Source organism: Lissotriton vulgaris, unplaced genomic scaffold, assembly GCF_964263255.1.
Source record: "Lissotriton vulgaris unplaced genomic scaffold, aLisVul1.2 SCAFFOLD_1829, whole genome shotgun sequence".
In the NCBI taxonomy this organism is placed as follows: Eukaryota; Metazoa; Chordata; class Amphibia; order Caudata; family Salamandridae; genus Lissotriton; species Lissotriton vulgaris.
Window position 1 is genome coordinate 277,815 of NW_028244774.1, and position 72,089 is coordinate 349,903.

The 72,089-nt window shown below is 45.4% G+C and overlaps 1 protein-coding gene across 1 annotated transcript; it reads left to right on the top strand.

Moving 5' to 3' along the window:
* Positions 1-6,628: 6,628 nt before the first annotated feature.
* On the top strand, positions 6,629-47,683 carry LOC147666745 (phospholipase A2 inhibitor and Ly6/PLAUR domain-containing protein-like). Its single transcript, XM_086948909.1, has 5 exons — positions 6,629-6,705; positions 10,913-11,031; positions 11,605-11,760; positions 18,399-18,548; positions 47,553-47,683. Exons 1-5 carry the CDS (start codon positions 6,656-6,658, stop codon positions 47,681-47,683), a joined length of 606 nt encoding a protein of 201 aa, XP_086805035.1. The 5' UTR covers positions 6,629-6,655.
* The last annotated feature ends 24,406 nt before the right edge of the window (positions 47,684-72,089 follow it).

Here is a 72,089-nt window from a genome sequence, read left to right on the forward strand (position 1 = left end):
GACCCGGGATAAAATACAATTTGTGAGAATGGGTGGAAGGACCTTCTCCTATCTTGGACCATTGGTTTAGAATAAACTCCCATTGGAGCAATGCTCTGCAACTGCCACTGTCTTGTTAAAAATGGTAAAGACATGGCTTTTTCAAAAATAAAAGATGATCCCACTGCACATCGATTGTTAGAAATTGGGTTTCTAGTTGGCAGAGGTTTGTACTATTTCCGCCTAGGGACCACCACCCTAATCAGGGTAAGTCAGATACATAGCCTAAATTTACCTATGCTCACCCTGTGGTAGCTTGGCACAGAGCAGTCAGGCTTAACTTAAGAGGCATTGTGTAAAGTATTTGAGAAATATTAAATTACACTAACTCAATGAAAACACAACAAAAAGACTTCACACAAGTTTGGAAAAATAGATAATATATATCTTAGAAAAACAAGACCAAAACAACAAATAATCAGTAGAAGTCGAGAGGTGAATTTTATAAGAATAAGTTCAAAAAAACGGCTCAGAAGTCAATTTTGCTAATGGGCTACTTGAGGTTGCACTAGACAAAGGTAAAACTGAAAAGTCAAGCCGACATCGATGGTGTGCAGGCTGTATACAGTTCCAAACAGGTCCCGGAGAATTTTTACTGTATCAAGCTGAGCGAACAGTTCCTTTTGTGGGGCAGAGGTTCACTGGAGCACAGTGAGCATCTCTGACGAAGGTCTGCTGTGCACGAAGAACCGCCAGGTATTGTGGACAGAGAGGTGGAGGCCTGACATTCACGGGTAGCGATGCTGCTGTGTGAAGAGACATAGTTGAGCATGCTTGCGACGTGGTTTCAGAGCTAAAGGGCCCATTTGCGGTATTGAAGAGTAAAAAACTTGATATAAAGGACCCAGGAGCAGTAGATAATGAAAATAGATGCAGAACCCAAGCCAGACTCCCTTAGGTAAGAGTTGAACTCACAGAAGGCAAAATCCACCACCTCCAGCAGAATTTTAGGAAGTATTTTGTACCTCTGAGGCTTAAAAAACAGAAAGCACGTGATGGGCAAGTTTTCACATATAACAAGACTTGCTTGTACTCAGTCCTCTCGAAATAACCTTTAACTTATTAATCAACATGTTCTGTTTACTAATATTTTCATTTCGCAACATTTTAGTATCTAGGGGAAGCTTGCCCATGTGCTTTTACTAACATTTACCCGAGTGTCTTAAAACGGCCACCGAAAACGGAGGGAAATGTAATACTCATGGGTCCACCACATCTACGTGGTGTGACGTATTTCTGCTTTGGAGGGAAATCTTTGCTTCTGCGCACTAGTGCCAGAAATGGCCGCTTTAAATCTCACATGCTAATGCTTATGCTGCTGCTTGTACTAAGCTTGTTCGTCCTGCTTAAGTTAAAATAAAGTAATGGGGTTAGAGTAGAGATAAGTGGTATACAGTGCATTCATTTATTTGTCTATTCTAATACGTTTCTCTTTGACTTTGCTGTTAGCTTGTACTTGGGCCTGAATACTGACACATTCCCCATCTTGGACAAACCTGCGCGTGCTCACTCTAGCTCCGAAGTTGCTGAAGCTTTGGCATTGAACCCCAGCCAATAATCATCTTACCCACGATGTCTATGCGAAAATGCCCTTCTGACCTCAGGAGGAACTGAAGTTGTATAAAATGTACCAATTTACTGGGTGGAATAAATTTGCATAGGCAAATAAATTATTGGCGGTAACTGGAATCAACTGGAACCAATAATGAAATTATCTCATCTTAGTATGGTGTGATGACCTCTCCTCGTCTTTCTGACCAACCACTGAAGGAGAACACATCGATTTGCAACATTTAGGGGTGGTCCATTGCCCTTGAAATGGTATTATTACAGTAGGTTTAGATAGAGAAGCTGTCCGACTTGTCCGAATAGCTGACCTGTCACTGACCCAATGCATGCTATAGGAGGTTGTGAGCAGAGTTGCTGACGGAGCACTCTGTCAGAAGAATCTAGATGTTGGGGGAAATTATTGATTACCCAGTCGGGGTACTAATTGGCTTTGCTGAGAGATAGGGTTGTGATGCTGGTGTTGCACTTAGCTTAGGTCACCTGTCCTGATCTGCACCTGTCTTGTCCTGTGGGCACCTGATTAGTCGGGAGCCTGGCCCTAGTATTCTTGCCCCAGCCTGTGACCAAGCCTGGTCATTGCACCATTCTAGGTAAATATAATCTATGTGGTACGTCCTTGTGTTATTTCCCTTTCTCACCCTTCCCAGTTACTGATGTTTAAAGGAGTTACTTCAATTTGCTAATCGCAATTATGGAATTTTAAGAAATCGTTAAAAAATAGCGAATTTTTAGATACATACCATTTTGCAATTCTAAAAAAGAGATTCTCAAAAATGGCTATTTGAGAATCGCAAATAGGTATTTTGATACATCTGCCCCCAAATCTCTCCATGCCAACCAAAATACGTGTCCATCTGTAATGCAACTGGTGCACATGTAAAGCACTCTGATACTAGGGGTGGGCGGCCAGCTACGCTCCGTGCACGGAGTGTGCGTAGTGCCGCCTACTCCGCATTTCGCGGAGCTGGCGTAGCCAGGCGGCGCTACGCATGCTCCGCAGACGGAGCGTAGCTGGCCGCCACCCGCCTCCCTCCCGCCCTCCCTAAATACTTTCAAATAAAGGAATCAAATAATTTAAAAAGCACTTACCTTGCCCGCCGCTGCCCGCCGCGTCCCCGGGGCTCGCTATCTTCCGTCTTCCGTCTTCTTTACTAATGCGCATGCGCGGGCGGCCGCGCATGCGCATTTTCACGAGAAAATGCGCATGCGCGGCCGCCCGCGCATGCGCATTAGTAAAGAAGACGGAAGATAGCGAGCCCCGGGGACGCGGCGGGCAGCGGCGGCAAGGTAAGTGCTTTTTAAATTATTTGATTCCTTTATTTGAAAGTATTTTGGGAGGGCGGGAGGGAGGCGGGTGGCGGGGCTGGCGGCCAGTGGTGTTTGCGGAGTGGGGCTACGCGGAGTGCGGAGGTGGGCGTAGTTTCTCGCCCACTTCGCGTAGCACCGCGAAGCCCCACTCCGCCAACTCCGCCCAGGGTTATCTGATACCTTCCGCTCGAGTTCTGCACTTTGTTAAAAAAACCTTCCCAAAAGAAAAGATGTGAGGCACCTCTCATGTTTCCTGCCTAGGAAGGTTATCAGTATTTATTTATTGTATTTTATTTTATTTAATGGGCTTATTGAGCGCGACAGATACCCAAAAAGGGCTTCCCGGCGCTAAGCAGAGTTTTGAACCGGAGAGACAAGAAAGGGTTGCAGAAGGAGGACAAAAAGTGGCCACTGGTTGAAGAGCCAGGTCTTGATGACTTTGCGAAAGTGAGGGTACCTATTTTCCAGACGAAGCAGTTGGGGAAGGGAATTCCAGAGCCTTGGGCCTAGGAGGGAGAAAGATCTGCCTCCCATCCTTACCCAATGTATTTTAGGGACAGTAAAGAGGCCTTGAGTGGAAGATCTCAGGCATCGGGCAGGCATGTAGGTGTGCACAAGGGTCTGGAGGTATTTGGGAGCTTTTCCCCACTTTATCCTGTGCATGAGGCTGAGAGTCTTAAATTTGACCCTGTTGTCGATTTTTAGCCATTGGAGTGCCTTTAAATGGCTGGACATGCGATCTCTCCTGTTGCATTTACAGAGCAGCCTGGCTGCCACGTTCTGTACCAGTTGGAGGCGCCTCATGACTGCCTGAGATGCCCCCAGGTAGAGGACATTCCCGTAGTCGAGGCGGGAGGTAATTAATGCATTGATCATTGTCTTTTGAGTGTCATCAGGGAGTAACCATATGATTTTCCCGAGCCATCTTAGGATTGAGAAACAGGTGGCTGTGAGAGTGTTTACCTGGGGCTCCATAGTTAGGCCTCTGTCAATGATGAAGCCCAAATTGCGGACCTGGTGCGATGGAGTAGGCAGGGGGCCCATTTCTGTTGGCCAATGTCTGGAGTTCCAGAGGTCATGATTGGGGCCTACTATCAGAACTTCAGTTTTGCTGCCATTAAGTTTGAGCATGTTTTTGTTCATCCAGTTTGAAATGTACCTAAGGCCAGTCTGAAGGTGTGAGGGAGAGTCTTGTATGCAGATGAATGCAGATGAAGTGGCCTGCCACACCCATTCCTTCCTCTGTTGCGGCTTTCTAGAGAAATGCAGAAAATGTAGTTGTCACCCTACCCAGGCATGTATTGGAGACAGGCTGGAGGCACAGAGAGTAGAGTTAAGAGCAGCAACATCTCCAATTTCTAAATTCCAACTTTACCATTAAAGAGGATATGACACCACAAGGCCAAAGATATTAAGCACAAAGAAGCTACTCCTTTCGAATCAAGAATTAAAACTCTAAAGATGCTTTCATAAATACCTGAAGACCACCTTAAGGTTTATAGCTCTAACATCATCGTTGATTGAAAGCTCAGCTCTGTGACTCTCCATGGAGTAGCCATCCACAGTCCCATTTCATTCATTCATTCATATCTACCACTTCAAATCACATCTAAGAGCATCCTTAGACCAGATATATGGCTCACCGGTTACAAGTCATAAGTCTTAACCAATGGCATGTTCTGACATGGACATGGTACCATCCCATTTCTACCTATAACGCAGAGTTATCTAGAGAAAGCAAAGCTCCATGAAGGGCCAGCCAAACTCTGTAACTTATTGAACTGCCACACCAATCTCATCAATGTTTGTATATGATGTTATCTTTCCCACTTACCCTCTACAATTGACCGTTTAGGTTTTCCAGTGAAGAGCCATACCTTTGGTGTTAACAATCCCTATATTTGAATAATGGCACCACTTGTCTTCTGCATATAGTTCATAGTTTAGACCAACCTTATACCTTACCAGGTCTACTCATGTCTGACCGCCTAACAGAAAACAACAAAAGGCCTTATTAATTTTATTTACAGAGATAACTTTCCATTTAACAATCAATGCTGCCCTATTCACATTAGTCTGCTTTTGAGGAGCTCTTAAAGTGCCCCTCTTTTCTAGCAGCTTACAAAGCTTACTATTACAGTGGGTAATTGTCACACCTCTGTGCTGGCTGTCCACTCAGCTGTGTGTCTCTAAAGTGGATAATGTGAACAAGATATCAGATAACAAGAAACACTGAAGAGAATATATAGAAAAGAAAAAACCTATGATAGAAGAGTGATACAGGTCTGCCTTATGCATGGTGTCTGTATCTTCATTACACGTGTTGAATGAATTATCAAACCTTTGCCTCAGTATTTCATTGGTTGTATTCCACTTTGCATATTTACTTATAAGTTAATAATGTATGAATGAGATAATGCACAAAAAGTCAACAAACATCTGCAACAGATCTGGCAGGAATTAAAACACAAAGGCGGACGTAGTAGGACGAAGTATTTAGCGCACCCAGTAAACCTCAAAGGGGTGAGGTATTTTCTAGGCTGTGTAAATACCTCTCAATATTCTTATTCTTATTATTAAACAGCATTTGTTGAGGGCTTAGCAAACCTAAGGCATCCCAGCGCTAGCGGCAAGATAGAGAGGAGCTAATTGCTTTAAAGAGAAGTGTTGTGGAACAGCCATATTTTCAGGAGCTTTTGAAAAGGGAGGTGGTGGGACTCTGACTGAAGATGTACAGGAAAAATGTTCCAGAGCCTGGCTATGTTGTATATGTAGGACTTTCCTCCACATCTCAACCTTTTAAATTTGGGGTTTATGGCCAAATTTAAATTAGCCTAGCGTACACATTACAAGGAGTGATAGAAAGTGAAAAGAGACTTAATAATTGAGATTGGTAACCAATATAAAGTCTTTAAGGCTGGCTTAGCCGACTGAGTTGTGGATGTACAAAGTAGTAGCCGAGAGGCACAGGTCTGAACAACTTGAAGTCGCCTTATCTTTGAGTTAGAAGCTCTCAAATAAAGGGAGTTCCTATAGTCCAATTGAGGCAGTACTAAGGCCTGGACCAGGAGTCTGAGAATGCAATAGCAGGCCCCTGCCAGCATCACAGTTTGGTGGTCAAATTAAAAAGATTTGTACAGCCAAACACCTAGGCTTTTGATTTTAGTATTGGGAGTAGGATTGGCCCTGGCAATGTGGGAAAGCATGTGGATGCAGTATTTGCCACTACAAATTCTTCATGTTTTGCTTATTCTCTGGGAATTTTCCCTGATAAATTTCAACCTCATTAACCATTCAAAATGTGTCAACCGGAAACGGTCAAAGATGAGGTCATTATCCTATGCAGTTAATTCCGTCCCTGGGTCAATTCCCTAAGAAGAAAATGAATGTTATTCATAACTATGGTTCTTGCTCACATTTTTTTTCTAAAGGAACTAGAATTCAGAGATGCACTTACAATTGTGGCTTCAGTACAATTTGGTATGAAAAAAAACTTCACATTACATCATATCATAGGATTTTTTTAGTATATCTCTAAGTGCATCCGTTCACAAGGCAGTCACAAATGAAAAGTTCAGCCACATTACGTTTTTTCCTGTGTACAGAGCTCAGGTATCCTGTGCCCCGCCTCATCTGTGAAGGTATAAAAGACATGCCCTGAGCATGAGATGTACAAAGGACACAGGAAGGTGATCAGGCGCAGATACTCCATCACCCTACTCTTTACTCTCCTACCACCATGAGGGCCATACTTGCAGCTGTCATCATGCTCCAGGCACTGATAACTGGAGGAAAGATGGTCATAACCTTCTGTGTTCTTTAAGTGTGTCAACGCGCAAATGTGCACATTGATATGAAGAAGGTAGTGTTCAGGATAGGGCTTACCCCTCTCCAGAAATCTGCTGTAAAGTGACATGGTTCAAGCTAACTCTTACTACTCTCACATTAATGCCATTCCCTCTTCCCCCCTGTATTTGTCTTCTTTAGCTCAGTTTTAAACACTCTTTATTTGCAATGGATGTCTCCAAACCTAAATGTTTGTGTTCTCTAGGCTCACCCTTGATGCACTCAGGAGTAGGCTATGACTCAACCTTGACTCAATGACTTGTAGTCCTCAAAGGATTTCACACTTTACAGAAGTTCTGCCCAGTTACACCTTGCTATGATTTTGAATTGCAGTAACTGTACCCAGGGACTATTCCTGTATCTCTCTGTAACATCAGAGTCTAGTGACCTCATAGAAACTAAGCACTGTTTGCTAATGAATGTAAATCATCATTAACACGATTTGGATTGTGTTTTCAATAATGATCCTAAACATTGCATTACGTGCAATGGAAGAATGATCACATTCCCCTTCAGGGTACCGGTTGTCATGGTGACCATTAGATGATCACTACCAAGGTTGTGCTTGAACGTTGACTGTAAGATGGAGGATGGCTGCTGCCAGCAGAGACACAACAGATTCTGTGGTTTCACATCAACTTATTCCTGCCTCAAGCTCTTTTGTCCCCAGCGTATGATAGAGGGAAATACACAAGGGTCCCTCTAGGTTTACAGTGCACTCTTGGAAGCAGAATAAACATGCTATACTTAGGAAGGACGGTCTGCTTTGTTGGATATTTTTACTATTTGAATGGACCTACACTGATTAGTACATAGTAATAGATGCTGAATTTCCACACTGCTGTCTTGGAATAAACAACTTGTTTGTCTTTATTTCATTTTTGTATACCTGTCATGAGCTTTTCATTTTAAAACAGTGAGCCTGATTTATTAAGACATTAAACATAGTAGGTGCCTTTGTGCAGATTAGTGAAGTATACAAGTTGACAAACGTTTCCAACAACACTGGTATAAACATGTGACATTCATAAGATTCAGAGTACTCAGTTTGTACATTCCAATTTGACATCAGAAGCTATACATGCGTATGTATCTTCATGAGAAAAAACATTTATTAAATTCTTGTTTTGCTTTTCTACTTGAGTAAAACAAAACAAAATCCAGATTAAACATGGCTTTGGACTTCTCTAAAGCAGCAGATGCTACCTTTCTTCAGTTGATATTGTGTCCTTCCAGACATAACCAATAGGGTTCAGAGGATTAAGCTAGAGGAACATCTACTTTCCACTGGTGAAGTAGTTCTCATCTGGTGACCACAGCTTCTTCAGGACCTTTTATTATCTCCATCTTGACATGTCAAGGGTGTAAGCAGGCTTCACTGGCAGGACCTAGACACATGCATGTTTAAGTGTTAGCATGTATCTAGTGCAACTAGCCAATAGATAGGATCTTTGTTCCCTCAGGGTCAAGACACAGCTGCAAACAACTGTTTCCACAGTCCTCTGTCATGCGTATAGGAGTCAGTAATGTCTCCATCTATCCCAGGTAGTTCTATGCTGGTGTTGTGTCACATTTTAAGTGGTGTAACCAGTCGGCCATTGCTGATAATGTTGAATGGAAAAGAAATACAATTGTCAGTTTTTTCCACACAGCACTTGCATCAGTTTGACTCAATTTGTTTCTGGTGAAACACATCTTTTGTCTCAATTAGCCCAGTAGTGAGTTGGTGAAAATGTGTTCCTGAGTCTGGCTCTTAAAATAACAAAACTATTCTCTATGATGGGCCAGTTACTCTCATGAAGTTTGAAACATAATCTGTTCCAATACCCAGAATGATACATTCTTGGACTGATGTTATTCTTGTTGGCTGCTGAGCTGATGCCTAACTTGGTATCTTGTGCTCTGACTTTTTTGTATATTCAACACCTCATTTATGAAAAGTGTTGCATCGCTGGGGGAAACAGAGATACAACACTTTTCAGTGCGTCCTCCTTGCGTCACCATGGATGAGCCGTATTTACTGTACTGCGCTCTATGTGGCAACGATTGACACATACGTCAGGAATCCTGACATATCTGTCGGCTCAAGACCCACGTAATGCTGGAGTTGTGCCATAGCATGGCGGAACTCCAGCAATACATGTGAGGCCTCTCTGTATTGCACTGCATCACCCCTATGCCTGCTATGAGGCAGACATAAGCTTTTAATGCAGTGGCATCCTAGAAGTGGTGCAGTGAAATCTGATAGATTTCACTGCGTCACTTCTACGAGGCTTTCTTGAGTTTGAACGCCCACCATGCATAGATTATTCCTGACACAGGTATAATGTATCCAGGGGTTTACAAAGTGACACTGCACATTGTAAATATGGTGCAACATGGCACATTATTAACAATGCCACTGTATCAAAAAAAGTTTACTTCGAAAAGTAGGAAACTAAACTAGATTTGGTTCATTGCTGATTAAGTACAGAATGTGCAACTGTTGATTGATCAGCAGGTCTGACCCACAGAGGAGGTCTGAAGTTCTGTCGTGATCCTGTGTCTTACAGGACAGGACCGGCTACCGGGTGCTTCAGTGGGCTGGCAGGGTGGGGGCTTCTTTCACTGCTGGGGCAGGTTAACTAGCTGGGGTTCTGCGGGCCATGTTCCTTCTTGCAACGATTTTAAATAAACAATGTACAACAAATAGTTTCAAATTGTGTTTTTCCCCTGTTTATATAGAATGAAACGCCCAGTAGCCAGTCCAGGCGTGGCGCCTTCCAAGCAGAGCCGCCTTTTATTTCAGCATGGAAACATGGGTTATTGAACATGCAGCAAGGGATGAACTGTTATTCCATCAAATGCACGTTCATAGCATGTTCTTCTGGTTTGTAAATTTCTCATGAAGTTATGATGATCCAGATTATGCAAAAACACAATCACTGATTGTTTATTTCAGAAACCATTCTAAGCTATCATAAACACTACATCCGTGCCTCCTTATAATTCTATTATTTCATTTAGGCTTCTTTATTTTCATTTTGGTAGAACGTTTGAGGTTCTTAAACACATGCAGCCCAATGTACTAAAGTTTGTGGGGGTTGATCATATCGAAGGGTGGGCAGAAATTCTCTCCGCCGGCAGAGTTTTGACCTCTCTGCGATACACTTGCGATACAGAGTTCTGGCAAAATTCTGCCAACTGCTGTGTGGCACAGTTTATGTTCACGTGCATTTTGCCAAATTAAAATTGTCTAGTGCGAGCGTGATTTTTCTGAGGCTAAACCCCACCTGGCTTGAGTTTCTTAAAGTTAGGAATCGCTGTAGGTTGCAACCGTTGGAGTTGAGAAAGCCGCCTCTCGAGTAGAAAATCAACTTGAGCAGCAGAAAGAAGCAGCGCCATCTGGTGCACCGCGTGGTGCCATTCACGCTGATTTTAAAGTGCTAAATAAGCTTCCTGTTGTCAGAATCAGTGCAAGCAGTGCAACGTGCCAAATTCTGCCAAATCGGGGAACTCTGAGGAATCTTGCAGAGTTTACGTATTTGTGCCCCATTCCAGAATGGAACTCTGCGTGTTCCACCCACCATTAATCATATCTTAGTAGATATGGCCCAGTTCTGCTCTCTCCCTTTGACACAAAGCAGCACATCAACTTTGGTTGCTGCTCTTTGTTGACTCAAATGTTAGTAATTCTATCCCTTGGTCTTTACCTGTCTCTAAGTTTGTCTGTATTTGTCTCAGTGTTTTTGTATCTCTTGCTATCTTCTTCTGCCTATCCATCTCTCTGTATCTGCCTGACACTTTCTTTCTGTTGTAATCTTCATTCTGTCTCAGTTCTTGCTTGACTCTAGTCTTCGTCTCTTCCTCATGTGTCATTTGGAGTTCACGCTCCATCACTTTTCTACGCCCCAAAAAATCTAACTCTCTGCTACATTCAATTTCCATCCTCTCACTACTAGTTGCTGGTGCATTTGTTTTGTATTTATTTTTGCATTATACTGTGCACTAGAACTTTCTTATCGTCTCTTTATCCCCAAAACATATCAACACAAAGAGTGAAAGTCCCCTACTCCAGGCACCCAGACTCATTCTTACAACTGCATTGTTGTTTTCTTAAATTAAAAACAAAGTGATATGCATAACTTTCTATTGAATTTCTCTTTCCTGCAGATTGCCTATTCTGCGAGCAGTGTTTCTCTCTCCACACCAGCAGCTGCTCGGGTATCATGAAGCAGTGCCCTCCTGACGTCACTCACTGCGTCGCAGGCCTAGAGAACAGCACACTGGGTGAGTGCAACGTGTCACGTATTTGTAACACGTGACCCATTGGAAGCGTTGTTGCCATTGATGAAGGTGCCTGAAAGCTTCCTGTTTGACCTCCAGAGTGTCCAGCCCTTGTGTCCACAGGGAACCATCTTCTGTTGGCTAATATGTGCCGTCTGGTCTAAATTCCACAATCCTCACACCCAGAGCTCTTTCTTGCCTGATTTCAAACTCATAATTTGCAAACAATTTATGGAAGAAAGCAAGCTCAGGAAGGGCATGACATAAAGCTTAGGGGTAGAAGCCAGGGGGTTAGAAGCATTGTGGGAGGAGGGAAGTGTGACACCCAATTCCTAAAACGTTCAGAAAATTATATTGCCTAATTAAAATTGTCATGTGATGAATAACATAGATCTATGTATTTTTTTTAAATTAACACATGAACTCTTGCTTGAACACATTAAAGATGAACAAGTAGTGGCTGTACCTGTTTCACCACTGGTAAATCACCAGACTCCTTCAAGATGACCATGTATGTGCTGCAACTTATGCTCAGATCTATTTTGTGCTACATCAAAGTGTGCATTTTTCCAACAGGGAGTGATGTTATTCTAACTGCGTTCAAGGACTGTCTGGATCCTTCTCAAAAAGCAGCCTGTGGACGAGAGTTCTCCTACAGAACCTCAGTGTACTCTTTCTGGCTCAGTAGAACATGCTGCAACTCAGACTTCTGCAACAGAGGGGATGTGCAGGGTGTGTATGGTGTGTGACTCTGAAAACTGTAACACAGGGGATGTGTATGGTACATGCAATCTGTGACTCCCACATCAGTAATGCAGGAGATGCGTAGGGTATGTGCAGTATGTGACTCCAACATCTGTAACAGAAGGAATCTCATGGTATGTGCAGTCTGTGACTCCAACATCTGTAAGAGTGGAGTTGTGTATTATACACACAGTTGGTAACTCTGAAAACTTTAACACAGGGGATGTGTAGGGTACTTACAGTCTGTGACTCCCACATCTGTAACAGAGGGGATGTGCAAGGTACATGCAACATCTGACTCTGATATCTGTAATAGAGGATTTGTGTATATTCCGTATTGTTGGTGACTGAAAACTGTAACACAGGGGGTGAGTAGGGTACATGAAGACTGTGACTCAGATATCTGTAAGAGAAGGGATGTGTAGGGTACATGCAGTGATCCCACATTTGTAACGGAGGGTGTGTGCAGGGTACGTGCAACCTGTGACTCTGATATCTGTATCACAGGAGATGTGCAAGGTACATGTAGTCTGTGACTCTGACATATGTAGCAGACGAATGGTGCAGTGTAGGCACAGTAACAGAGGGGGTATGCAAGCCACAAACAGTATGTGACATCGGTATCTATAACAGATCAGATGTGTGTGGACCATAAAGTTTGTGTAACTGTGACACAGGAGATATACAGGGTGCATGCAGTCAGTAACTCTGATATCCATAACAAAGGGTATGTGTAGGGTACTTGCCATCTGTGACTCCCACATTTATAACCGAGGGTGTGTGCAGGGTACTTGCAACCATTGATTCTGATATCTGTAACATAGGGGATGTGCAGGCTACATGTAGTCTGCGACTCTGAAATATGTCCCAGAGAGAATGCACTGTGTAGGCGCAGAAACAGAGGAGGTATGCAAGGTACAAACAGTCTGTTACTCCGTTATTAATAACAGATCAGATGTGTATGGTATGTACAGTTTGTGACTCTAAAAAATGTAACACAGGGGATGTGCAGGGTACATGCAGTCTGTGACTGCGACATCTGTAACAGAAGGGAATGTGCAGGGTACTTCCAGTCTGTGGCTCTTACATCTGTAGCAGAAGGGATGTGCAGGGAACAGTCGGTGATGCCATCTGTAGCAGACGGCAAGTGAAGGGTGAATATACTTGGCCCCTCTGACGTCCACAGCAGAGGGAGTAGCAGAGGAGGTACAGTAACAGATGGAATGTGCAGGGTGAGTACAGACAGTAAAGGTGAGTTAGGGTGTGTTTAGAAGGACTCAGCATAGGGGAGCAGTGGGGCTTGTGTGAGTGTGGTCGGGTGTTTGGTTTTTGCAGTGTGTGGTGTGTGTGGTACAGAGGGTGCAAGAGACACAGGAGAAAGGCCCTATGGTGTTGTCTGGTGGACTTTGGCCATAACTCAGGGATAAGCAGCTGGGCTGAGATGTGTTGGATGAGTGGATGACCACGCCAGGGACTCTTGAGACAAGTGCCGTGACAAGGACCTTGGGATGCCTCACAGAAGGGACTCTTGAGAGAAGTGCCTCAACAAGGTCGTTGGTATGCCTTCTGGCAGGGACGCTCGAGACAAGTGCCCAGACAAGGTTTTGGGACACCTTACGGCAGGAACTCTTGAGAGAAGTGCCTGAACAAGGTCCTTGGGATACCTTACAGCATGGACTCTAGAGACAAGTGCCCTGAGAAGGTCCTTGGGATGACTCACGTCAGGGACTCTTGAGATAAGTACCTGAACAAGGTCCTTGGGATGCCTTACTGCAGGGATACTTTAGACAAGTACCCAGACAATGTCCTTGGGATGCCTTACAGTAGGGACTCTTGAGACAAGTAAATTGCCCAAAACTGGTTCTTAAAATGCCCCACCGCAGAGACTCTGGAGGAAAGTGTTCGGAAAAGTTACTTGGGATGCCTCACGCCTGGGACTAATATTATTTGGGATTTATAGAGTGCATGGCTGCCCGAGGGCTTTCCAGTGCTAGGAGACTGAATGCTAGTTGAGGCTAGAGGGAAGTTAGTGGTACTGCTGGAGCAACCACATTTTGATCGACTTCCTACATTCTGTTTCCTTACTCAAGATTTGCGCATCACGTGGCATTGAGGCAAGTGCCCGGACAAGGTCCTCAGGATGCCTCATTAAAGGGACACTTGTGAAAAGTACCCAAACAAGATCCTTAGGATGCCTCACCGCTGGGACTCTTGAGAGAAGTGCCCGGGCAAGGTCCTTTTGATGCCGCATGGCTAAGACTCTTGAGACAAGTGCCTGAACAAGGTCCTTATGATGCCTCACGGTAGTGACTATGGAGACAAGTGCCCGGATAAGGTCCTTTGAATGCCTCAAGACATTGATACTTGTAACAAATGCACAGAAAAGGTCCTTGGAATGCCTTACGGCAATGACTCTTGAGACAAGTGATTGCCCAAACAAAGTCCTTAGGATGCTCCACTGCAGGGACTTTTGAGACAAGTGCCCAGACAAGGTCCTTGGGATGCCTCACTTCAAGGACTATTGAGGTAGGTGACCAGACAAGGTACTTGAGATGCCTCACACCTGGGATTCTTGAAACAAGTGCCTCACGGCATGGACTTTTGAGAGAAGTGAACTGCCCAAACAAGGTCCTTGGGATGCCCCACATCAGGGACTCTGGAGACAAGTGAGAGTTGGACTAACGGCTAGGGCTAGGCCAGGGCGTTCGACCTCGGGCCTGGGGAACTGAGTTTGAGTCTCGGTAACGACACTGAACATTCTGTGATTCTGAGCAAATCACTTAATCTCCCTGTGCCTAACAAAAATGAATGTGTGGCCTCATGTAACATAACTGGTGCTATGTCAAGTGCTCTGATACCCAATTCCGTTGCGGGTCAGGTTTGTGGTATATAAAACTCTGCAAAAACAAAAAGTGCATGGATATGGTCCTTTGGATGCCTCAAGACAGGGACACTTGGAAAATGTGCACGGAAAAGGTCCTTGGGATGCCTTACTGCAGGCACTCTTGAGACAAGTACCCGGACAAGGTCCTTAAGATGCCTTACAGCCGGGATTCTTTAGACAAGTGCCTGGACAGGGTACTTGGGATGCCTCACGGGTGCTACTCTTGAAACAAGTGCCCAGATAAAGTCCTTTGGATGCCTTAAGACAGGGACACTTAAGACAAGTGGCCTGACCAGGTCTTTGGGAGACACCACGGCAGCGCCTCTTGAGGTAGTTGCCTGTAGCAAGTACTTTGGACTGTTCCCATGAGGCACAGGGTCAGACTGATTTGCATATAGCCATGTCTGAACTGGGGTGGCACAGTGGGCTAAAGAACTGTGATGGATTAAACCCAGATCTTTTGACTGGGTGTGATTGTTTGATTGATTCAGATGCATCACCACCCACTTTTGTACCGCAAGTACTTTGGATGCCTTAAGGGGAGGGACACTTGATACAAGTGCCTGGACAAGGTTCTTGGGATGCCTCATGGCAGGGACACTTGATGCAAGTGCCCGGACAAGGTCAGTGGAATGCCTTACGGCTGGGACTATTAAGCCAAGTGCCCAGAGAAGGTCCTGGGGATGCTTTATGCAGGGACTCTCGAGACAAGTTCCTGTAAAATGTCCTTGGGATGCCTCACTGCAGGTTCTCTTGAGACAAGTGCCTCGGACAATGTCCTTGGGATGCCTCACTGCAGGTTCTCTTGAGACAAGTGCTCGGACAAGGTCCTTTTGGATGCCTTATGGCTGTGACTCTTGAGACAAGTCCCCAGACAAGGTCCTTGGTGTCCCTCCAGGCAGTTTTGAAGGGGGTAATGAGTGTGTTGGGTGTCAGGTCTTAATGTCCTTAGGCTCAATCCTTATTTGTATAATGAGAATCAAAAAAGTCCTTATTTTGTAGAAAAGTTGCTCTTTATTTGTGTAGATAAAAACATGGACAGCCGACACGTGTTTCGCCCCTATGGTGATTTGCGCCAGGGCTTTTTCAAGGCTATTTACAATATTTCTTGTTCTGTACAGTTCCTCATCTTTTGCAAAATAATTTCCAAAATGGAATCCGGTTTTTCAATCTAAAGGGATACCTTGGTTCCTGGCGAACATAGCTGCCAAGGTCCTTGGTATCCCTCCAGGCAGTGACTTTTGAGAAACGCACTCAGACAAGACCTTGGGATGCCTCATGGCAGGGCAACTTGAGGGCACACAAAAGGATAAGAAATGTTCACCGCAAGGCAGACACGGTACTTATCGCCTAGGCAAGGCCACAGGGACATGAACACCTCACATTTGGTAGCAAGTTGAAGCTCAGAAGCTGCGACCCGGTGGACTAAGTAAGTACAAGGAAAAAATAGTCCGAGTTGATTAGAAGTAGTTTTACAATTATTTTGTATTAATGTATATTTGAAAACACCACAATTATAATTCACAATAAATATGCTTGGCGCAATGAGAGTAAGGTATGCAGTGTTAAGAAATGTATTGTATTTATTAAACATACAAGTCTATTGGTTGTACCTATAACTGCATACATTTACTTAAAGGTCATCGGCATATCATCAATGTAATTGTAAAATCATTGCATAGTTAGTGCTCTCAGTGCAAAGAGAAAAGGGAGTGAAGGGTTTGTGATGGACAAGGTAAAGGTGGTGTGACAATGTTGCATCACATTCAAATCATAACGCCTTTACAATTAAGGTAATAACAATGTTCCCGCAATACATCACACATAGGTAAGATTAGATCTTTCTTTTTTTCTATGGTGTGTAGAATTAGGCATAGTCTATGTTTCGACCCCGAAAGCGTAAAAGGGTTAGTTTTCCCTCATGTTGGGGTCTTCATCAGGACAAGAGGGAGAGCATAGAAAATGACGGACGATGATTCTTGCATCACGTCTAGGGCCCAGTCGCGCTCCTTATTGTTTTTCAAATTGGCATCTTATAATGTAGTGAAGGTTGTCGGTATTTCTTCATATACTTGGCTTCACTGTACGCCACACATCATTCTTGTGTGCGGACCGCTCGCGTCACGTCCTCCGAGATTGACTAAGTGGACTAAGTGACAGAAGTAGAGCTGTCACAGCAATTGAAAGCAATTCATGTCAACCTTGAAGGGAAATCATGACTGTAAGATTGATGCATTGCTGGATTAGGCAAGTTATGGTTATTAATATGGAATAAAGTACAGGATGTACACTGTATGACTTGTCTTGAGATGACAATCCACAATAAGCCAAAAAAGAGCATGTTGATGACCAATGTGTACCAATTAATGATGTGAATAAACTATGGCAGTTCTATTGCCAGAAAAATCTTGGCCTCCAGAATTGAAGGAAAAGTAGGAAGGGCTGGAAGGCCCATGAGATGCCCACACAGCTGGTGGGGGGAGGTGTGTTAGTGGGAAGAAGGCACCAGTCAGCAGCATCAAAAGGTGGCAAAGAGAGGCTTGGAGAAGAGAATAGAGATTGGAGCAAGTGGGCAGAAAAGGGTAAGTGTGATGAGAAACTGTTCAAGAGTCTAGAAAATAAGGAAAATAGCAGTTCAAAGGGCAACAAGAGTAGAGAAAGAAAAGGAAGGAAGGGAGTGAGAGGGAGGGAGGATGAAGTAGAAGGTGAGAAAGAAAAGAACTATAAGCTGGGGGGTGGGTTTGAACAACACTGAAGCTGGGCACAAAAGGGTGATGGCCCCAAGGGCCCAGGTGCCAGCCAGGTGGGGGTCAAGTGTCATCAGCGTCATGGCTTGGTTGCTCTGTGGCTGCCAGTAAGTAGAAATGAGGGGAGGCTTAGAACATGGTGGAAACCAGCCCCGGGGTTTGAAGGAAGACATAAAGAAGAGCAAGAGAGCAGAATGAAGAGAGTGTGTAAGAGGACATAGATGGTGAAACAAATTTAAAGAAACGTCAATGAAATTGGAACATTAGATGGGTAAGTCTTCATTAGCCCGATTCACAAAGGTACAATACTTTTTAAGTAACTGTACAACTTTTGGCTGTCACAAGATCTGAGTGCGAGATACTAATGAAAAAAAAAGAAAAAAAATCATTAGTAAGTGCAGCACCACACAGGACCAATCACTGCTACTGAAACACCCTCCATTAGAAACTAATGGAGTTAGGATATTAAGATAACACCCTGTAGAAAATAATGTGCATTAAATTATTGAATGTTCAATAGTTCAACATGCAAATAAATATACATTACATTTATGTTTACCTCAATTTCTATGTTACAAAATATTGTGTTAGATCTTCTTACAATTACTTTTTTTATATTTACTACTTGCATATATTTTTAGAATCAATTTATATTTGGATGTAGCAGCCTAAATGCAAGGGTGCATATCATATTTTTGCATCATTGATATGTGTGTGTATTGTTGCCCTTACTACTCACATACATGAAGCATACAATCAAGCTAGTGAGCTACTCAAACCACACACAATTCTACAGCACTCACTGATCATTTTTCATAGACAAACATTCATTTGAGAAATGTGGGACTCTAGAGACAAATCTAACATTTCTGTAATTGTATACAAAGTGGGGTGTCTGAAGCTATTATTGTGAGAACATGGTGATTGCTACAAGACTTAGCACCATTCTTATGAACATAAGCATTCTTTTCAATTCCTGTCCTTGGTTGTTTCAGTGCCTCCTTCAGACAATACACCCAATGGATACATATGTAAAGAGTGCTTCAATGACCAGTCCGCGGACCCTTGCATAGCAACTGGAGTTGTTCAGTGCACCGGGAAGCAGAACGCCTGTGCAGGCTTCTCTGGAACTGCCTCTAGGGCTGGTGAGATGAATTAATTCTTGCAGTTAAGAGTTATATATCCTGCGGCACTACTCTTCATGATTTCCAACTATTTCTTTAGATTGTAATTCAAGGCTAATTATTTGCAACTCATAGTAACTCACTGAATGTCTTTAGCAAGCGTCATCATTCTACAAAGCACACATCATGTAGATATACCTTATGTTTTTTTGGTTATTTTTATAACCGGGTATCTGATCAGACGGTCTTCATATGGTGCCAATGTCCTTTTAAAAATTGTTTTTTCTGTGAACTGCAGTGTTTGTGAAATGAAGTCTGTTAGACCTGACATCATTGGCTTGAGTCTCTCCTCCATTTTTTCTGTTTACCTCCACTGTTTTTAGATGTTTTGCTGGTATATGCTTTGGGCGCTGTGTCACTGCTGATCAGTGCCACCGCGCAAGTACTCCCTATGTTAAATTGATGTATCTAGAGTATCCATGTTTGGTTTATTTGGTTTACTGTCAGTCCCTAGTCTAGTGCACTAGGAGTGCCAGGGCTTGTAAATACAAATGCCGCTCGTGGGCTTGCAGCACGTGTTGTGCCACCCACAGGAGCGGCCTCGTAAAATAATGTCTACGGGTCGGTCATTGCGAGACCCACGTGCAGTCTGGTACTGTCACGCCGGCTGCGCAAGTATACCTACTTGCCAGCCCTCCAACCTTCCCTTGGCTTCATGTTAGTCACCCCTATGGTAGGCCTACGGGCAGGGTGCATTGGAAGTATAAGGTAGGACACGCCTGACCAAGTTGGCATGTCCTAATAGTGAATTACCGCCATCTTTGTTCTTCACTATTGCGAGGTAGCCTGCTCTCCATTGATTAGAATGGGCCGCTGGGATTATTAATGCTATGATCCTAGCTGGCTCGGGGAGCATGGTGCAATGTCGAGTTTGGTATCCCTGAACTCGGGGTTTAATTAGGCATCCATTGTTGTGGATGGTTTTTGGACTCTGGGTTTGAAAATAGCACTTTTAGAAAGTGTCTATTTTCTTGTCTAACCATTTCTGGTTTCTGCTGGTCTTGTGTGTGTGTGACAGGAGCAGGGTGGCTCCACAGGTCTGGATGAGTCAGTGTGGGATGAGTGGGACATTTGCGTTGAGAGTAGGGGGAGAGTAGTTGCTGATAGCCTGCCCTGCCTGATACAATGCTGGCTTCACCTCCTGCCAAGCGGCTGATGGCTCTTTGCCTGCCATGGACGATCCTAGCCCCACCTCCTGCCAGGAGACCGATAGCTCTGCTCCTGCCAGTGTCAATGCTGGCTCCACCTCCTGCTGGGCGTCTGAGGACCCAGCCCTGCTCAGTGAATAGGCCAGGTGCTTCTGCCTGGCTCCACCCACAACAGACCCAGGATGTTGGGAAATTCCCCTGCATGGACAAAGGGATCAAAGCCGAAAAGGGGTATAAGAGAAGGACCCCTGAACCATGAAATCAGATCACTTCTGACAAGGAACCCTGTAACCAAGGACAAGAGGCCTGCTGATCTGAGTACTTGCCTACCCCTTCTGCTAGTGTGCTGTTTGCTGGGGGGAATCCTGCAGTGCTTCTTTATTTTTGCCAAGGAACCAGGAGAGAGGAACTGTGTGTGTACTCTCACGCTTGCTAAGAAAATCTCCAAGGACTGGAAGAGTGCCAGTCTCCTGCTGAAGTCACATGGCTAAAGGACTTCATCTGCTTAAAGTGCTATTTGCTGGAACCGTGAATCCTGCACCTCTGAAAGAACCAGCAATCTCGACGCCGACGGACATCGCCGAATCCAGCTCGACATAGTGGGTAACAGCCCCAGTGTCCCGCTTCCTCGACGACCGGCCGCCAGGCCCGACCGACGCCAGTAGCACCACCAGTGAGTGGGAGTATGGCTCCAGCTCCAAGGGACCTCGTGTCTGCACCGCTGCTGATCGCATCAACTGTGTGCCCTCTCGACGCCGTGAGCGCTGCTCACTCTTTGCAACCGCATCATCGACGACGACGCCTGCTGAGGCCTGATCGACACCGAAGACGCGACGCCGGATTGCTCGACGCCGCTGATCATCCTGTGCTTTATTTTTAAAGGTACTGTGTTGTTGGGAGTCCGTGTGACTCCGGGCTCGACGTAGCGCTCCTCGCGGTCGACGCCGAACCTTTGGATTATTTTTGCCTCGACGTCGTGTAGCCCCCGTGTGGGTTACCCTGTTGCTAAGAACTGTGTTTCCAAGAAGAAGATTTGCTTTGATACTAAAGACTTTGTGCTAAAGAAGAAACTACCTTTGAACTATTTTTCCCTTCCCAGAGTATTTATTCAGATTGTGTACATTTTTGTCGTTATTTGGTCTTGTGCTAAGCCTTATATAAAAATACTTATTTTTATAATACTATTGTGTCGTGTCCATTTGTAGTGTATTCACTTTATTACTGTATGTGGTCATAAATGCTTAACACACAGCCTCTGAGATAAGCCTGTCTGCTCTGCCAAGCTACCAAGGGGGTGAGCAGGGGTTATCGAAGGGTGTGATCCCCTTGCCCTAAATAGAAAAGGTGTGTCCCTATTTGTCAGAAGTGTATGCCTCTGCCAACTAGAGACAGCCGGTTCTAACAAAGTCTAAGGCTCCCCCTTGATAGCTGTCGCTGCACTTCAACAGTTCCATCAGACTCCTTCATCAGCTTGGCCTTCGCTGCTTTGGTTGGTGCTTGTCAATGTCTCCCAGTAAAGACTAAGTGCATAGCTGATAATGCATTTAAACAGACATGGATAACCCTTGCTTAGAACAAAATGTAATCTGTAGATAACAGCTGTCAGCTGTTTTTTCTATTAACATGTTAATGCACCTAACATTACCGGCTTAACATCACGCCAATCACGCGCAACCTAGGACCCATTTACACACCAGTTCAGTGTCTACATCCTGAGAGATTCTTTTCAATATTAACCCAGGTTGTGCACGTTTTTTCTCACAATGTTCCTTATACTTTCACCTATGGCAGAGCATGTTTTCAGAAGGATTTCACTTATAGTTTAGTTCACCCCACTTTAATATTACAACAGACTGTGACCTGCTTCCTCCTCATTGATTATACTTCATTTTGATTTCACTTTATAGAAATGTATTTCCCCTGATGAAGTGCGGACAGCACGAAATGCATTGGGCAAATGGTTGAATTTGTGGACTACAATAATTGTCTATTGGAATGAAGTTGAACTTTCGTATAGCTGTGATGTAACAGCTTAATGTTGAGAAAAAGACTGCACTATTTAATCAGAAGAATATAACTTGTGCAAACCACAGTTTCCTTTGGTATATGGTGACAAATACATTTACGTTTGAACTATATTGAAATAGAAGGGATTGATTTCCCCAGAAGAGTGCGGCTGGGTAACCTGTCAAAACTGACAGTTTCTAATTGATAGCTTTGTTCCTCTAACATTTGTCCTGCAGGTCTTAATCTAAGTAAGTCACCTGTCGTACTGAGAAAGCTCAGTTCTTACTGCCAGAAGGCCATCTTTTGTAACATTCTTGTGAAATACCCATGTGAACAGTTGGCCTGGTATATGCTGTCCACTAATTAAAGTTGGCACCTTGCACCAGTCCAAACGACCTTAATTGAGGATTAGGTTACAGACAACCTCAACTGAAAGCTATCCTAGTGGTAGCTATGGAGAGCAGCCTTCAGGGTAAGTCTTGAAGGAATGTAAAGGAGCTTGTTTTACCAGATCATAACTTCCTAATTGACCAAATAAAAGGAGAACCACACAAGTGTTATTATAAAAATAAGTATTTATTACTAAACACTCTCTTTGTGAGATTAGAGCACAAGATACACAATGTTAAATCACCAGAACAACAGTAAATAGCAGAATACACAGTGGGCTCCAGGCGGAGACCAAACCATATACTAAGAAAGCGGTATCCAATGAAGGATGTCGAGTGCTGGGGGGGTCATTGTCCAGATTGAACACCAACAAGCCGGGTGAGGACCAGCAAGGTCCTGGGGACTCTCCAAGAAATGGAGAGTCAGTGCACATTCGGAGCAACCAGAAAAGCCCAATGAAAGTCAAAGTTACCTTCATAGGGACCCTCAGGCCAATGGACCAGGGTGTCGCGTCCCACGGAGTAGGGCAGTCTCGAACACTGCCTTGAGACATTTCTGCGTCCCGTTTAACTACATTTCCCATGAATCCAGGTTCGCGTGCGACGCCTCTGCCGATGACGTCACACGCGGAACCCTCAAGACAGAACGGAGCCGGAGAGACCTCGCCGTTGATTCTGGTGTGGCAAGACGAAGATACGGTAGGATTATTCCCCTCCCGTGGTATCCAGCGTATCCTTTCTTGGTTGAGCATATCTTGTTGTTCCTCGAGTGTGTGGGGGTTATTTCAATCCCGATTCTGGCCACGGAGCTTTGCTGCAGCTCAAGGAGCCCTCGGCTGAGGCTCCGTTATCAAGTCTCCTCGGAGGCTGTGTTTCCTTGACTTTTCCTGGGTGTTGGCAGCTGCTGTGCACTCCTGCTTGGGGGGTGCTTAATCGTGACTGTTCTGGTTACCGGCAGCGCCGGGCACTCCCGCTGTGGGTGCGTGTTTCTTCTTGGAGAGACTTTGAGAAAAATATGAACAGCGCAAATTTTCTACATGCACTTTGGGTATTCCTTGCACTGTTATCCCGCATTCAAAGTGGGTTTTTGTCACGTTGATTGCTGCTTTGGGGGAACTTCATTTTCCTTCGTTTTCAGAGTAATTCTGACGGTAAGAATTGCTCTCATCTTGGACTATGGTTACAGTTCAGTAAAGACTGAAAAAGCATTAAGCAGACACTGTTGATTGGGCTAATTTGCAAAATACTGAAAGAATTCTTGGATGACTTTTAATCCAGAGACACTCTTGTGGATGATTGAAGAGTGATTTCTTATTTCTATTTTTCTTTGCTTTGTACAACAGGGGTTTTATGAGCTTCGCCTGGCAGGCTAATTATCATTTGCTATCTGTAGGAACCCATGTGATTCTGAGTCAACTGATAACGTTAAGGTTCTTGTGTTCTAGATCAGAACTACCTATCCTACTTTTCCGATTGCCAGGCAAAGCCAACCTTTTTCCCATTTCAGGTAATTGTCTTCATAGAAATGTAAATCTGAGGTATACACTGTGTTATTTACTTGTTCATAATATCGGTTGAGGTGTGACCTTTGCTCATAGTGCCTTGTTCTCATTTCAGCTTCCTCTCCCTGCTGCTCCCTTCCTACCTTTCCTGATATCCCTCGCTTGACCACTTCTGTGAGTCTGTTTTCATCCAGACCCAGGAGCTGTCGAGAGGTGGACCCCTTTATAGCATTGCACGATCCTGAGGACACCGGGACCTGACACAGGGATTGCATAGGCACCTCGAGAGGAATCACAAATTACCAGCCAACTTGTGGAGTGTAGGCTGGTAATCTCAAAGTGGAAACCCTGCTCAGGGTCAGGACTACAGGTAGCAGCCCTAAGCAAATCCTCAAGGATCACCCAAAAGCATATGCTGCTGAAAATAGACACGTTGTCCAGGGGTTTGGGTTGCACAGTTGCCACGAGGGCTGCTGGTGTCAGGTTTGCTGAGAGTACTAGTCGACCACAGGGACACTTGGAAACCCACCTCCTGTGTTGCAGAAATCTTTGGAGTCCTCAGGAGTTTCGGAGATGCAAACTGGTCAGATGAATCTTTGGTGCCTGCTTAGCAGGTGAATAACTCCTTTACTCCAAGGGAGATTCTTCAGTCATCCAGCATAATGTAGATAGTCAAAGGTACTTGGTTTCTATAGCACAGTTTTGTCCACGTAAATCTAACGTCCGGTAGTCAGAGGTACCTACTTTATACCCAAGGAAGGGGTGGGACAAACTCTGGGGATCCCCCTCTGGGAGGGTCAGGACAGAGGGGTGGCTACACCCATGTCCTTTGTCCACTTTCACACCAGAGCAGAAGCAAATGGCTCCTGTCACTAGTTTGAGCTGGACTAATCACAGGGACACCAAATGTGCCCCCAGTGCAGACATCAAAGCACTCTCAGAGTGCACCCACCCAGACCCAAGACACTAAAGCCTTTCTGGGGCTGGTTGGGTTCCTGTTGTCATGCCTTCCCCTGCTCAAGCAGCAGAAGGGCAGGCGCGTGTCTGTGGCTGGCCGCATCCATCTTGTGATGCTAGGTTTGAGAAAGCTGGTACCGGGTGTACCGGTGTAGTCATATTTCTCCCTGAGAAGGGTGGGATCACACCTCCTACACCAGTTACTGGTGTGGAGGTATGATTCCAAGGTGTTTTGTCACCAAACACAACATGTTTCCATGCAGCCGTTTTAAAGTTAGCATTTACCGAGAGGTTATAGTGCACTTAAAAGTACATGGTTGGCTGCATCATAGAACAACCGCGGAGAATAGATTCTGAAGGCTGTAGAGATGCTCTGCTCATGCATGAGCACCCTCTCACATAAAACCCAGCACCCTGCCTTCAGGATTGATAAGACCTGCCATAGGGGTGACTGCTTATATGTGCAGTGATATACGGTAGATATAGTGAACCTATATCTAAGTAAGGGGTGCATGCACCACCTTACACAGGTTGCAGGAGCAGGCATATGGTGTCAGTTTGAGTGGTCTTTCAGGGGTGGCACAATACATGATGCAGCCCCTGGGAGGCCTCTGGGGTACCTACGCCCTAGGTACATAGTATGCCATATATTAGTGACTTATAAGGATAGCAAGAATCCAATATGGAGTGTACCTAAAGTACATGCAATCAATATAGAGAAGAAAGCAGCTAGTCTGGCATCCTGGAAAGCAGGATACCAGCCAAACTAAGTCAAAAACAGTGAAACAGCAGCAAAAGAGGGGATAGCTATTAGAAGCAGATCCTACTCTCCTATACAAACCCCTTCACCAAAATCTTGACCAGTTGAGTCTTCATGTTCTAAATGGAAATATTTTGAGAGTCCATATGCATTGGCATGGTTACTCCCAGGTATATGTTCCACTGTATAGTCCATCCCATTTAGGGAAATGGACTGCCTCAAAAGTTTAGGGGTTTCACCCTTCATCTGTTTCAGCCATAAGAGGGGCTTATGGTCTGTCTGAACAATGAAGTGAGTGCCGAAGACGTATGGCCTCAGCTTCTTCAGAGCCCAAACCACAGCAAAGGCCTCCCTCTCAATAGCTGACCAACGTTTCTCTGTGGGTGTCAGCCTTCTGCTAATAAAAACTACTGGTTCATCATTCAATTTTGATAACACAGCAACTACCCCCAACTCAGATGCATCTGTTGGACAATGAATTGTTTGGAGTAGTCAGGACTTTGCAGAATGGGAGCAGTGCACATGGCCTGCTTCAGTTCATCAAATGCCTTTTGACAGCTAACTGTCCACTGAACTTTCTTTGGCATTCTCTTGGAACTTAAGTCATTCAAAGGGGTTACTATGGATCCATAACCTATGACAAACCTTCTATAGTACCTAGTCAGGCCCAAGAAAGCTCTGACCTGAGTCTGGGTGGTTGGAGTAACCCAGTCCCTGATGGTATGGATTTTTCTCTGCAATGGTTGAACCTGACCTCCACTCACAAGATGGCCCAGGTATACAACTTGATTCTGCCCTATCTGGTACTTGGTGGCCTTGATAGTGAGTCCTGCTTTATGCAGTGCCTCGAAAACATTTATCAGGTGGACCAGGTGATCCTCCAAGGTGGAGCTAAAGACAGCAATATCATCTAGATGTGCTGCACTATAGGCTTCCAGGCCTGTAAGGAATGTATTTCCCAACTTTTGAAAAGTGACAAGTGCATTCTTCAAACCAAAGAGCATCACCAGAAATTTGGTATTGCCCACTAGAGGTAGAACATGCTGGTTTTGGCTTTGCATCCTCAGCCAATCTAATTTGCTCGTAGCCAGCTCAAATGTGCTCAGAAACTTGGCTGAGGCCAAAGTATCTATAAGCTCATCTGCCCTAGGGATTGGATTGGCATCAGTTCTAGTGACTGCATTGAGACCCCTGTAGTGAGCACAACACCTCATCTATCTCTTACCATTATGGGTATGAGGTTTGGGTCCCAAGACTACTGGACTAGCCCAAGGGTTATCTGAGGGTTCAATCACTCCAAAATCCAACATCTTCTTATTTATAACAGGCAGACTGTCCCCAGTGTCCACATCATGAGTGCATCAGGTAGTCTGACTTGGAGTCAGTGAAAACATATGTTTAAACTGAATAAGAACTTTTCTGCAATCAGTTTGCTGCTGGACAGTGAGGCTGCCTGTACACCAACAAATGAACCATCATCAGGGTTCATGTGAGAGCATGTCAGGGAGTGGATCACTCTCTTCCTCCTGTCCCTCATCAGTAGCCATGAGCAAGCCCATGTCTGACCTGTAACCATTGGGTTTGAGCCTGTTGACATGGTGCACCCTATGGGGGCTCCTGGGAGTTCCAACGTTCACCAGATAGGTAGGGCCACTCCACTTATCATGGAGGGCTACTGGGGCCGCAGGCTCCAACACCCATACTTTCTGTCTTGGCTGAGAGACAGTCAACACAGCCTTTTGGTCATGCAGGCCTTTTGCAATTCCTGGCTAGCTTTAAGGTTTTTAGATGCCTTCTTCATGTACTCAGCCATCCAGGAGCGGAAACCAAGTGCATAGTCCACAATATCATGTTTAAGGGGTTTGAGAGGTAACTCCCATGCCTCCTTCACTAGACACAATGGACCACTAACTGGATGTCCAAACAGAAGTTCAAATGGGCTGTACCCAACCCCCTCCTGTGGAACCTCTCCATAGGCAAAGAGAAGTCAGGGAAAAAGTATGTCCCATCTGCGCTTAAGGTTTTCTGAGAGACCTTTAATCAGGCCCTTGAGGGTTTTTTCTTAAACTTTCAACTAAACCATTGTATTCTGGGTGATAAGGGGTGGTAGATTTGTAATTTACTCCACACTCCTTCCACATAGCTGTCAAGTAACAAGGCATAAAGTTTGCCTCTCTGTCTGATACTACCTCCTTAGGAAAACCCACCCTGAAAAAGATTCCCAGGAGGGCTCTAGCTACAACTGGAGCTGTGGGCTGTGGTAGTTCTAAGGGGAACTGCCTATGGATACCTAGTGGCATGGTCCACCACCAGTATAAATCTGGACCCATATGCAGTTTGACGATCCATGGGACCAACAATGTCAATCCCAACCCTCTCAAAGGGAACCCCCACCAAAGGTACTGGTATCAAGGGGGCCTTTGTAGTACCACCTGAATTGCCACTGGCTGGACAGGTGACACAGGAGCAACAAACTCTTTGGTGTCTTCAGACATGTGAGGCCAATGAAAATGAGGGACACGCCTGTCCCAAGTCTTGTTTTGGCCTAGGTTACCTGGTAATGGGATGTCTTGTGCCAGTGTCACTAGGTAGCCCCTAAACCTCGGAGGTATAAGCAACCTCGTGGAAGTACCAGGCTTGGGGTCTCTACTCTCTGAGCAAAGGAGTCCATCATCCCAGTAGACCATATGGGACCCATTGGCACTCCCAGCAGCCTCAGCAACAGCGTGTTGCCTGAGGTGTTCAGGTGAGGGGCACCTCAGCTGTTCCTAGCTCAGATCTGCCCTAGAAGGCCACTCTGTCCCCAAGAACTCAACCTGATCAGGCTCAAGCTCCTCTGGGACAGTCCCTTCTTCAGATCATCTCCCTCAAGGGACTGATCTGTATTCTGATTCAGGGGGGAAGACACTGCCTTACCCCTTCTGCTCCTTTTCTTGGAAGGCACCTGGTCTATTTTTCCTGGATCCAGGGCCTGTTCAGTGGATTACATGTTTGCCTGTGACCTAGTCATAGCAAACGCATCAGCAGGGATACCCAATATTTCTGCATGAGTCCTGAGTTCCACTTCCGTCCAAACTGAAGTGTCTAAATCATTGCCCAACACGCATTTAACAATGAGGTCTGCACTTACTACACTTATCTTGGGCCAGTTACCCCTCCCATGGTGGTCACTTGGTACATCTCATCAAGTATGATTTGCTAAGGAGCCACAAGATATTTTGTCACAATGGTGACACTTGCTCCTGTGTCCCTGAATGCCAAGGCCTCTTTTGTTTTTATCAAAGGATGCTGTCTCTATTTGCCCAGATTACTGGGACTGACAAATAAGGAGGCAATATCCGAAATGGCGCAGCACACGCAAAATATGGAGAAAAACAACTCTGCAAACGCTGAATGACGGTAAGTGAACGCTGCGCGCCGCAATATTGTATAACCAAAGCAAAAAAATCAGCTGCGTGCGAATTTGCGAATTTTCGGCTAATTCGCGAGAGTTCGCAGATTGCGAATTTGCCGAAAATCCGCGAATTCCGCCAGCGGAATGGATTTTACGCCCATGCTTACCTTTAAGCATGCCCTTGAGGGTTTTGTTAAACCTTTCAACTAACCCATTGTATTCTGGGTGATATGGGGTGGTAGATTTGTAATTTACTCTGCACTCCTTCCACTTAGCTGTCAAGTAACTAGACATAAAGTTTGCCTCTGTCTAATACTACTTCATTAGGAAAACCCACCCTGAAAGATTCCCAGGAGGGCTCTAGCCACAACTAGAGCTGTGGGCTGTGGTAGTTCTAAGGGGAACTGCCTATGGATACCTAGTGGCATGGTCCACCACCAGTATAAATCTGGGCCCAGATGCAGTTTGACGATCCATGGGACTGTTGGACACGCACCCCGTCTCATACGGGACTCCTGCCCCCGGACATCTCTGTATCATGGGGCCGAACCACTACCGGCCCTCGCCCAGCCCGGCCGCCATCTTGGACACTGCACCACGAGGCCGCGTGGCCTCAGATCGACCCTAACCCTGGGCCTGGCCAGGCCCCGCCATCCCGGCACCACCATCCACCCAGGAGGTGAACGGACCACTTGGCAGGTCAATGGGAGAAAGAAGTGTCGATGGCTCTCCCCCGCCAGGTGCCGATCGCCCCCCAGCTCCCCCAGGCGCTGGCTCCACCCCCCTGCTGGGTGTCTGGACTCCCTCATCCCGGACCTCCCGACCTCCAAGTGCGAGGGTCCGGACATCAAAGGGCGCCAGACCTATAACTGGGGCAGCCCCAGAGCAGGAAGGAGTTGTATCCTGGAGTCGAGAGACACCGTGAAGAACTCATCCTTGACGGACTACTGGCGCTGCCGTAGCCCTGCCTTGCGAACTATCGTCCTGCCTGCTGGCGCTGCCGCGGACCGTTGTAACTACCACCTTCACCGGGACCTGCTGGCGCTGCCGCGGACCGTCGCTACCTACGATCATCTCGGGACCTGCCGGCGCTGCCGCGGCCCGTCCATCTAGAACGCCGAGCTCGAGGATTGTGAGCTATTCATCATATCATCGCATCTACCAGATTGGTAACAAAACTGTCCCGCTACCCCCTTCCCATCCAAGAGACTAGAATCGAGGGGACCCCTGAGTCCAGACCTCCTTGTACCATTCCACCGTACTTAAAGATTGCTAATCAAGAACGTTAAACCTTATCTTTGTGTGGTGTACGTCTGTGGGGGGGGAAGATACTCGTCTGTACGATCGCTGGAGACGGCTCTCCCTGGAGACCTCTCCCCTTGTCCTCGGCCGACCCTCCCAGTCCGTCTAACAGGGACCAACAATGTTAATCCCATCCCTCTCAAAGGGAACCCCTTCCAAAGGTAGTGGTATCAGGGGGGCCGTTATAGTACCACCTGAATTACCACTGGCCGGACAGGTGACACAGGAGCAACACAACTCTTTGGTGTCTTCAGACATGTGAGGCCAATGAAAATGAGGAACAAGCCTGTCCCAAGTCTTGTTTTGGCCTAGGTTACCTGGTAATGGGATGTCTTGTGTAAGTGTCACTAGGAAGCCCCTAATCCTCAGAGGTATAAGCAACCTCCTGGTAGCACCAGACTTGGGGTCTCTACTCTCTGAGTAAAGGAGTCCATCATCCCAGTAGATCATATGGGACCCATTGGCACTCCCAGCAGCCTCAGCAACAGCGTGTTGCCTGAGGGGTTCAGGTGAGGGGCACCTCAGCTGCTCCTAGCTCAGATCTGCCCTAGAAGGGCACTCTGTCCCCAAGATCTCAACCTGATCAGGCTCAAGCTCCTCTGGGACAGTCCCTTCTTCAGATCATCTCCCTCAAGGGACCGATCTGTATTCTGAGTCAGGGGGGAAGGCCCTGCCTTACCCCTTCTGCTCCTTTTCTTGGAAGGCACCTGGTCTATTTTTCCTGGATCCAGTGCCTGTTCAGTGGATTACATTTTTGGCTGTGACCTAGTCATAGCAAACGCATCAGCAGGGATACCCAATATTTCTGCATGAGTCCTGTCTAAATCATTGCCCAACATGCATTCAACAGGGAGGTCTGCACTTACCACAACCTTCTTGGGGCCAGTTACCCCTCCCCAGGTGAAAATAACAACTGCCAAGGAATGGCCTGTCCTGATATTGCTAGCATTGGTCTCTTGGTACATCTCATCAAGTATGATTTGCTCCTGTGTCCCTGAATGCCAAGGCTTCTTTTCCATTTATCAAAGGATGCTGTCTCTATTTGCCCAGATTACTGGGACTGACAAATAAGGAGGCCATATCCATGCCTCCATCAAAGATCAGTACAGCCTGGGTTGTAACACTAACTAGGCCAGATTCCATCTCAGATCCCACGGTTAACCCTACTACACCCTTATTCTGAGTACTACCACTTGGAGCTGAACTAGGGGGAACAGTTGCCTTAGGGGCAGTGGTGGTTGAAGTTTAGTCCTTGGACTTGTTATAATCACTTGTCCAATGGGCCTTCTGTTTACAGATTTGACACCATGGCTTCTTCTCGCCTTTTCCCTTATTCAATTGTTACTCCCCACCAGTAGAAGATTTTAGGGCCCTTGAGAAGACTTCTGGTATCTCCCATGTTCCCCTACCTTGTCTGAGGGTTTTGAATCTTGCTTCTTGGAGTCACCACCTTGGTTCTGAACCTTCTGCCTCACCCTGGTTCTGACCCATTTGTCTAGCTTATGGCCCACTTCTTGGGAAGAGGTCATATCAAGTCCACCAGGTACTGATGCAACAGCTGATTTTGACAATTAATAAGGATATGCTCCCTCAAAATTAAATTGTACAATCCTTTAAAATCACACACTTGACTGCCAAGTAAGCAGCCTTTCAGAGCCTTGGAAGCACAATCTACAAAGTCAATACAGTCTTGATTCTGTGTCTTTTGGGTCTCTCTGAACGTATTCCTGTATTGTTCAGTGGTTAAGCCAAACCCACCAATCAAAGCACTCATCAAGACTTTGTAATTATCAGCATCCTCTTTTTTAACAGTGAGCAGCTTGTCTTTACCTTTGTCTTCAAAGGAGAGCCACAAGATTACTGCCCCCTGCTCCTGAGGGACTCTCAGTACTTTACAGGCCCTCTCAAGTGCAGTTATCCATTTGTGGATGTCATCCCCACTCTGGAAGGGAGGGAAAATCTTGTTCAGGTTCCGATGGTCATGGGTATGTTCTCTACCTCTAGGGATAGGTTGTGTGAATTTACAACGCATTCCGTTGCAACGCATGCCTTTTCCACTCATACATTACAACGGGAATGCCATTACCAGGCATATGGTTTACCACAAAAAGGCCTTTAACATGCATACCTTTACAACGACTTTCGTTGTATAACTATGCATTATAATGGCATTTTCAGGGCTGATTTTTTAGTTCAAATCTATAAATATATTTTTAATAAAGCCTAACCTAATAAATGAATATAAACAATATATATATTCACAATTTCTAGGGATGGAATTCTCCTTCTTCTAACACTGTTTTAAGTGGTCCTTTTTCTATTAAAAAAAAAAACAGTACGTAGACGCGCATATGTGATTGTGATTGTCGTTAGGGAGGTTCATCGCATGAAGGACAAGAGCTACAGAAGAGCATTTTTTAGCTACGTTTTTTTTGTTAAAACTTACTCGTTTTTTGGGGGTAGACCCCCAAGCCCCCACCAAGCCTCCTTTTTTAATTTGACCCCTTAACTCAAATCCCTTTACTACGTATCTCGTTGAAAAGGAATGAGTGGTAAAGGTTATACGTGGTAGCCACTCATGCGTTGCAAAGCATGCATGGTTAGTGTATTTGTGGAAACGGCCGTGTTGTAGTGGCTGTTTCCCCTAGGGATACTGTTGCTGCCACCATGGGGCTCTAGCCCCAACCTTTGTGAAGCTCTCTGAAGCTCCAGAGACTCCCTATCTAAGGCCAATTGCTCTCTCTTGATTCTGAGGTTAGCGGTCTCAAAATCAAGCACCTGGCACTTCTTATCATAAGAGGATTCCCTTTTATGAGAAGCTCAGGTTCCTATTGAAGTACCAGAATGATTACGTTCCTGAGAAGGGGAACTTGTTCTTCTCGGTAAACTGTTAGCTCTTCCTGGTGGGGTAAAGCAAGGGCCACTGGGGCCTTCTCCCCCACCTGAGGGAAGAATTGGATTTTCCAGGTTTGACTCATTCTGATCAGTATTAGAGTCCATGCCGTAGAAGTTTTCACTTCCTGGCCTTTCCTCTTCTTATGTCTCACCCACCGTGCCTGCCTCATTATACCCTGGGTTCTTTTTGAGGACATCTAAAAGAAAAGTCTCAATGAGGCATTGAGTGTTTGAGTTTTTCCCTGTCTTCAGTTTTCTAGATGCACACATATTTCTCAATTAATGAATTGAGAGTTGGTCATACTTAGTTAGCAAGGAGCCAAGGCTTCTAGCCTAGGAAACATACTAGTGTTATGTGGTGTAGGCACCTACCTAGCCTAGTGGGAACTAAACTCTCTTGAGTTGGAGAAAGGGTGTGATAGACCCTTGACTACCCTAATCCAAGTTCAGTAGAACTTACTTATTCTAGTCTTGATTTATATGTACCCAATACGTTTATTGGTTTTCAGTTAGTCACTCAATGAGATTATCTGGTAAAACAATAGCAAGCTTGAATCCCAACCGCTGCACACGAAAGTGAGAAGCTGGCCTGGTATATGCTATCTACTAATTAAAGTGGGCACCTTGCACCAGTCCAAATGTGCTTTATTGATGATTAGGTTAAAGACAACCTTTATTGAAAGCTATCCTAGTGGGAGCTGGAGAGACCAGCCTTCAGGCTAAGTCTCGAAGGAATGTAAAGCAGCTTGTTTTACCAGATCAGAACCTCTTGAATAACCAAATGAAAGGAGAACCACACAAGTGTTAATATAAAAATATGTATTTATTACTAAACAATTTCTACTAATCTTTTTATGAGAATAGAGCACAAGATACACAATTTTAAATCACTAGAACAACAGTTAGCACAATACACAGAGGGCTCCTGGGGGAGACCAAACCATATAATAAGAAAGTGGTATAACAACCATAAATTGACTAGACACAGTGCCTAGAGCACCTACAATCTCTGGGACCTCAAGGAACCCCCCAAGGTAGTAACACAGGGGACCCACCGAGTAAGTGTGCAGTTTGAGAACACAGGGGCGAGCTCCGCACAACTCTATGGGAAAGTCGCGGTTGCCATTTTAAAGATTAAGGACACTTAGGAGAGAAATTTAAGCAAACCCTTTCAAACTTAGAAGGTTCTAAGGCCAGCACCCTAGAGAGTACTGGACTACCTGTGTTACCTCACCCAGGAAAGCCGGGTGCATAGGTGTCAAGTGGTGTCGGGAATCTTCGTTGTATTCAATGGCGTGATACTGAAAAGTGCTGCTGCCGTGTAGAGTAAAGGTGTCCAGTGTGATCCAAGCCTCGATCTGATGTGAGAAAAACCTGATACCAGAGGGGAGAGAGTTTGGGTCACTTCAGGGTGACCAGGGGCTCAGTAGACTAATGCCCAACGATGTCGGGTGCTTCAGGTGAGAAGAGGTGAAGCTTGACTTTGCAGCCATGGTGACCAGGAGACATCAAGGATGACCAAAGTGACAGGCGAGCTGTCCCATGAAGGATGCCGAGTGCTGGTGGGTCAGTGTCCGGATGGAACACCAAAAAGCTATGGCAACTGCAACCCACACGGACAGAGGAAAGATGCTTCAGTGAGGACCAGCAAGGTCCTGGGGACTCTCCAAGCAATTGAGAGTCAGCGTACATCTGGAGCAACCAGGAAACTCACTGAAAGTCTAAGTTACCTTCACAGGGACCCACAGGCCAACGGAGCAGGGATTGAGATGGGACCTCAAGAGCATCAGAAAATACCAGCTCACGGAACACTTGAGGAGTCTAGGCTACGAATCTTCAGTGGAAACACTGCCTGGGGTCAGGACTACAAGTAGCCCAAAGCACAGCCTCAGGGATCGCCGTAAAGCATATGCTGCTGCAAATAGACACAGTGTCCAGGGATTTGTGTTGCACGGACCCCATGAGGGCTGCGGGTCTTAGGTTTGCTGAAAGCACTAGTCAACCTTGGGGACACTTCGAAAACCCCCTCCTGTGTTGCAGAAATCTTTGGAGTCCTCCGGAGCTTCAGAGATGCAAACCGGTCAGATATACCTTTGGAGCCTGCTTAGCAGGAGAGTAACTTCTTTACTCCAAGGGAGATTTTTCAGTCATCCAGTGTAGTGTAGATAATCTAAGGTACTTGGTTTCTGTAGTAGAGTTTATTTCAGGTAGATCTAAAGTCCTATAGTCAGAGGTTCCTCCTTTATACCCAAGGAAGGGATGGGACAAACTATGGGGACCCACCTATGGGAGGGTCAGGACAGAGGGGTGGCTACACCCATGTCCTTTGTCCAGTTTCGTACCAGAGCAGGAGCAAATGGCTCCTGTAACCCGTTGGAGCTGGACTATGCACAGGGACACCCAATGTGCCCCCAGTGCAGACATCAAAGCACTCTCAGAGTGCACCCACCCACCCCAATACACTAAAGCCTGTCTGACAGGAAGCCTATTGTCATGCCTTCCCCTGTTTGAGCTTGGCTCAGTAGCGGGAGGGGAGACATGTCTGCGGCTTGCAGCATCCATCTTGTGATGCCAAGGTCGAGAAAGCTGCTACCGGGTGTACCGGTGTAGTCATATTTCTCCCTCTAGGAGGTTGAAATCATACCTCTCACACCAGTTACTGTTATGGAGGTATGATTCCAAGGTGTTTGACACTAAACACAACATCTTTCTATGCAGCCGTTTTAAAGTTAGCATTTACCGAGAGGTTATAATGCACTTAAGAGTATATGGGTGGCTGCATCACAGAACAACCCAGTAGAATAGATTCAGAAGACAGCAGAGGGGATCTGCTCAGGCATGGGCACCCTCTCACACAAAACCCAGCACCCTTCCTTCAGGATTAATACAGCCTGCCATAGGGGTGACTGTTTATATGTGCAGTGATATAAGGTAAATATAGTGAACCTATATCTAAGTAAGGGGTGCATGCACCACCTTACACAGGTTGCAGTAGCAGACCTGTGATGTCAGTTTGAGGGTCTCTCAGGGTGGCATAATACATGCTGCAGCCCCTGGGAGGCATCTGTGGTACCTATGCCCTAGGTACATAGTATACCATATACTAGGGACTTATAAGGGTACCCCATCTAATATGGAGTGTACCTAAAGTATATGCAATAAATTTAGAGGAGAAAGCAGCTAGGCTGGGGTCCTGGATAGCAGGATCCCAGCCAGAATACGTCGAAAACAGTGAAACATCAGTAAAATGTGGGGGTAACTTTAAGAAGCAGATCCTACGCTCTTACAATCCAAATTCCATTTCATTATGTGTTATAATATACCATGACATGGCTGAATGATGCAGTTCAAGGAGTTATGAGATGCACACAACAATGACTTCTCACTGATAATTAAACGAGGGCTTTGAAAATGTATTTGATGTGATTAAGCAAATTCTGTAAAAACACAGTCAAGTGAGATCATTTCAAATCAAAATAAAGATTGTAAATCATTTTGGCCAAGCTGTCTGTTCAGGACACATATTGTGTTAGATTTCTCAGGACCAGCAGAAAAAACGTGTGTCCAGTCCTACCAATGCTTGGAAAGAAACATTGTGGTCTATATGAGCAAATTGAGCAGGGCTTGGTCTGCACTTTGCTATCCAAGGAAGCATAAGGCTGATGGGGTGAATAATCTCAACCAGGGCTTCCATATGAGACCCACATGGCAGGTGTGCTTTGCTAACATGAAGATGGTGGGTAGAAGGGTGGTTCCACTTCTTGACAATAGATGGCAAACTTTCAAATGAAATAAAGGTGATGATGAATGTCACAACTTTAGATAATCTAAATCAGCAGAATCATGCATATGACTAATTCGATTGGAGTGAGACAAAAACATTTTTATGATTTCATTAGTACTGGTCCAAAATTTGTGTATCATTCCAAGGAGAGTGTCTACTGGATTTGAAAATATTATTATTATGGTCGTCATAAGTAAAGCTAGTAAAAAATGTGAGCCCATTATAAAAAGGTAGAAACCCATTTGTAAAATTTCCATAAATGAGTTATCTCTCCAGGTCTGAATTTCAGGGCATATTATATTCTATCACAAGTACTGATAAAATAAAAAGTAATGACTAATTCCAGTGATTGGAAAAATAAGTCTACACAGGCCTACTCATAATGTATTCATCCAGTGCCATGATCTGCAGAACTGAAGGTGACTGAAAGGGTGAATACAATAGGTGCAGCTGCCAAATACTGTTTACAACCAAGAGAGGGCATCAACTCCATGCCAAATTTAGAACTAGAACTCAAATCCTCAGCATGTAAAGAGATCCATTTCTGTGTTAGATATGCTTTATATTTTAACCAAACTCCAAAATGCCAGTTGATGCACAACCCTATAACTACCAAATCTAAGTGCAATAATGTAGTATTTTGACGATGGCTGGGTTAGCGCTTAGCTTTGCTACACGATTCCCGCTTAAATTAGCTATACATAGAAACGCCATTTTGTATGTGTTGGCGGCCATCTTAGATCATGAACGGCCTCGTGGCCGGCGTGCCCTTTAGTCCGTTGTCCGTTCCACTGACTACTTCAGTCTGCCCAGCAACAGGCTATTTTTAGTACTGGTCAAGCCACACATGCGCAGTTCACACTGACCAGTCGTTCCTCAGGAATGTGCCGTAAACTGACCAGTGGGTTTGAAACCCTCCAATGAGCTGGCAGTATTCCAAAATATGCCCTTATATGTACATAATGTTCTGTAACTTTGTGCCGCGTGTACGTTTTATTACCTGTAGAATCATATAAAAGAAGGGTCACACCGATGTTCGGTGTGATACCTCTTGCATTACCGAAGGGTGCTGTATGAGTGTACCACCACCCCATGGGGTCTTAATAAACTTGTTCTTTGACTTTTACAGTTTCCGTGCCAACAGTTCTTGAATGTAAGTGGGTTATCTTCGGAGCATGTAGGCCTTGGGAACCCTAATTACTTCAAATTGGCGACCACGAAGGGACTCATCGGCGACTCGGATGCCCGAAGGAGAGGTCGTGACGAAGGCTTGGAAACTCGCCATGGACGCGCGCTGCCACAAGTGACCCGAGTCTTGGCTGCCACGGTGTTTTTTCCTTTCCTTCCGATCTGACCTTCCAGGTGGCGCCGGTCTCCGACTGAGTTTTCGAGTGTCTGCATCGCTGAGAAAGTGCCGTTTGGCTGATTTGGCTTACAAGACCTTGGCAGTTGGAATCTGGACATTTGAGACTTTGGGTAAGCTTTGTGTTCGGTAAGGTAGTCTTCGGACGCTTACTGAAGTTCTATGATTTGTGTTCGGTAAGGTAGTCTTCGGACGCTTACTGAAATTTTGTGATTTGTGATCGGTAAGGTAGTCCTTGGACGCTTGCCGAAGTCCTACGTTTTGATTTGAGTTAGCTAACATTGTGAATTTGTGATCTTTGAACTTATATGTGTAGTGCACTTCACATAGGCAGGCATGTAGAGATGTTTCTCTAACTTTGTTTTTTTTCCCTTTGAGCCGCACATTTGTGTGAAGTACTGTAAGTGCCTTTTTTATACGGTGTCACGCTTTCGTGATACTTTTTGAACATGCCTGTTTTCAGCACACTCCGAGGGATGTGCTGTCTTGGAGAGGGTACCTCAATTAGGTTAGCGGAAGCACAGCCGGCTCCCCCAGAGGGAACACCAAATCGTGAAATGTACATTAAGCATGGCCTTCCCCCTATTATGTACAGCAAATTATGGCATAAGTATACAAAGGCCGATCCTGAATTGCAATGGCCTCTATATGGGTCGTTCGATTTACGTAAAGTACAGTTTGTAGAGCAATGTTTGTTTCAACGCAGGTCTAGACAAAACATGTTTGATTGTGTGCGAATGTGGGAGAAAGCGGTGCGTGAGCGAATGAAACGTGAAGTTGCCTTGGCGGACAAAGAGCAGCGCAAGGCTGCTCGGGATAAGGCTTTACAGCTTGAGGAAAAAGAGGCTCAGGAGAAGAAAGAAAGGGAGGAACGGGAACGTAAATTGCAGACGATTGGTCAATTTCCTATCCGCCGACCGCTTTATCCAGTCCTTAATAATGAAATTGATGATTTTTCATTGCTAGATCGGTCGCCGCCTCCGTACGTTTCACCGACGGCTCCAGCTGAAGATTCAGGTGATGAGGGGCAGGATAAGTTGGAGAAGAAGGGTGTATCTGCTCTCAGGTTTTCTACGGAGAGGTCCGCACATTTACGTAGTTGGGCTCATAAAGTGAATAAGAAATGTGTTTCTCAGGAGGAGGTGATTGCGGAGAGGAGTAAGTGGTCGGATCTTGAGTTAATGTATTTCTTGTCTTTGGCGGATGAAGTTGTTGTCGCGTATCGTGACTTTTCAGATGTGTTAGAACCTAAAGCTGTCTCAGTACATCGTGAGAATTTGGATAAAGGTTTATTTGCTCTTTCAGATGTCGACGACCTTTTCAAGCAATTGATCCAGCTGCGGGATGAAACAGTCAACTTGCGGGAGGAGCGAAAAAGGAGGCAAAAGGAGTCTGAGTCGAAGAATAGCGAGTTGGCTAAGGAGTGTTCTCTCCGGGGTTCAGATAAGAATTCTGCAATGCATGTTATGCCTATGCGTGAAGCTGCGCCTCTGTATGTTCCACCTAAAGGGGAAGGTACAGATGATGATAAATTGTCAAAGGATGCGAAAGGGTATTTTGTGTATAATTGGGTATATACGCCGTGGAATAGAGCAGACGTAATGGCGTTGAAAAATTCTTTACCTGATCTTCGGAAAAACCCAGCGGCATTTTATGAAGGGGTGGAAGGGGCTATTTCGTCTTGTGTGATGACTCTTGTGGACATAGATTTGTTCTTTGGGTTAATTCTGCCACCTGATATGTGGCGGCAAATTCGTAAAAATAATGATGAAACGATATTGGGGGGCACATGGAAGGAAATTAATGCTGCAGATTTAGACAGGAAACCAGCATGTAAGCCTTGTCAGTTAATTCTAGATCTCCCGGCAGCTATTCTGACTAAATTAAAGACGCTTGTTCCCTCTAAAAAGATTGATTGGACTATGTTGACGTCGTGCAAGCAGAAACCCGATGAAACGGTCTCAGATTTCTTTACACGTTTTGAGGAGGCATTTCATGATTACAGTGGTCAATCTTTGACAGACGATACGGGTTGGCATTTGTTTGTAGATAAGTATGTGGCTAATCTCCTACCGGAGATTGCGAAACGATTGAAGTCGAGTGAAAGTTCCTGGGCCACGGCGACCCCTGCGTCCTTGTTAACTATGGCTCAGTACTATGAGCGGCAGGAATTGGAGGCTAAAGAAAGTGTAGAGAAAAAGGCGAAGGAATTGAAAACGAAGGTGATGTTGGTGCAGGTTCGGGGAACACAGGGCAGAGGGAATGATAGAGGTAGAAGGGGTGGAGGAAATACGTCGTATGGTCGTACGGATATAGCGGAGGATCAGTGTGCTTATTGTAAGGAGTTTGGGAATTGGGCCGAAGATTGTCGGGTGCTTCGTGAGCAACGTAGTCAGCGTGGTCGAGGAGGCGGAAGGTCAAGAGGAGGTTATACGGGAGCTAGAGGTGGCGGAGGGGATCGTGGAAAGACTGAGGAGAGGGGCCGTGGCCAGGATGAACGGAATACGTTTGATAGGCGGAATCAATATCAGATTTTGGAGGGAGAGAATGTGGAACACCAGGATTATGTGCATGCATAGGACTGCGTAGGATGGGGTAAGGAATCAGTTGAAGTGCCGGTAGATCAGCAGGGTCCATATGTAACAGATGGTATTCTGGGTTCTACTGATCAATTTCTAGTCGACACAGGAGCTACACGTAGCGCTTTGTCGAAAAACTTGGTTCCGAGGGCTCCCCTGTCTGGCGAAATGATTACATGTGTAGGGTTTGATGGCACACCCTCCCCCAGCCCATTGTCCAAGCCCCTTGCACTATGTCTTGACAAATACTTTAGTTTTGGCCAATTTTTGTTATCACCCCATACCCCAGACAATATCCTGGGTATTGACTTGCTTAAATATTTTCGAGCGACAATACGTTGTGCTCCGGAGGGAGTACGGGTTATCCTGAATGATAATTATCCTGACCCCGACAGGTTTTACGCAATCTCGGATATTTCAGCTTTGGCCTCTCTCCCGCACACGTTATGGGCGACCTCAGATACGGATGTGGGGGAGATGCGTATTCCACCGATACATATTACTGTTAAGGAGGGGGCCCCTCTACCACAAGTGCCACAGTATAAGATTTCGAGAGAAGGTGAAATTGCATTGACACATATTGTTCAGGATTTGATTTCTGCAGGGGTTGTGGAGGAGGTCCCTTATAATGTTTGCAACAGTCCTATTCTTCCGATCCTTAAGAGAGATACTGACGGCAAAATCTATCGCTTTATTATTGACTTGCGAGAGATCAACAAAATTGTCATTCCTCAATACCCGGTGGTGTCTGATATTACGACCCTGCTTACTTTGGTTCCACCAACGGCCACCACGTTTAGTGTAATTGATTTAAAGAATGCGTTCTTTTCTATTCCTGTTCATCCTGATAGCAGATACCTGTTTGGCTTTACGCTAAATAATAAATCGTATAGATTTTGTCGTGTTCCCCAGGGATATACTGAAAGTCCTAGCATCTATAGTCAGGCTTTGAAAAGACAGTTGGATTCCTTTCAATTGCAGTCTGGCGTTGCTCTTATCCAGTACGTGGATGACCTTCTGCTGGCTGCTGACTCTTATGCACAATGTGAACAGAGTACACTTGCGTTGCTTTCCTTTTTGGCACAGAATAATCATAAGGTTTCGAAGAAGAAGCTTTAATACTGTAGACCTCAGGTGACCTACCTCGGTCATCTGTTGTCTAAGGAGGGGCGTGCATTAACATCTGATCGAATTCAAGCAATTTTAGACACACCAGTCCCACGCACGCAGAGAGATGTACGTACCTTCATAGGGTTGACGTCCTTCTGTAGACAATGGATCATGGGTTTTTCACATATCATAAAACCTTTGCTAGCATTACTGTCCAAAGCTACACCAATGCCCCTTGAGTGGACAGATGAATGTCAGAAGGCTTTTGAACAGCTGAGACAGGCCCTTTGTTCCGCACCCGTGTTAGGCACACCAGATTATACGAAACTTTTCACATTGTACGTGCACGAGAATGATGGGTGCGCGTTGTCAGTATTAGTGCAATTACACGGGGATAAGCAGAGACCATGTGCATACTTCTCTGCCGTTCTGGATCCTGTAGCACGAGGGTTGCCTGGGTGTTTTCGAGCGGTAGCAGCAACAGCAGTGGCCATACGACAGAGTGAGGGAATAGTGTTATCACATAAATTGTTGGTGTTAGTTCCTCATGCAGTAGATGCTCTGTTAAACCAAACAAAGACCCAATACCTCACGAGTGCACGGCTAACAGGATATGAGCTGACACTTTTGGCGCCACACATTACACTGAAAAGATGCGCTACTTTGAACCCAGCCACTTTATTGCCCTATCCGGCTGAGGAGGGTCAGGAAGAAAAACATCATGATTGTGTTTTCCTGACCGAGGAACAGACAAAGGGTCGTGTTGACTTACAGGATGTCCCACTTCCAGATGTGGATGGGGAACTGTGGGTCGATGGATCGTGTTTAAGGCTGCCAGATGGCACGACTTCCACAGCCTATGCGATCACAACACTTAAGACAGTGGTAGAAACAGCTAGGATACCACAAAAGTCGGCTCAGGCAGCAGAGCTGATAGCCTTAACAAGAGCCTGCAAACTGAGCGCTGGTTTATGTGTGAACATATACACGGACAGCCGGTACGCCTTTGGAGTGGCACATGACTTTGGGCTACTTTGGAGAGAACGTGGGTTTTTGACATCTCACGGAGAGCACATTATGCACGGAGAATTAGTGCGTGATCTCCTAAATGCGCTGCTAGGCCCAAAGAAAGTAGCGATAATAAAATGCAGTGCCCACAAAAAGATTACGGATAAAGTGGGTCAAGGAAATGCCTTTGCAGACAACATAGCTAGACAAACGGCTATGTCCCGAACTAGCTCCCCTATGTATGTGGTACAATCGCAGGCTGAGCGATGGAGTGATGCTAGAGCAGAAATTTTAGACATTCAAAAATCAGCTACTGAATCTGAACTTGCGACATGGGCGGCCGATGGGGTACTAGATGACGAGGGTTGTTGGAGAAGCAAAGACATGGAAAAGTGGAAATTGCCTGCAGCTTACTTGCAGGCGATGGTCCAGATGACACATGGACTGGCGCATGTCGGAGCTCTTGCAATCACTCTGCTCTTAACACGAGTTTGGGAACATCCCGAGATTACTAATACTGCAAAGAGAGTAGTGCAGACCTGCCTGGTATGTTTGCAACACAATCCTGGAAAGGGGACCCATACTCCGAAAGGAGGGTTCGTTCCACCTTCTGCACCATTTGAGGTACTCCAAATGGATTACATCCAACTTGAGCGCTGCAATAACCTGAAGTACGTCCTAGTGGTGGTATGTGCTTTTAGCAAATGGGTTGAGGCCTACCCCACGAAAGACAACACGGCTTTGACAACAGCTAAGGTGTTGCTTAAGGAATTCTTTCCTCGCTTTGGAGTTTGCAAATTTCTGTGGAGCGATAATGGGCCTCATTTTGTTGGAAAGATTGTGGAATATGTACTGAAGGGGTTAGGGATTCAGCAGAAGTTCCACGCTGTATTCCACCCTCAGTCAGCAGGTCTGGTCGAGCGGTACAATGCAACATTGAAGCTTAAGCTGGCCAAAATTGTGGCGTCTACATCGTTGAAGTGGCCAGATGCTTTGCCGCTAGCACTTCTCTCTCTTAGATCAGTACCCCACTCACGAACTGGCCTTACGCCCTATGAGGTGGTGTTTGGGCGCCCTATGAATATCTGGGGGGTGCCCAAGCCGCGATTAATACATGATGTGCCTTGTGTTATGATGAATGATTATTTGGCACGATTAACAAATGATTTGCTCTCTATTCACCAACAGGTTCGAGAAGCGCTCCCTGACAACTCTACTGGAGAAGGCCATGATCTCCGTCCTGGTGACCATGTGATGATTCGGTCGTTTGAGAGAGCAAGCAGTCTGGAGCCCAGGTGGAAGGGCCCCGAACAGGTCCTCCTTGCAACCCGTACCGCTGTGCGAGTGACCAACAGGAAGCGGTGGGTGCATTCGACACATTGTCGCCGTGTCTCTCCGGACCTGGTGACTCCTGCTGTGCTGACCGATTACAAAGAGATCCTGGAGAAGGAAAAGAGCCCAGCTGTGACGTCGGGCGAAGTTGAGGGAGCCTTCCCGGACCACACTGTTACCGGACGAGAACGCTACAACTTGCGCCCTCGATAAGAAGATTTTTGTCTTTTTGAACTGGTTGGTTACCGCTCCAGGTTTGTGAAACGGAAACCGGGAATTCCAAGGGGGGGGGATCAGTTCTGCCAGTGTAGCGACACCCGTCTTGGCCCGGAGAAGAAAACAACGGCTACCTCGGAGTTCAGCACCACATTTTTCCTTTTTTAGGTATACACGTATGTGTATGAGACACTTTGTGACTAAATCGAATTATTGAGACTCAGCGAAGGTTTTCAGAACTATGGCATTATCAGCAGTGCGAGATAAGAGACTCTTGGGTGCCATTCTCTTTGTTCTGACTATCGTAGTGATTGCGGCAATAGCCTGGGTAGTCGAACTTGTGGTACCTGCACGTGAACATTTGCTGCCAACTACCCCGGCTCCATCTGAACATTTCCATTTCACCCTGCCTTATCATGAAGAACGGCACCGACAGACTTATCTGAACAATAGCTTTATTCAGATCCTACATCACACGCACAATATGACAAACACTTCAAATTGCTGGGTGTGTGGGATGTTGCCTGGGCATCAGAAGAAAGGGGGTACTCCACTCATCCCTCTACCGTTTTCGCATAATGGGTCTTGTAATGCATTTTATACTCTCCTCTTTACTTTGAGATGGCCCACAAAAGGGGGAGTGCTTTTTCGTTTGAATAAATTGTGCCATCATGATCGGGATGGGTATCCACAAGCTGAGGGTACTCGATTTGAATATGAGGAGTACCACCCTGACAATGAGTCTGCTTCACGAATGTATAGCAACCAGCGAAATGTCAATGTATCGAATGCACATGTTATCAATGTTATCGCTACCAAAGCAGACCTATGTATACGTAATAAAGGTGTAATTTCTGTTGGGAGAAGCGAATGTAACACTACACTTACGTTTGATAGTCCTACTGGTATATCGTTTGTCACTTCCCGAAATACTTACTTTATCTGTGGAACGAAAGGTTATCATCAGCTTCCTTTGGGATGGTCAGGCACTTGCTACGTGTCTTTTGTATTGCCGCCTGTATTCATTGCCCCACCCATGTATCACAACAACTACGTCCTCTATCACGATTTTGTTTTGAATCGTGATAAACGCTCCCTTGTCTTGGACGATGTTGACCAAACGGACACTACTTTGCAACAATATGTGGACTTCAATTTGGGTTTGTTCTCTTTCGTTGGGGCAGCTTTGAACAGTCGAAAGATCCGACGATTAACTCGTGTTGTTGAGGCTGTGGCTAATGATACCGCAATTGCACTTGGAAACATCACTGAAGAAGTACAGATTTCTAGAATTGTTGCGCTTCAGAATCGGATGGTCTTGGATGTAGTGTTAGCTGATCGTGGGGGGGCATGTAGAATCATCGGAAGTAGCTGTTGCGTTTACATACCTGATAATTCACCTTCTGTATATGATGCCATCACTAAACTACATAAGATAGCGGCTGAGATACATCCAGATAATGGTACTTGGACTCTGTCAGGATGGTTCTGGTCAATACTCACCACCTGGGGATGGAAACTGTTAACGATTCTATGTATTATTGTGGGAATTCTGTTTTCTATTTGTTTGTGTATTCAGTGTGGCCCAGTTTTTTGTTCTATGTGCTTGTCAGTTTGTGTACCCTCGAGACGAGCTCTTGCCCATGATAAAATGATGCTTCATAAAGAAGTAACGCAAATAATGCTAATTGACATAGAAGATGAACACCCTGACTATGTCCACTATGAGGTAGCTTCAGCTAAACGCTAAAAGGGTCGTCTGTCGTATTTTGACGATGGCTGGGTTAGCGCTTAGCTTTGCTACACGATTCCCGCTTAAATTAGCTATACATAGAAACGCCATTTTGTATGTGTTGGCGGCCATCTTAGATCATGAACGGCCTCGTGGCCGGCGTGCCCTTTAGTCCGTTGTCCGTTCCACTGACCACTTCAGTCTGCCCAGCAACAGGCTATTTTTAGTACTGGTCAAGCCACACATGCGCAGTTCACACTGACCAGTCGTTCCTCAGGAATGTGCCGTAAACTGACCAGTGGGTTTGAAACCCTCCAATGAGCTGGCAGTATTCCAAAATATGCCCTTATATGTACATAATGTTCTGTAACTTTGTGCCGCGTGTACGTTTTATTACCTGTAGAATCATATAAAAGAAGGGTCACACCGATGTTCGGTGTGATACCTCTTGCATTACCGAAGGGTGCTGTATGAGTGTACCACCACCCCATGGGGTCTTAATAAACTTGTTCTTTGACTTTTACAGTTTCCGTGCCAACAGTTCTTGAATGTAAGTGGGTTATCTTCGGAGCATGTAGGCCTTGGGAACCCTAATTACTTCAATAAATCCACAAGATTACTCTTGGTTGTCCTGCTTGTTGGGCGAAGAGATGATAGAATGCATACGTAGATGACAAACAATACCCTCTGAAATAATGAGGAGATATGGAAGTTAGTGAGTGACAAGTAAGCAGAAATGTGATAATCCAACACTACAACATTTCCCACTCCGTCTCCAATACTCACAATGTAAATGCTAGTAATTCACTGCTGGCGTTAGACCCAGCCATGACACACCTGGCATCTTCACATTTGTACACGTCTCAGCTATTTGAGAGAACTCACACTCATTAACACACCACTGCGGTACAGAGGTATTTTCAGTTGTATGCTGGAATTAGGTCCACCATAAGAGTTTGCACAAAGAGATAATAAAGAAAAATAAAACATACTTTCTGCCTTGAAGGTGGTGCACCTCATGGCTGCATTTTAGATTAATACCAACTGAGTAGTCTTGGTTGTCAGTCGAATGACATGTGCGAAGTGTCTAACATTCTTTGCAAAAGAAAAAGTAAAAAAGGAGTCCAATACCTGTATAACATAACATGATTTCGCACACAATCTCTCTAAAAAAAAATGATGATCATTGTGAGCTATAAAAAACTGAGACTATAATGTACAAGTCAGGCCGACAGTGTCCTTGTCCCATGCAGTGATCTTAATTCCAATCATGAGAAAATGTATGGACCATCTGTAACACTTACAATTCAACAAGAATTCCCAGGCCCTGGAATCTGGGTCAGGAGGACTCCAACAATTACTGTTGTGGGTCTGCGGACAATCTGAGTCCTTGGGCACTGGGATGGAAGTGTTTTTCTTCCTAAATGCAGAAAACATTCATCTGACAGCAATGTTAATGACTGATTATTGTTTGTGTTTTTCAACAGGTGAAGCTGGGGGAGAGTATACCATCAAAGGATGCTCTACTCAAGATTTCTACAAACTTGGAATGTTTAACTTGGCAGGAACCCAGGCCTCCAATTATGCTTTAAAGTGTTCCCCTGCCCTGAAAGTTTGAAACCTTCGTTCATACCCCATAGGCACTCCTACTCCAGCTTAGTAATTGTTGGTAGACACATTCTTAAATCTCAAAAAGTGTTTGGCATGTCTGTTCTTGTAAAATGGAAGCCTTTGAACTCATGTCAGCTTCTCTGAGACACAGTGAACAAGTGGTCAATGTGCTCAGTACAATCCAGGCCGGAATGCTGTTTAACCACTGGTTTCTCTATTCAGCCATCCTAAGCACCTGGGCATCTCAGAGGCTTATCTTGGAGTCATGCATTGAGTGGTCCAAGCCCTGCCCTGCAATCAGCCATCAATGCTGTCTTATGGTTGAAGAAGGAGCTCGCCCTAATGTGCTATTAATGCTGACTTCATGATTATCCGTGAACAGCCATTCTTGCTTTTCTTCTGCTTCTTGGATTTAGAGCTGAATACCTCGTCCATTATAAAGTAATGGAGAATATCTCGCACAGATGTGTTAATGATGTCAAAATACTAGAACTCAGGGTTAGTGGTTCATCTCGTCAATGTTAATGTGCCTGTTAAAACTACTTTCGTAGCGCTACACTGCCAGACTGCCCAACTATTAGTGCCTGACTGTACAGTTTTTGTGGCGCTGGACTGCTAGACTGTTATTTAACTGTTATTGCATTGTGTGTTGCTCGCTTGCCTGCTTGCGTTATTGGTGCCTGATTGTGCCGGTACCGTTTGCCCATTTCTTCGCGTTTGCAGAGGCTGTGCCCCAATCTCGTTCCGCTTCGCCTTTTGACTTGCTGCCATTTTGTTGTTGTTGTGCCTCCCAGCCCGGCTCTCCACCCCGCTCCCGCCTCGCAGCTGCTCCTCCCTCGCTCCGCCCCCTGCACTATCCACTTATGACAGATGCATCTGCACGCAGCGTTCACGCGCAGCGGGTGCGCCCCATGCACGCCGAAGGTGCACCAAAGGCAAGCCCGTCTACGCCCGTCCGCGCCTGGACTGCGCCCAGCGCCAAACCCCCTGGCCCCCGCAAAATCCACTCCACCCGCATATCGTACGACGCCGCAACCCTCTGAGCTCTTAACCCCGGCCAACTCCCAAAGTGCAACCAAGCCGCCCCAGGACAAACACATGGACCCTTCACCTGCCACTCCTGCAAGTTCGACTGCATCAGGATCCACACCAAATCCACAGACTCCAAACATAACTCCAACACTAAGCACCTGAAGTGCATCCTGCTCAACACCCGCTCGGTCCACAGACACGCCATTGAACTTTGGAACCTACTCGATACCACATCGCCGGACGTCGCCTTTCTTACAGAAACCTGGATGAACACCTCCTCAGCCCCCGACATCGCCATAACCATCCCGGACGGCTACAAGATCATCCGAAAGGACAGCATCAACCAAACAGGAGGAGGAATCACCATCATTCATAAGAACACCATCCGCATCACAACCAGTTCCGATGACAACCTCACAACCGCAGAACACCTTCACTTCCAGTTTCACACCGACCCTAAGACCACACTCAGAGGCACCCTCATCTATAGACCACCCGGACTCCGCACACAATTCAGCGAAGACATAACTGTCTTCCTTAGCCCTCACGCCCTCCCCTCCGAGGACTACATCCTACTGGGAGACCTCAACTTCCACCTGGAAAAGAACAACGACAGCAACACAACCACCCTTTTAGACAACCTCACCAATCTCGGACTCAAACAACTTGTTGACGCCCCCACCCACTCTGCCAGGCACACGCTCGACCCAATCTTCACCTCCAGCAAGCACATCTCCTTTAATCACACCATAGCTCTCCATTGGACGGACCACAGCTGGGTTCACTTCAACTACAAAAAGACTACAACCCACAACCACCCAGAACCAATTCCCCAGAGAAACTGGAATAAAATTACCACCGACCAGCTCCTCACATCGCTTCACTAAAACCCTCCTGCAAAATCATTGGACCCAAATCAAGCAGCCACCAACCTCACACAATGGATCACACACAGCGCTGACGAGTTAGCACCCCTAAAATACCATCAAATCAAGCAAGGCAGCAAAAAAGCCCCCTGGTTTAATGATGACCTTAAGAAATCCAAGATCTGTCGCACCCTCGAGAAAGCCTGGCGAAAAAACCCAACCACTGACAACCTGACCACCTTCAAGAACGCCAACCGCAAACACCACCAACTGATCCAATCCACCAAGAAATAAGCATTCAAGGATCGACTTGACAACAACGCCCACAACAGCAAAGAACTTTTCAACATCGTCAAAGAGTTTACCAACCCCACCGCCGGCACCAACAACATCACTCCATCCCAAGACCTCTGCGACGCTCTAGCCTCGTTCTTCCACAACAAAATTGCTGACATACACAACAGCTTTGGAGACCAGCCCACCCCACCTACCTCCGAACTAAACCCCCCCCAACAACCTTTATGCCTGGAACCCAATCACCACTAAAGACACCATCCGCCTGATGAACACCATTCACTCAGGATCGCCAACCGACCCATGTCCCGACCACATTTTCAACAAAGCAGACTCCATTATTTAACCCCATCTCCGAGACGTCATCAACTGCTCCCTCAACTCCGCCACCTTCCCGGAAAGCTGGAAACACGCCGAACTCAGCGCCCTCTTGAAGAAACCTACAGCAGACCCCACTGAACTTAACAAATACCGCCCCATCTCGCTCCTCCCATTCCCTGACAAAGTCATTGAGAAAGCCGTCAACAGCCAACTCGCCGCCTTCCTCGAATCCAACAAATCCCTCGACCCTTCACAGTCCGGCTTCCGAGCCAAACACAGCACCGAGACCGCCCTCATCGCAGCAGCAGACGACATTTGAACTCTACTGGACAACGGAGAAACTGCTGCCCTCATCCTACTCGACCTCTCCGCAGCCTTCGACACAATCTGTCATAACACCCTCATACAACGCCTCAGCAACGTCGGAATACAAGGAAAAACATTGGACTGGATAATCTCGTTCCTCGGCGGAAGAACCCAGAGAGTCCGCCTCCCCCCTTTTAGATCAGAGGCCACCAAAGTCATCTGCGGCATACCCCAAGGATCTTCACTCAGTCACACCCTCTTCAACACATACATGAGCCCCCTCGCATCCATTGCGCGCCTACACAACCTCAACATTATCTCCTACGCAAACGACACTCAGCTGATCCTATCCCTCACCAAAGACCCAAACACCGCCAAAACCAACCTACACGAAGGGATGAAAGAAGTAGCCGAGTGGATGAAGAACAGCCGTTTAAAACTTAACTCAGACAAAACGGAAGTCCGCATCCTAGGATCATCCCCATCCGCCTGGGACGACTCATGGTGGCCACCGGCCCTGGAAACCGCACCCATACCAACGGACCAGGCACGGAACCTGGGCTTCATCCTGGACTCCTCCCTCTCGATGACCAGACAAGTCAACGCCATCTCATCATCATGCTTCAACATCCTACGTATGCACAACAAAATCTTCCATTGGATCCCCACCGAAACAAGAAAGACGGTCATCCATGCACTGGTCACAATCCGACTAGACTACGGAAACACCCTTTACGCCAGAACCACAGCCAAACTACAGAGAAAACTCCAACACATCCAAAACCCCTCAGCCAGACTCATCCTAGACATCCCCCGCCAAGCTCACATTTCCGGTCACCTGAAAGACCTCCACTGGCTCCCCGTCAACAAGAGAATAACGTTCCGCCTCCTCACCCACGCACAAAGCCCTCTACGACCTAGGACCCGTATACCTCAACACGCGCCAGTCCTTCTACACCCCCGCCCGCCAACTTCGATCGTCCAATCAAGCCCTTGCCGCAATTCCACGAATCCAAAGATCCACCATGGGAGAAAGATCCTTCTCCTACTTAGCGGCCAAGACCTGGAATTCCCCACCCACCTCCGCATCACAAAGAACCACCTCTCCTTCAGAAAACAACTAAAAGCCTGGATATTTGATAAGTAAAGCTCCTTCCCACCCTCAATCGCCTTGAGACCCTCTGGGTGAGTAGTGTGCTATACAAATTCAAACTTGACTTGACTTGACTTTAGGTGCTTAATGACAGATTTGTAAATGGAATGAAGGTAAATACACAGCAACATAGACCAGTTACTTCTGTCAGGATGAAGCATCAAATAAAGACCTTCAATGCAATGCAGGCAACAGATGGAAGACCCAGAGTCTGATAATATCAGTTAGACCCGCCCCTGCTCAAGACCTCTGATGGAACCCTCACTGTTGTCATACCTTGGTCGATGCCTTGACTGACATTGCGGTGGAGGCCAATGGAGGGCAGGTTGCACCAGAGTGAAGTTCAAGACTATGGACCTGATTTAGATCTCGGCGGACAGGTTACTCCATCACAACGGTGATGGATATCCCGCCCGCTGAAATATAAATTCAATTGTATCCTCTGGGATTTATCTTTTGGTGGATGGGATAATATTAATCATTGTGACGGAGTAACCCATCCGCCGAGATCTCAATCAGGCCCTATGTCTAGCAAATGGTGGACTTTAAGTTTGCCCTGAATTTCACTTCATGAAAGTCCCAGCAATCATCGGGGGTTGTGACGACTAAGTCTCAGCTCGGGAAGCTGGATATACTATTGTAAATGTAAATGTAAATGTGGCGTATTTGTATAGCGCGAACAGTGACCCGGAGGCATCCCGGCGCTTGTACTCCTACCACAAGGGAACCCCTCCTGGCTTTTCCTTGTGGGGTGTCCACTCCTGGGCATCCCATGGTGAAACCAGGCATCCCTTGTGTATCAGGGGGCCTTTGTGGAGACTAAGCAAGCTATTGCCCAGAGTTGCAGCGTGGGACCCATGCTTAGAATCGGCACTGAGGCGAGAATATCCGGACAGAGGAATTTAAGCCCGAAACCCGCCGAGGCAGGAATCGAACCCTGGTCCCTGGCCAGCGTTCTGCATCAAGGTCTGCCGCTCTAAGCATTGAGCCACACTTCTCCATTAAAGCCTAATATTTTAGTGATAGTCGCAAAATTAAGTGTTTCAGACACATCCTAAATCTCCTTACCATGACTGTGAATGAAACAAGGAAGTGTTAGGTCTGATGACAACTTATACGTCAGACAACCGTTGACAATGTTGCCAGTTAACCTGTTCAGAAACTTCTCTAGAGTTCCAAATATTTGTAAAAAACATGAAGGAAGAGAGTAATATACATATTACAGAACATATGCAGCATCATGATAGGAGTGACTGTGAGAAAATGAGATGTATTGTGTGGGGTGGTTGTGTGTCTTCAAAGTGTAGTACAGTACCAACCCCTTTATAAATGTTCAGGTTTTGTTTGTTAAACCCTAGCTCATCCCTGGGTATCTGTGGGTCTGAGCACTCAGACTTACACAAATGTAAAGAATTTAAAGCATGAACATATTTGAAGAAGAAAGAAACTCCGCACAAGAAATTTGACAATTATTTATTTAAAATAGAGTATATTTTTATGAAGTCATGAACAACAAAATGCAAAAGATACAGAGAGATGGAGTTTACAAGAAACAACGATTCAAGACGTTTCATTTAAACATGAACAAGCATTGGCAAATCTAAAAATTTTTACTCTTTGGAACTTTTTCAAGTGGAAAGTGGTTACTTAGAGTTACTCTTGTGGACCAAATCCAGCAGGAAGCCAATCGAAGGAATCCGCAAGGCAAGCAGACTTCAATTTAGTCATTAATTCCAGTGGCTCCTTGCCATTCACTTCTATGTGGTGGTCCTAATGCAAGTGATACAGGTTGCAGAATATGCTCACGGATGCTGAAGACACTCTACAGTTGATGGGGTCGTCCTGGTGCTACCCCTCAATCCACCATTCACAAGGGGTGATTCTGACCACAAGGTTCAAAACCCCACAAAGTCTCTTTTGGGTCAGCAGCAGTTCAGTAGTCTCTGGACTACCAGTAGCCTGGCTTCTTGTGGCAATAGCTCTCCTTCTGGGTTACTAAGCTACACTCTGATCACTTTCCTGGGTCCATCACACAGTGGTGAAGCTTTTGGGCATTGTATTTTGATCTCTTGGGCTGCACAGCAGCGATGGGAGGGATGCAGCCATCTGGGCACCAATACGCCAGAGAGGCTTCCTTATATTTTGTGGCCCTGTGCTTTGCATAGGAAATCAGAAAACGGACTCTTTGAGTCTATGCTTCCAGCTGAGATTGGGGGACTACTTCTTCATGAGCAGGACGCCACAGGCACGGTCCTTTCCTTCGCTAGGACAAGCAGCAGGTGCAGTCTAACTTTGGTGCAGTCTTTTCTTTGCCTGTTCCAGGGCCATCAGCGCAGTCCTTCTTTGGCCCTTTACTTCCAATAACGTGAGATGCTAGGGGTGCCCTTTTTATGTGCAGAAAATGCCCTTGGGGAGGTTACTCTCACAAGCCAATGAGTTACTAGGGTCCCTCTTGTCTGATGACAACATCCCGTGAAAACTCTATTGTCTCATGATGACAGAACCCCTCTCTCACCATCAAGAGCTCAGTTGCCCACCCTGGAGGTGTGGCTACCTGTGGGCTACAGGCCCACTGGAAAGCCAGTTTTATCAGTGTTTAACCCTCTCTGTCCCTGATGCAAACCTATCTACACGAACTAAAGAGCAGCCCACCTTGAGTGTGGTTACAATTTGCTGATCAACAGCGTCCTTTGAAGCTTGACTTTTGGGCTAACACCCCATGTGCCTTATTTCTAAGCAGAGGCAACTCCTCTTACAATGGGGGGCCTCTGTTGTTACCTTACCCGAGAGCCATTAACATGACTTCCCAGGTGGGCAGAAGGCTGTTTCATAGTCAGCCTATGTAAATGTCAGCTTGAAAATTTGGCCAATTTTCTAAAATGCTGCCTTTTCCTCCATGTTACATTAATTTTGACTTGGGCATCAAGTCAGGCTTAATGTAACAAGTTGTTTGACACTAGAAAGTACCAACTTAGGTAGTTCCATTCAGAGGAGCTGAGATGTCAGTGTGTAACTCTGTATTAGCCAATAGGGATACCAATATATTTTGCAGCAAAACTAAAATTTCAGCTTTTTGCTGCTAGAATATGTTGCACACTTCTCCAGGGCCTGCTGTAGGATGACTTAAAGATATAAAAATGAAGTTATGTGTTTTTTCATGGCCTTACCCTGCAGTGGGTATTACAATGAGCCACCTTTCTGAACTATCAGCATCAATGCGGAGTGGTGTGGCTCACTGGTTAGAGGCGGCAGACCCATGAGCAGAGGACGGCCCGGGACCAGGGTTCAATTCCCGACGCGGCAGGGTCGTGGACCAGGGTCAGTGGACTTGATAATTCTCACCTCGGTGCCTACTCTAACCAGGGATCACACTCGGCAACTCTGGGCATTAGCTTGCCTCATCTCCACAACGGCCCCTCACATACGCCGGGGATGCCTGGTTTCACCTTGGAGATACCCAGTAGGGACCATCTCACAGGGAAAGCCAGGACGGGTTCCCCAGCGCTCTATTGCGTAGAGATACTCCTTCGGGAGTCGGTTCTAGCGCGTTAGAACCCCGCAAATTAAATGTGGGGCTCCCCTTAGACCCGGCCCCCTCCATATCTTAGAATGTGCATCGGGGAACATCTCCCCTGTCCTGCTGGATTTGCTGAACCTGTCTTTAACCAGTGTTTGGTTTCCCCTTAATAGAAACATGCACTGGTGAATCCGCTACTAAAAATGCCCAGTCATGACATAGGGTAGGACACGGGCACTACAAAAGGAGGGATGGCATGGAGACGCTGCGTTTTATCAGGAACAGCTGTCTGCATAATGGGACCTAATATTGACACAATACCAACCTAAAGAGGTATGGGGCCCGCTGCAAATCTACATAAGATCGCACCAACAGCTGAGGAGCCCTCATACCCCCAGATCCTGGACATCTAGGAATAACCCAATATTCACCTACCGCGGGCACCAATGAGACTGATATCCACCCCCTAACTTGATGAACCTAATGAATACCTTGCCTTGGCTTTCCCCTATCACCTTCCTTTCCCACCTGGTTGGTTAACACGGTGGAGAAGTCTGGCTCACTGGTTAGAGCGGCAGGCCCTGATGCAGAGATCTGACCCGGGACCAGGGTTCAATTCCCGTTGTGGCAGGGTCTTGGGCTCAATGTCCGCGGACCCAAGGGGGCTACATATGTGTGGGAGGGAGCCTCATGTTTCCACCGATAATTCTCGCCACAGTGCCTACTCTAATCATGGGTCCCACTGTGCAACTCTGGGCAATAGCTTGCTTAATCTCCACACCGGCCCTAATCACTAGGGATGCCTGGCTTCACCTTGGGCTGCCCAGAAGTGGACGCCTCAAAGGAACAGGCCAGGATGGGTTCCTCAGCGGTACAGCGCGGGGACACACTGGCTAGTGTGACCAGGTGCTTTATAAGCTCAGTTTCTACTACTGCTACATTCCTTCTTTTTTTTTTTGTTTACTTTACAGGATCAGAAAATGTATCCTGTGCACAAATATTGATAATGGCGAAGAACCTCTGATTGACTGCTTTAGCTGTGATTATTAAATGGCACATATGTGTTGAAGAACCATAAGACTGTATGCAGGGGCAGTGGGATGAGCCTGCCCGCTGCCATTGTATCACATATTCGTTGTAGTGCTTTACACAATTGCAAATCTTGAATAAAGATATATTTTTTGTTTTTTTAAATGTATGTATGTATTGGCATTTATATAGCGCACTACTTACCCGTAGGGTCCCAAGGCGCTTCGACCGCTGCGAAACCCTTCCTGGCTTCCCTGAGAGATGGTCCCTTAATGGGTATCTTCAGGGTGAGACCAGGCATCCCCGGCGGTCTGGTGGGGCCGTTAGTGAAGATGAGGCAAGCTAATGCCCAGAGTTGCCGAGTGTGATCGCTGATCAGAGTGGGCACCGAGGCGAGAGAATTATCGAGTCCGCTGACCCTGGTCCAGAAACCTGCCGCGCCGGGAATCGAACCCTGGTCCCGGGCCGTCCTCTGCTCTCGGGTCTGCCGCCTCTAACCAGTGAGCCACACTACTTCACTGATGTGAAGTGCCCAGTCTGGACCCACTATTACTGGGAAATTCCAGGCCCATCCCCCGGTTCAGTGCTTATCCTGAGAATCTCAGAAGTATGTATAGGAGACAGGATGGTGAAATGGCTAACATCTTTTCTGGAGGGTAGGACCTTTCAAGTACTTGATCAGATATGCTACTCAGAGGCAACTTCCAGTTGAATTCTGGGGTACCTCAGAGCTTGGCCTTGAGCCCTACTCTCCTCAGTTTCCATATCCACATTGGCTCCAATTTCTGCATACAAATTGCATCTCTGTGTATTATTTGCAAGGACGTCTGACGTCCACGCCAACAAACCTGATTTCCTAGGTGAACAACTGCACCTTCTGTGCCACAGTCTTAACCACTTGCAGCTCACATTGGGTGTTGCTCATGACACCATAAACCCCAAGGTCAAAACAGAGTGGTTTGTAAATGTGAGCAGACTACCCCCACATTAGGATCCTATCAAGCATTACCTGTAATGTGATTTTAATGTCACATATTTATTTCGGGCTACATAGCTTGAGAAATCTGTTTCTTCAAAGCCCAGCAAACTATGGGCACTATTCGATTGTGAATGTTTTGAATGTGTAGGTTAACATTTGATGACATGTTTGTGGGATTATGGAGTGATAAGGCAGCGGTTTTTGCCATGTTTGCCCCACAATTTGCAAAATATGAAATTTCACAAAAAGTATTGTTTCTAACTAAAATAGATGACATGTGCTCTGCCTTTGATTGTGCCACACAAACTCATTTTTTGCTGCATAGTTTAGAATAGCTTAATTCCCTACATAAACACATAAAAATACCAGCCAAAACCTTTGATCCAGTGGGTTGTCCATGACGACACTGCCTAGTTACAGTTGCAGTCACCCTGCCACAGGGCATGATAGCCACCACTGTTGTTATCCTCTTCAGGGTTACCATGCAAGACATGGAGGTAGAAAGCTTCCTGCATGTCAGGGACTCTTGTCATTTGCTTTTTTCTAACACACCCATTGTTTTGGAAGTGTGCTCCTTCAAAGCAAAGGTGAATTCAGAGCAGGTCACCTCCACATGGAAGCCCACCAGCAGGCAAAGTGCAACTGCCTCCCTGGACGAGCGGTTCTTCATTGATCTGGCAGGCAACCTACCATAACTAAAGTGACCCTCTTTGTGGTCACTGAGACAGAGTTAAAGAAATATATTTAAGAGTTTTTTTTTTTTTAAGGAAAGGATACCTGAGAGGAAAATATATGAATAAAAAGCTGAAAAGAAGACAGCAATCAGGTAAGTCTCACAATCTTCTTTATTTCAGTCCAGTCCCACAGCTTCCCAGGCAGAAACTGCCAGATCCAGGTTCCAAGCAGGCAACACAGAGAAGGAATGCACAAGATGACAGTGCACGAGATCCCCACAGACCCCCTTCTTTCACAATGAAAGGAAAGAAAAACAGCAAGGTAACACAGCATAACTGACATATTAAAAAGGGTGAAAAAACAGAAAGCAAGGTAACAAACGTAATACCTAACATAATCTTGAAATTTGGTGGGAGCGACCCTTGTTCTAGAAGAACATCCCCAGGGCATACTCTCCCTGGAATGAACAGGTACACACTGATTACAAGGGCACAGCAATGCAAGGTGTACAGACACCAAGTTTTCCTACCACATACTCAGCGTTTGACTCTGGCATCACAGAGATAGCACTTTTGTTCCAGATCTTACCAATCTCTAACACAAGCACATGATCTTTCACCTCCCTTACTCTAATGGGAGAAGCAAATCAAGAGAAGCCTTTGTAAACAAGTACAGGTTTCTTCAACCTTACCCAGTAACCAATGTAAACAGGACATACTCAAACACAATCTGATGCATACTTGTACTGAGCAGCGGCCCTGACATCAGCTACATTACTCAGCTTTTGCAGATCAACATCGCTTCTCAACATCCAATCTCTATTCAGCTCAGAACCAGCCACCCTACCTCTTAACAAGGTGAAAGGAGACATGCCTGTACTTGCCTGAGGAGTGATTCTCATAGACCAAAACATATTAAAGATAACCTTTCTCCACTCAAAAACCATTAATAAAAGCCAACTGCATTTGATCCTTAATGACAAGGTTAAGGTGCTCAACCAAACCGTTGCTGCGGGGATAATAAAGGGAGGTAAGAATATGTTTAATGGCATTTTCCTTTAAAAACTCTTGCGTCTCCACGGACACCAACTGGGTCCCGTTGTCAGTCACTAATTCTTCTAGAAACCCCTCATGAAGAAATACTTCCTTGAAATATTTGATGATAATTGCAGAATGAATCCCATCAACAAACTTCACTTCAGGCCACTTAGACATGTAGTCAATTAACACCAAAGCATCCCGCCAAATGGACCAGCCACATCGGAAACCAACTTGCACCAAGGTGAATTTTTTACCACAATTGGATTGATGGAGTAAGGATAAGCAGCCTTGGTGTTGTCTCTCATAACACACTAACCACAATTGCGAACACAATGTTCTATAGACCAGTCCACACTAGGCCATCAAAATTCTTCCCTAACCCTCCGCTTCATAGCACAAATACCCAGATGACCATCATGAGCTAGATCTAAAACCTTCTTGCTCATGGATATAGGTACCACCAATAATCCACCCCTCCTCAGAATCCCATCCACAAAAGACAATTCATCACATACTGTCTTGTCAATCTTGGCAATCAAATCAGAAGTGAGATTCATGCTGTTGGGCCAATCATGAAAAATTAAATCCATCACTTTGGTGATCTCAATATCATTGCACAAAGCTAACTTCCAATCAGTCTAAGAGAGAGCAGTGCCAACAGAAGTAGCCACAGCACACACCATCTCCAAGTCCTCATCAACATTGTCCAGAACAACTTCAGTAAGGGGTAACCTGGACAGGCAATCAGCAACATGATTCTTCACACCAGCTCCATATTCCAGTTTATAATTAAACTCATTCAGTCATACTGCCCTTTAGCTATACGTGGAGTGGCCTGCCACCTCCTTTGGTGGTTAAAACACCCACTAAAAGATTATGGTCGGTTCTCAGAGTAAATTCATTTTCGCACAAAAAGTTACCCAAATTCTGTACACCCCACTATAAGGCTAAAGCTTCTTTCTCAATTGTAGAACAGGTGTTTTCTGCCCCCGAAGCATTCGTGAGGTAAAACCAATAGTTTCTTTCTTTTTTATCAGATCTCTTCTACATAAGAACAGCCCCTAAACCAACGTTGCTGGCATCAGCTTCAAAGGACGTGCTTGAACAATTGCCTCCTTAAGAAGTTTAAAATCAAGACCAAACTCATTTGACCACACATACTTGGCATTTTTTTCAGAAGGCTCCGCAAATTAACAGTTCTATCCCAAAAACTAGCTACAAACTTCACATAATCCAACAAGCCTTAACAAAGAACGGAGCTGGTCTTTGTTCTTAGGTTCAGTTGCATATTGAATGGCATCCAAGAGTTTTGCCTTAGGTTCAACACCATTCCCAGAAATGTGGTGCCCCAAATAGTCTACACCATCTTGAAGAAATTTGAATTTGTCTTTTCTTAGTGTTAAACCACTGGACATAATTAGCTCCAACACATCCTTGACTCTAGAATTGTGCTCTAATTCAGTTTTGCCATGAATAATGATGCCATCTTGGAAAAACACGACTCCTGCATTGTTCTTGAATACATTACCCATGAGGCGTTGGAACACTGCAGAACTTGATGCCAGACCAAATGTCATACATATATAGCGAAATGCTCCTTCAGGTGTCACAAATGGTGTAGGATGTTAGACTCTTTAAACAATTCTACCTGATGGTAAGCGGATGAGATGTCGAGTGAAGAAAAATACTTTGCACCCTCCAAGGTTGCCAGCATCTCATTGATGTTAGGTAAGGGCTGGCGGTCCATCCGAATGTCCACACACATCCTAAGAAACTTGTCAGCCTTGCATGCCAAAACAAAGGGGATAACCATTCGGACTCCTCAATAGGCTCCATTACACCCATGGTGCAGAAACGCTCAAGTTTATGCTTGATTTCACCGCATAAACTCACCGCCACTTTACGCACCTTGTGTGCAAAAGAATTTGCACCTTCTTTCAGAACAATGCGGTGCTAAAAACCCTTAAGTCTTCCCAAATCTGACCTAAAACTATCAGGATACATTTGAAACCAATCATCACCAGATAACCATGCACCAGTAATACTGTGCACCGGAGAATCAGAACAGTATTCAAAATAAAATTGTTTGGCATCACGTTTCGACAAAACCATATCAGGATGATTTGGATCCAGAATGATCCTGAGCTCACATTGCTCCTCCTATCCTAATACATTTGCACCATCCTTCACAATGTACACTGTGCAAAATCCACTTTGAATTCAAAATTTCCCTTAAATTTCCCAAGAGCTTCCACTCTTTTTCAACCATAGGCAAAAATAATTATGCTAGACTGAATTACTAGAATGTTACCCAGTCTTTTGAAGTCCTTGTTGATGAGGGTAAAAGGAGAACCAAAATCAGCATACATTGGTGCCATTAAACCCTATTATACATGCAGGAGATTTCATTTTACCAGGTTGACCTATGGAAGCTATTTCCACAATACCATTAGACTGTATGGAGGAAGAACATACATTAGTAACTGTTGGACCTGGCCCTTTTTGGCAGGTTCACCCCGGAACTTTTTGCTCTTTCCTAGCCTGTTTCTGTGACCTGGTGTTGGTGATTTAAGGTCTCTGCGCACTTTTTCACTCTGGTCCAGTGTAAAGTGCATGCGTACACTCTCTGTGTGTGTGGTGAGAGTGACCTGCCCTCCCATAGGAATGCATGGGGAATATGTGTGACCATGGTAGTTCCTGATGTATGGGGAGTGCAGGGTCGAGTTTGGTATGTGCAAACTCGTGAGATTGAATGTTGCGCAATGATGTATGCGGTATGAATGTGTCTAGTGCGGAAGTGCCACTTCTAGAAGTTGGCATGTTTGTGTAATTTGTGTCTGTCTGACTGGAGCTGGCATAATTTACATGTCTTTTTTTACATTTTTGTTGCATTCATTTAGGCTAAAAAGCTTAACAGAGCCACTTTAATTCTTCTTCAATGTTGTTAAGTGACAGGAAAGGTCAACTTGCTCATTCCATTTAAATAGCCTGGAAAGAATCCGGTATTGTTATTTTTCTTCACTACCACCCAGAGTCGATAGTGGGTAATTTGCGCACTTGCTGCATTCCTTGGATGTGGTAACTAATTCTTAGGCTCCCACTCTGGACTCCGACTCCCACTCCAGAATCAAATCCTCATTCCCTGTTACCCGTGGTCACCACGTGGTCACCACAGTGGAAATCCAAACATCCTACAGGAAACAGACTTTATTTAATGTACCAAGTTGTTGACTTGATCAAATCTTCTTCCATATTTCCATTTTGAAACACACACCTACATTTAAAAAGATTTCACTTTTTTTTAAAACAGGCAGCATACTTTACATGTCCTTTTTAAAAAAAAATCGCATTCATTTAGGCTAAAAAACTTAACAGAGCCACTTTAATTATTCTTCAAAGTTGTTAAAGCGACAGAAAAGGTAAATTTTCTCATTCCAATTACAAAGCCTGGAAAGAGCCCTGTATTGGTATTTTTCATCCCTACCACCCGGAGTCGGGAGTGGGTAATTTGAGCACTTGCTGTCTTCCTTGGATGTGGTAGTTGTTTCTCAGGCTCCCACTCCAGCATCGAACCCTGATTCCCAGTTACCCGAGGTCACCACGGTGGAAATCCAAACATCCTACAGGAAACAAACTTGATTTCTTGTACCAAGCTGTCAACTTGGTCAAATCTTCTTACATATTTCCATTTTAACACACACACACATTTAAAGAGATTTCACTTTTTTTAAAAAGGCAGCATAATTTACACTTCCTTTTTTACATTTTTTTGCATTCATTTAGGCTGAAAAGCTTACCAGAGCCACTTTCATTCTTCTTCAAAGTTGTTAAGCGACAGGAAAGGTCTACTTGCTCATTCCATTTACAGAGGCTGGAAAGAGCCTGGTATTGTTATTTTTCATCCCTCCCACCCGGAGTTGGTAGGGGGTAATTTGCGCGCTTGCTGCCTTCGTTGTATGTGGTAGCCATTTCTCAGGCTCCCACTTCGGACTCCGACTCCCAATCCGGACTCAAACCCTGATTCCCTGTTACCCGTGGTCAACACGGTGGAAATCTAACTATCCTACAGGGAATAGACTTTATTTCTTGTACCAAATTGTCAACTTCATCAAATCTTCTTACATATTTCCATTTTAACACTCACACATTTAAAAAGATTTCAGTTTTTAAAAAAAGGCAGCATAATTTACATGTCCTTTTTAGGGCTCACCTTTCCTATTCCGCAGGAATATAGGAAAAAGAGCCCTAATGCAGTTAAACCACTACTTAAGGCCAAGGGCTGCCAAGGGCTCTCCCCAAAAGAGGATTTTGGGAAGAGCACGCCTCGTGCACGAGCTTGCCTGAGCCTTCTGCCTATCAGCCTGCCAGTTCTCCTCCCCTAATTGTTCACTTCACTTATTCACGGCAGGCCGGCAGGCCGTGACTCTGGCTCTTCAAAGGCTCTGCTCCCCACCCCCCGCCTGCACTTCACGGCCGCCAGGCCCCTGTCGCTTCATCTGCTTGCCTTCTGTCCCTTAATCTCCCCATGACTCCCCCCTCACCTCTCCCACTCCACTGCTTCAGGCCCCCACCATTTGCTCAGAACATTGCTTGTTTGGCGGGGGACTACTGGCCTTAGATCACCGCTGTCCTCAATGTCTCACTTCTAAATTGGCATGCAATTCCATATTTGTTTTATTGTATAGGCTATCTAGCCATGGGTGGTTTGATTTTCCCATTCGCTCCTGCCGTGTGTTTCTTCTGGTCTAACTTCTCCTCTTTGAAGTCTTATTGGTCTTTTGGTTATACTTTCTGTGATCCCCCTTTTTATCTTCTTGGCTGCAGGCCGTACATATTTCAATACATCATTCAGAATGCTTTATTTACTCACAAGTGTCTGCAGGCTGGCTGCAGACTGATTTGCTGTGTGTAGGCATTACTCCTCCTATGCAGTTCTGCACCTTTGAGAACAGTATGCTTTGTGCAGGCATTAATGCGCAGCTGTTCTGCAGTATGATGACTGGCATGCCGCGTGCATTCATTACCGGCGCGCAGCGCAGTAGCCCGGTGAATGGCATGCAGTGCCCAGACGCTATCATGGGCCTGTTTTGGGTCACTGGTCCCCAATGTCACCTGTCGTATCCGGTCTTATTTATACTGCTTCCACTCATATATGACAGCTCCTGAAACGGCGTTTGCCAGTTTCAGCCCTCCGTCTTGGACCAGCAAAGAGGTGCTTTCAATACTTTCCATCACTTACATTGCAAATGAAAAGCTGCTGCCCTCCGTCTGTGCACAATAATAGAATAACAAAGCTGCAACAGTGTTTTCCTTTTTTATTTTCTGTGTGAAATCCATGTCCTGGGGCAGGGCAGCTCCCTGCAGACTCACTCACTGCTGGCGCTTTTCAAGCGTGGTTTCAGTAATGTTTGGCATGATTTCTTTGTGTTGTTTGAGCCCCCAGGAACCTGTTCCTCGCCAGGCGTTTATGTGATGTTGCTGCCACGGTGCACTTGTTAGCACATATATACCTGCCCTCCACACGTACGCAGCTCCTCGGAGCCACACCTCTCTAGAGACCATACACAATTCATATGTGGCCTGTCGCTACAGACGGGACTGAACCAGCTATCACAGCTGCATTGCCTAGCGAACTGTTACCAGCGCATCTTCTGGTTGTAGCTTGAGTCGTGGTGCCAGAGGGCAGTCTGACCGGGCAGAAAGAGACTTCTGTCAGATGCATTTGTCCATTTATAAGCAGGGTAGTACTCTCCTGCTCTAGTACAGTAGCACTGTCCTCGCTATTCTGTCCCTTCTTGCCCTACCTTTTTGACCTTATCTGCTCAACACTTGTACTTCTTCAACTGTCCCACTGACCTTGCCTTTCTGCCACATTCTTGTAATGCTCCACTGCCCCACCTATCTTTTCAACCTCACTAGCCCCATCTAACTGCCCACCGGTCTGTTGTTCCACTGTCCCCCCCCCCTCACCTATTGATTACCCTGTTATCGACTTCACTGCCCCACAGCCTACTATCCCACCAGTAATTCTGTTTTATATCTTTTTCCTTCCACCTCGTGCCCACTGAAGGCATGAACAACTGATGCAGTGCTCATGAAGAGGGGAGAGGAGAGACAGGTGGCTGGAGATCTGTCAGCAGCTACGAGCATACCTAGTAAAACATTTTGTTCATAGATTATGGGGTGACGGAGGCCACAGACCTTTTTTAGATCTTGCTTGACAGCACAGGTGTCTGCATGATATATATTGTTAACAGTTCTTTAAAGTATATACACAGTAGCCTTTGGCTCCACCCCAGTCACTCTTACCTCCTGCTATTGACTGTTTGGTGTGTCATTCTGGCTCCTGTGGCCTGGTTGCAATGCAATGCATGAGGACTATTTTGCATATCAAGGTACATTCAACCCTCAAACGTCAAATTATTTCTCTCATAAATTCATTGTGTACGTAAAATCTTTTTTTTTCTCGCTTAGGCAGTCTTTTTTCCGACTTTAAAAAAAAGCACTAAATAGCTAGTACGTCTGTTCAGCGGATTTATTTTTGAAGTGTTTGTCTCTCGCCTGCCTACAACTGTAGGTGTCTGTTCGAAACATCATCTTTCCAATAAAATATGGCAGACATTTAAGACATGTTTAAGCATGAACTCTGCATCAATGCGGGCAGTGCGCATTCATTGTGGTACATCAGGTAAAGTACAGGGCGCTAAATTAAGACATGGTCTGTCACAGCTTTGGGTTGACTGGTTTCTGAAGGAGTTGAGTAGCCGGATTCCCGTTTTGTACCATCATAGACATTTGTTTATGGCTGCTTGTCAGAGGAACTTGGAAGACATGCACTATTTTTGGCTGGTAATGTAGCAGCATTGGTGAACATCTCTGAAGTAAGTAAAAGATCCTAACACAATCCCATATACAAAGGGACATAACAGCACATAACAAAACAGGGCACATCACAACAAAGCAGTCCCAACAGAATGCAGAACAGCAGCCGAAGTCCAACGCAACGCACAAAAACACAGCTGGAAAAAAGCCAGCAGAACACATCCACCTCCACAATAAAATGTCACACGACAAATGTACACACATGTTTTTGTCACACACTACCACTTAAGGAATCATGCTTTCCAAAAATAGAATACAGTGAAACCACATTTTGGGTCATGTGAAGAATGGTAGGCCTCTGCCGGATTACTGTAACCTCATGTGCATGATTTATGAAAGTCTTAAATCCACCAAGAAGGTTGTTTATTGCACTCTGCTGCAGTAAGTGTTGAGTCACGGGGCATACAAAGAGACGGATGATAGCTCCCAACAAGCCCACTTAACTTGTGGGAGTCTGGTCTCAACAGCGTCACTCGAGAATATTTTATGAAAGATCTCCAGCTTAATTCCACCGTCTGCCTCCCTCTCACAATCGGAACAACAGAGTGCGCATCTGTGATTTAGTTCAGATTATAGGAATCTGAGTGGCATGCTACCCTCGCACGAAGAGACGGCTAATAGCTCCCAACAAGCCCACTTAACTTGTGGGCAACATAATGAGCACAGCTCACCACACACACTGCGTGCCTCAATCACTGGCGTTTGACTCAACAGTGAAAATGCATTCTGGGATTTGCAGTTTTGCTTATGTGGCCTGTTGGCTAAAGACACAGCTCACTGAAGGAGTTCTGCATTTCAGGCTCTTCAGTTTAAGGCCAAGGGAAGAGCTGGGAAGGTTGCAAGATGCGAAAAGCATAATGCAGAATAAATTCTGTGCAGCACTCTTGCCATCTGCACCAGTCGGAGACTCCGTTACCTATCCGGCCTGGTTCTGACTCCGGCAAGCCACTGCGTCTTGCAGTCTTCACCGCAGGGCTTTACTGTCTGCCGCCAGCAGCTTCACCTGAAAGGGATCATTTCGCACTTTTCACGGCCGCCAGGCCGTGCATTTCTCCTCCCCTAATTATTCACGGCCGGCCGGCCGTACTTTCACTTTCACGGCCGCCAGGCCGTGTCTCTCGTTTTTCCTCCCCCCTTCCCCCCTCCCCACAGCAATGCCAAGAGCTTGTTGTTTTAGGGATGATTCTGTGTAACATTTTAGTGCCAATATGACACTTTATCTCGAACAGAAAGTAGCTGTATATCTATTCAATGAAATCCGCTTCAGAAATTACCCCATTTTTTAAGTTTCATAGTCTGATCTCAACAGCGTCACTCGAGAATATTTTATGAAAGATCTCCAGCTTAATTCCACCGTCTGCCTCCCTCTCACAATCGGAACAACAGAGTGCGCATCTGTGATTTAGTTCAGATTATAGGAATCTGAGTGGCATGCTACCCTCGCACGAAGAGACGGCTGATAGCTCCCAACAAGCCCACTTAACTTGTGGGCAACATAATGAGCACAGCTCACCACACACACTGCGTGCCTCAATCACTGGCGTTTGACTCAACACTGAAAATGCATTCTGGGATTTGCAGTTTTGCTTATGTGGCCTGTTGGCTAAAGACGCAGCTCACTGAAGGAGTTCTGCATTTCAGGCTCTTCAGTTTAAGGCCAAGGGAAGATCTGGGAAGGTTGCAAGATGCGAAAAGCATAATGCAGAATAAATTCTGTGCAGCACTCTTGCCATCTGCACCAGTCGGAGACTCCGTTACCTACCCGGCATGGTTCTGACTCCGGCAAGCCACTGCGTCTTGCAGTCTTCACAGCAGGGCTTTACTGTCTGCCGCCAGCAGCTTCACTTGAAAGGGATCATTTCGCACTTTTCACAGCCGCCAGGCCGTGCATTTCTCCTCCCCCTATTATTCACGGCCGGCCAGCCGTACTTTCACTTTCACGGCCGCCAGCCCATGTCTCTCGTTTCTCCTCCCCCTTCCCCCCTCCCCACAGAATGCCAAGAGCTTGTTGTTTTAGGGATGATTCCGTGTAACATTTTAGTGCCAATGTGACACTTTTTCTCGAACAGAAAGTAGCTGTATATCTATTCAATGAAATCCGCTTCAGAAATTACCCCTTTTGTTTAGTTTCATAGTCTGGTCTCCACAGCGTCACTCGAGAATATTTTATGAAAGATCTCCAGCTTAATTCCACCATCTACCTCCCTCTCACAATCGGAACAACAGAGTGCGCATCTATGATTTAGTTCACATTATAGGAATCTGAGTGGCATGCTACCCTCGCACGAAGAGACGGCTGATAGCTCCTGCAGTCTTCACAGCAGGGCTTTACTGTCTCAGTGGTCACAAGCAGTAGATATCTCTCTGTTTTATCCTGCTTTTTTCTTTCCACTCTCCTCGCTCTCTGCCTCTTGTCCCCACATTTTGATCTTCTCTGCCTAAGTCATGCTTCCCTCCACCCCCCTTTTCCTTCAGAGAATGAGTCTCTTCCATGAACCCCCACAGAGACTGACTCTCGCCCAAAAAGCACCTCTTCAAAAAAAAAGATACAGTGAAACCACATTTTGGGTCATGTGAAGAATGGTAGGCCTCTGCCGGATTACTGTCACCTCATGTGCATGATTTATGAAAGTCTTAAATCCACCAAGAAGGTTCTTTATTGCACTCTGCTGCAGTAAGTGTTGAGTCATGGGGCATACAAAGAGACGGATGATAGCTCCCAACAAGCCCACTTAACTTGTGGGCAACATAACAAGCACAGCTCACCACACACACTGCATGCCTCAATCACTGGCGTTTGACTCAACAGTGAAAATGCATTCTGGGCTTTAAATGAATACCTGTTGTGTACAATATCATTATTTGCAGGGTGTTTTGCATCAGCCCGTTGCTTACAGTTTATTCAGGTTCGAGTCACTCATCACTGCCCCCTCACACACACTGCCCCCTCACACACACTGCCCCCTCACACACACTGCCCCCTCACACACTGCCCCTCACACACACTGCTCCCTCACACACACGGCCCCCTCACACACACTGCCCCCTCACACACACTGCCCCCTCACACACACTGCCCCCTCACACACACTGCCCCCTAACACACACTGCCCACTCACACACTACCCCCTCACACACACTGCCCCCACACACATTTTCTCTTCTCACACACTGCCCCCTCACACACACTGCCCCCTCACACACACTGCCCCTCACACACTGCCCTCTCACACACTACCCCCTCACACACACAACCCCCCCACACACAAACACACACATACAACCTCACACACACAACCCCACACACACACAACCCCCCCACACACACAACCCCCCCACACACACAACCCCACACACATACAAACCCACACACACACATACCCACACACACACAACCCCACGCACACAACCCCACACAACCCCAACCACACCCCACCCACCCACACACAACCCCACCCACCCACAACCCCCCACACACACCAGAATAGCAAACAAAGCATAGCAAAACAAAACATAGCATAACATAACATAGCATAACAAAACATAGTATAGCATAACAAAATACAAAAAACAGCATAACAAAACACAACAAAACATAGCATAGCACAACAAAACATAGCATAACATAACAAAACAGCATAACAAAGCATAGCATAGCATAACAAAACACAACAAAACATAGCATATCATCACAAAACATAGCATAACAGAACATGGCATAAGAACGCATTGCATAACAAAACATAGCATAGCAAAACAAAGCATAGCATAATAAAACAAAGCATAGTATAACAAAACATAGCATAACAAAACATAGCATAGCATAACAAAGCATAGCATAGTATAGCATAACAAAACATAGCATAGCATACAGCATCACACAGCACCACCACAGCATCACTCAGGAGCCCCACAACATCACTATGCACTACCACAGCATCACTTAAACGCCACAGCATCACTCGCTCGCCTCCACAACATCACTCAGTGTCACCACAGCATCAATCTGTACAACCATTCAACAACAACTGTCAAATATAATACAGGGTTGTGGTGGTAGTGTTTCTCAAAATGAGAAAACGTCCGCACATATAAGCAATACAATTCTCTAAGCACGTGTACGTGTAATGTAAATTATATACAATTCTTTATATGAGGTGCTATGTTGTCCTGTCAAACACCCACCACCAGGAGTGTTGAATTAGCAAAAAGAGTTTTTGCTAATATTAAGTACCATGGAGAAAACAGGCATTGTCAAGCACTCTCACAAATTATGTAGTGATCCAAATGATTATTGTTCTCAATCACAAGTTTTAGGATTAAAGTTCATTGACAGGAAATGGACTTCCAAAATACGGATCCAGACCAAGCGTTAGACTTCAAATCTTTATTTCATAAACATTAAAAATATTTCCAGCTTGTCCTGCCCTGTTTTCTCCATGGAACAACTGTCAAATATGTTCTCTCAATGTTTCAAGCTTTATTACAAATGTCACAAAGATGTTAAAATTTCACTTCTGTTCTTGGATTTTCGTCACAATAAAAAACACTGAACATAATCTTCACAAATGTTATTTACAAAAGTTTAAGCTATTGCCATTATAAATTACAATAACTTTTATTTAAGTATTAATTATTTTAAAAAAATTAAGTCATTGTTATTTGTAATATCAATACATGTAAGTCACGTAAATACAACACATATTGCATTACAAATGCTATAGGTGTCACATTTGCAAAAGTTATAAATATTGGCATTGTAAATGACAAAGCTATTAATTTTGCTATTTTCAAAACCAACACATAAATAAAACATGTCATTTACAATACCATTAGCTCAAACTTTCCTAATGCGAGACCTATTGCATTGCAAATGCTTGTTTACATTTTTGTTGCATTCGTTTAGGCTAAAAAGCTTAACAGAGCCACTGTAATTCTTTTTCAAAGTTGTTAAGCGACAGAAAAGGTCAACTTGCTCATTCCAATAACAGAGCCTGGAAAGAGCCAGGTATTGGTATTTTTCATCCCTACCACCCGGAGTCGGGAGTTGGTAATATGAGCATTTGCTGCCTTCCTTGTATGTGGTGTGGCCGTTTCTCAGGCTCCCACTCAGGACTCCGACTCTGGACTCGAACCCTGATTCCCCGTTACCCGTGGTCACCACAATGGAAATCCAAACATCCTACAGAAAACCGACTATATTTCTTGTACCAAGTTGTCAACTTGATCAAATATTCTTACATACTTCCATTTTGACACACACACACCTTCCTACATTTAAAAAGATTTCACTTTTTTAAAAAAGGCAGCATAATTGACATGTCTTTTTAAAAAAAAATTGCATTCATTTACGCTAAAAAGCTTAACAGAGCCACTTTAATTCTTCTTCAAAGTTGTTAAGCGACAGGAAAGGTCAACTTGCTCATTCCAATTACAGAGCCTGGAAAGAGCCCAGTATTGTTATTTTTCATCCCTACCACCCGTAGTCGGGAGTGGGTAATTTGAGCACTTGCTGCCTTCCTTGTATGTGGTAGACGTTTCTCAGGCTCCCACGCCGGACTCCGACTCCCACTTCGGACCTGAACCCTGATTCCCTGTTACGCGTGGTCCCCACAATGGAAATCCAAACATCCTACAGAAAACAGACTATATTTCTTGTACCAAGTTGTCAACTTGATCAAATCTTCTTACATACTTCCATTTTGACACACACAAACACCTACATTTAAGATTATTTCACTTTTTTAAAACAGGCTGCATAATTTACATGTCCTTTTTTAAATTTGTTCGCATTCATTTAGGCTAAAAAGCTTAACAGAGCCACTTTAATTCTTCTTCAAAGTTATTAAGTGACAGGAAAGGTCAACTTAGTCATTCTAATTACAGAGCCTGGAAAGAGCCCGATATTGTTATTTTTCATCCCTACCACCCGTAGTCGGGAGTGGGTAATTTGAGCACTTGCTGCCTTCCTTGTATGTGGTAGACGTTTCTCAGGCTCCCACGCCGGACTCCGACTCCCACTCCGGACCTGAACCCTGATTCCCTGTTACCCGTGGTCCCCACAATGGAAATCCAAACATCCTACAGAAAACAGACTATATTTCTTGTACCAAGTTGTCAACTTGATCAAATCTTCTTACATACTTCCATTTTGACACACACAAACACCTACATTTAAGATTATTTCACTTTTTTAAAACAGGCTGCATAATTTACATGTCCTTTTTTAAATTTGTTCGCATTCATTTAGGCTAAAAAGCTTAACAAAGCCACTTTAATTCTTCTTCAAAGTTATTAAGTGACAGGAAAGGTCAACTTA

Excerpts from the sequence above, each read along its gene's own strand:
- LOC147666745 (XM_086948909.1), top strand. The coding sequence starts at position 6,656 with ATGAGGGCCATACTTGCAGCTGTCATCATGCTCCAGGCACTGATAACT. Across the intron at positions 11,032-11,604 it reads CCTAGAGAACAGCACACTGG|GGAGTGATGTTATTCTAACT; the intron begins GTGAGTGCAACG and ends TTTTTCCAACAG. Across the intron at positions 11,761-18,398 it reads CAACAGAGGGGATGTGCAGG|TGCCTCCTTCAGACAATACA; the intron begins GTGTGTATGGTG and ends TGGTTGTTTCAG.